Genomic DNA, 72,089 nt, shown 5'->3' on the forward strand with positions numbered 1-72,089 from the left:
GTATAATTTTAGTATATTTTAGTATAATTTTAGTATATTTTAGTATAATTTTATAACTTTCAGGGACAAGCAAACGTCCCAAAGCTAGTGAGGACGAGAGCTGGCTAGTTACTGGACCGGTGGATGGTGGCCCCGTTGATGGTTTCGTGATTCCTAGTTTTCTAGGACATGTTGCCTCACGGATGTTGGGAGGAGAGATTCAGTCGTTTCTGACATGCTACAACAGATCATCAGCATGCCAAGATTTGTGTTAGTGGTTTTCTGGTGCGTCACCCGAGGTAAGAATAATATAGTGTGTCAACATTTATTGTAATTTGTATTTTTAACTATAAACATAAAAAACATTCAGTAATTGTATAAATTGTATATGTGTCATTTTACAGCTGAGGGAGATGATCGAGAAGAATGGTTTGTCTCACCTTCCACATGCCATGTTTAAGAACCTCGACACTCCGCTGTTGACTGCGTTCGGGGAGCGGTGGCAGCCTGATACGAACTCCTTCCAGATGCCGTTCGGGGAGATGACTATCCAGCTGCATGATATGTGATAGATTCTTCGGATCCCGATCGACGGTCCGATGGTGTCCAAGTCTCCCTCTACTGACGGGCTTCATGCCATGTGCATGATGATGTTTGGGGTGAGTCAGGCTGAGCTTCTGTTGCTGGGCCGACATTTATGGGGTGGTGGAGGTGTATTTGTTCAGGCTGTACACGGGCTTGTCACCGAGGGTAGGGATGACGCTACTCGGGCCACAACGTGGATATGGCTTATGCTTGGATCCACTCTGTTTGTTGACAAGAGTGGAGATAGGATTAGGCCGACCCATCTTGCTGAGGTTTACGGCGGTGTCAGCGGGGCAGCTGGACTATCATGGGGGTCTGCTACACTTGTCATGTTGTACCGGCAGCTGGGGATAGCGAGCAGAGGAGACTGTTCAGGTATATGCGGATGTTTGACCCTACTACAGGCATGGATATACGAGTATTTTCCAGTGTTCCAGCCGCATAGAGGAGCTCACTTGATCCCAGCTGACCATGCCCGTGCACTGAGATGGGAGGTCGGGGTACCAGGCAAGACGACCACCCTGTTGGTCCCTTGTAAGGTTGCAAATATAGTTCCAAGGGGGGGGGGTTAGGAACTATTTGTCCTTTTTAAATGATTAGGGCAAATTTCTTTCTCTTAAGAAAAGATTATATGACAGCGGCGCTGATCAATCGACAAGACACTGGCGTAGTCAACTAGTGACTAGGTCAGTTTCGTTGCTTAGGTCAGGAAATAGCACTTAGAGTCTATTCCTGAACTAATTCGTTGGCAGCGCACAACTCAGCTTGATCTCTTTTACTTGGTCAATGTTAGTTTGTTTTAAGCAAGCAATATAAATAAGGAGTTAAGGTTTAGAAATACTTCACTCAGCAGATTTATCCAGGTTCGGCTTCTTCTAAGCCTACGTCCTGTCCCCGGAACACTTCCGAGATTTCAAATCCTCTACTGAGCTCTTTAAAGGTAGAGCCTCAAACCTTTTACAATATCAGCAATTGAGTATGACAAGAGTACCTTCCTCTATACTTCTACTCAATCCTAATCTCTCCGCTGAGTACTTAAAACCGAGTACTCAGCCTCTCCTTTCTATTCCTAGAAATGATTAAGATTTGTCCTAAAACAACAATTGCTAGAACACTTTAGATGATTGAGGATTAATCACTCTAGACTTTTACACAAATGAATAAGCTTGTAGTGTAAGAATTTGGTTTGCTTTTGATGGAGAACTTTTGTACACGTTTGGTCAGCGTAACGGCTTTTGCTCAAAGTTCTCTGTGGAATGTGGATTCTGAATGCTCTATTTATAGAGAGCTGTGAGAGCTTCTGGTTATTTCAAATTTTAAAATAACCGTTGGAGGGAAACGGCTACAGGTCGTTTTCACTCAGTCTGTCAGCAGTTCTCTTGGCCAATCAGATTCCAACATCTTCTGTTCTTCGGTCAGTGTGGCAGTATGTTCCTCCAAATCGGGTAATGTCAAACAGACAGCTTCCTGCGTCTTCTGTTCTTTACCAACAGAGGAAATACTTGGTCTGGAAGTTGCTTTGTGGTCAGCGGCTGTCTTGTACGTTTTGTCGAGACAGCTCAGCAGCTTCATACCGAAGTTGTCTACGTGGATCTTCTCGATCCTTCATTGGTGAGCTCCGTTTTAATACTCAACGGCAGCGTTTTGAAATACGCGGGCTGAGTGATCTTGGGCTTGTTTGACTTGGACTTTGACTTCCATATAGGGCTTGGGCCTTATGATCTTTATGTCTTATAACAATTATAAACTCAACATTGAACAAACACATTAGTAACAATAAATCAAAGCATTTAAACTTAGTGTGTTGTAGAATATTTAATTTCACTTAATTAATTTTGTCAAATCAAAATCCTGTGGAAAGGTGTTTCAACAAACTCCCCCATTTTGATGTTGGCAAAACTAATCAGCAAGGAACTCAGCGTTGAGCTCCCCCATGATAGTTGACCTTTTTGATTAAGTGAACTCCCCCGTCAGGGCTGAGCTACTAACTTAGTTTTATTCTAAACATTCTAAGGTTAAATTGAATAAGTCTAAGATCAGTTTTCAGGTATAGGTCAGCTTATGGGACATATTCTATTTTACTCAGTATTCAGTGGAAGTAATGACAGAGCGCTGAGTAATCTATTTGTTCAATGGTTTATTTTAGACAAGTTCAAACATTAATTTTTAAACGCAGCATGCATTCAGATAATACTTGGCATTTGAAGGATGAATAACGAAAGTTATGATAGAGAGATGCAAGTATTCCAAATCTAGAATAACAGAAGTTAGAATTGCTTTTAAAAAAAGATAAAGACAAGACATAAAAAAAACAGGAATTTTTTAAATTTAAAATTCTTCCCTAACTTCTAATTCTCTAATTTCTAACTTAGAGTTCCTCCTCCTGAGTTGCCACTTTTCTTTAAAATTCTTCCCTAACTTCTAATTCTCTAATTTCTAACTTAGAGTTCCTCCTCCTGAGTTGCCACTTTTCTCCCCCGTTTTGCCAGCATCAGCAGTAGGCAAATTGACGGTAGGGGCAGGAGACTTGGCTTGTTCTTGCAGCAGACGAATTTGACCCTCCAAAGAATTCATGTGATTGACCATAGTCAACATGAGTTCGGTCATTTTGGTCATTTGAGCTTGGGTTGGTTGCTGCGTCTGAACCGAAGAGAAGTGGTTGATCAAATCATGGATTTCACGTAGAATTTGGTGAGTTACAGATGGATGAGAGGACTGATCGTGAGTGGACTGGTATGGTTTGGTGGAGAATGAATTTGTTCTTGAAGCAGAGTGTTAACTGAGGCAATGACACGCCGTCCTAATTCAGTAGCACCTAGGTGTGCAAATTTGGTAGGAGTGGGCTCGCACTGAGTGCCTTGAGTAGCATCAGGACTATGGGGTGTGTTGACTTCAGGTGCTGAGTTGCTCTGGTATTGAGTTGGAGGTGGGATTTGAGCTTCTTTTGGACTAGCAGGGGTTTTGGCTTGTTTCTCACTTTGAGGAACAGAGGCTTGTTTTTGTGGAGAACCCTCTTGGGTAATGTGGGGCTCAAGAACAGTTTCCTCTTCTGTTCTCATTTTCTTCTGAGCTGACTCAGCTAGGTCCTGATCAGCTTTCTTCTTGTTTCTTTCCATTAGCCTTACCTTTCTTGGGACAGTACGAATATCCTTCGAGCAGGTTCCCTTTTTCTTCTTCTTCTCAGTTTGAGCAATCTCAGATGGCACAGTAGAAATATACTCAGTTTGAGGTTCATGTGTTGGTTCTGTACCCTCATCAGATTGAGCAGTTTCAACCATAACATTAGCTATAGCATCATCCAGATCTGTTAGATTTCCATTTCTCCAATGGGTTGCTCAGTCTCAGCCATAATATCCTTCTTCTCAGTGCTTCCATTTCCGTCATATCCTTTCAGGGGTTGACTATGTGATAGTCCATTCAGCAGACCTGCAGTGATAATACTTCCTGATGAACTTATTTCACCTACAGTCTCTATATTCTTGTCCTGTATTATCTTGGTGATAAGAGAACCCAAACGGAGCTTCCTTCCACTTCGTTGAAAAGCTCCGACCAAAAAGACAGGAAGATTGAATGGAGTGCTGGTCAGCATGTCCCAGATGAAGCATTGTTCAAAGTTGGAGGCGGATGAGGGTGAGATGAGTTTAGGAAAGATGAAGTTGGTCAGCATGAAGTGGACCATCTTCTGATTTTTGCCCATGCAGGTGCTGGGTACTTCTCCTTTGTAGTCTCTGGGTTTACAGAACCCCTTCATCTTTTCTGCGATGGCTTTTGGTATGGGCTCCTTTGTTGTCCTGAACTGGATCCCTGTATTTGGTATATCTAGCAGTGTTGCTAGATATTCAGGAGTTATCACTATCTTTTGACCTTTAACTGTGGTCTCTAAGTAGTCAGAGTCATCTGCATCAACGTGCAGGTTGGAGTAGAACTCTCTCACTATCGTGGGATAGGTTTGTCCGGAAAGAGAGAAAAGACCTTTCCATTTGTTCTTTTTGATCCATTCACTGAATGGTTTCTCAGAAGAGACGAAACCAGAGTGAAAGTATCGACTCCTTAGTACTTCTTGATTCTTGGCCCAAGAGTGTACCTTGATCATCCTTCTTACCATGCTAGTTGAAGGACCAGCCTGATCAGTGGATTTGAGGGTTGGAGAGAAGGTACTTTTGTTTAAGGATATTTTTTGAAGTTCTGAAGCTCTTAAGTGCTTAAGGAAAATTCTGAAGCTTTCTAAAGTTCAGTGCGCATGAAGAGAAGGTAGTGGGTTAATATCCACTATTTATAGATTTTTAACTTGGATTTCCATTTGAATTTTGGTCGGTTTTGCCCTTGGGTTGTCCAATCGACAGAAAATCTGACATTTATGACACTTTAAGACGTATTCGGCGCATGCGCAGTACAGGTGTCATTACGCGTGTGGTGGCATTGAATGCTAATGATTACTTTTACTCAGCGTTTGTTGTTATAAACGTTTCATATTCTGAGTAGTCAGTTTTGTTCAACGGATAGTTATAGAGGTTAGTTACTCGGCATGAGATAACTCACACAGTGTGCATTTATTTCTGGGCATGTGATTTTGACAGATACTCTTTAAAACACTCAGCATGTTAACATTCATTCAGCATGCATTATATCACATTTTTACTTAGGAATTTAAGACAGTGGATTAAACATACCAATGGCTTCTCTCAGTATGCTGAATTGCTCTCGTGCTAGGGGATTTGTAAAGATATCAGCGAGCTGCTCATCGGTTGGTACATAAGTCAGCTTGATTTCTTCCTTGAGTACATGATCTCTGATGAAGTGATGTCTTATGCTGACATGCTTCATCCTGCTGTGCTGGATTGGGTTCTTTGAGAGGTCAATTGCACTTTTGTTGTCGCATTTAACTTCAATTGTCTTTGTTTGAACACCATAATCTTCAAGCTGTTGCTTAATCCATAGGACTTGAGCAACACAGCTTCCAGCAGCAATGTACTCAGCTTCAGTTGTGGACAGGGCTACTGACGCCTGCTTCTTGCTGAACCAAGATACAAGACAGCTTCCTAGGAAATGGCATCCACCAGAGGTGCTTTTTCTTTCCAGCTTGTCTCGGCCATAGTCAGCGTCAGTGTATCCAATGAGTGTAAAGTCATGAGTATTTGGATACCACAAACCTGCATTAACTGAGCTTTGCAAATATCTAAGGATCCTTTTTACAGCTATGTAATGAGATTCCTTAGGGTTAGCCTGATATCTAGCACAATAACATACTGAGAACTGAATGTCCGGTCTACTTGCTGTTAAGTAAAGTAAAGAGCCAATCATACCTCGGTATAACTTGCTGTCTACTGACTTACCATTCTCATCAGCACAGAGGACAGTGTCAGTGCCCATAGGAGTGGATAATGGCTTACAATGTTCTAGTTCATATTTCTTCAATATCTCCTTGGCATATTTAGCTTGACTGATGAATATTCCATTCTTTCCTTGTTTAATTTGAAGTCCAAGGAAGAAGTTGAGTTCTCCCATCATTGACATTTCGAATTCAGTCTGCATTTGCTTGCTAAATTCCTTGCACATAGATTCATTAGTAGCACCAAATATGATGTCATCTACATATATTTGTGCCAGCAGGGTATCTTTACCCTTTCTCTTAATGAATAAGGTTGTATCAGCTTGACCCCTGACATAATTTCTAGTCAGTAAGAAGTTGGTCAGCCTCTCGTACCAAGCACGTGGTGCTTGCTTGAGGCCATACAGAGCCTTTTTGAGTTTGTAAACGTGGTTTGGGAACTTAGGATCCTCAAACCCTGGAGGCTGATTGACATAGACCTCCTCGTTTATTACTCCATTAAGAAATGCACTTTTAACATCCATTTGAAACAGTTTAAAATTCATATAAGATGCATATGCACATAAAACCCTAATTGCTTCTAGCCTTGCCACTGGGGCAAAGGTCTCAACATAGTCAATACCTTCTTGCTGACTGTAGCCCTGAGCTACAAGTCTTGCCTTGTTTCTGACTACGTTTCCTTGTTCATCCAGCTTGTTCCTGAAGACCCATCTTGTTCCAATGGTCTTTTGGCTTCTTGGATGTGGCACTAGCTCCCATACATTATTCCTCCTGAATTGGTCGAGTTCCTCTTGCATGGCATTCATCCAGAATTCGTCATGCTCAGCTTCGGTAAAGTTCTTCGGCTCCTGAACTGAGACGAAAGCTACATTGCCGAGATACTTCCTTAGTTGATTCCTTGTCATCAGCGTATTTCCAGCTGAGTCAAGAATTGCATTTTCTGAATGCCCTCTTGGGACTCTTATCTCATTGGGTAGATTCATGTCTTGTTCTACTCGTGTTTCAACATTCTCTGCAGAAGTAGATTGGTCAGTGAAAGTAATTTTAGGTTCACTCTTACTCTTGGTCAGCCGTTTTGTGAAGGACTCAGTAGCTGGTTCTTGATCAGTAGTTGCTGAGTTTGGTTCATCTTCTATCAGCGGCTGGTATCTTCCTGCAGGGTCAGTTTCATCGAATTGCACATGTATAGATTCTTCTAATACTTGGGTTCTCTTATTAAAAACTCTGTATGCTTTGCTGTTCGTTGAGTAGCCTAGAAAGATAGCCTCATCAGCTTTTGAATCAAATTTGGCTAAGCTATCTTTGGTATTTAAAATAAAACATCTACAGCCAAAGGCGCGAAAGTATCCAATGTTGGGCTTTCGTCCTTTCCAAAGTTCATAAGGGGTTTTCTTAAGTATAGGTCTGACTAGAGCCCTATTTAGAATATAGCATGCTATGTTAACAGCTTCTCCCCAAAAATACTTTGGAAGCCTATGCTCATCCAGCATTGTCCTGGCTATTTCAACCAAAGTTCTGTTCTTCCTTTCTACAACCCCATTTTGCTGAGGTGTTCTAGGAGCAGAAAAATTATGGTCAATGTCGCTGGCTTCACAGAATTCAACAAACTTTTGATTTTTGAATTCTCCACCGTTATCACTACGGATATGAGCTAATTTTAGGTCTTTTTCATTTTCAATTTTTCTAACCAAATTTGAAAATGTCTCAAAGGTCTCATCCTTGCTGGTCAGCAAGATAACCCACGTATACCGAGAGAAGTCATCTACAATGACCAAGGAAAATCTTCTTCCACCCAGACTCAGCGGCTGGACTGGACCAAAGAGATCCAAGTGTAGTAACTCTAACGGACGTTTAGTTGAGACAATGTTTTTACTATGAAAAGATTGTTTGGTTTGTTTTCCAGCTTGGCAAGCGTGGCATAGTTGGTCTTTTTGAAATTTAAGTTCAGGCAGTCCCTCAACCAATTGCTTTCTTGCTAATTTGGCCAGGAGGTCCATGCTTACATGACCAAGTCTCCTGTGCCATAGCCAGGAATTTTCTTCCTTTGTTACTAAGCACACAGTTTTTGAAAACTTTTTCTCTAAGTCTAGCATAAAGACATTATCTATCCGAGGGGCAGTTAAAATTAACTCATTAGTTTTACCCTCGTATATTTTACATCCAGTAGCATCAAATATAACTTTTCTCCCATTGTCACACAGCTGAGCTACGCTGAGTAAGTTATATTTAAGTCCGCTGACTAGGGAGACAGATTCAATAGTAGGGTTACCTCTGATGATTCCTGAGCCTACTATCTTACCCTTCTTGTTGTCTCCAAAACTTACACTCCCTCCTCGTTTACGTTCAAACGTGATGAACTGAGTTTCATCACCCGTCATATGCCTTGAGCATGCGCTGTCAATATACCACATCTTTGACTTCTCGGCACATCTCAGGCTTACCTGCATTGTAACTAGTTACTTTTAGGTACCCAATTCTTTTTGGGTCCTGACTTGTTAGGTGCAACAGGTATAGCATCATATTTTATTTTGTGGCGACATACATGGACAGTATGACCATTCTTTCCACAGAAGTCACAACTGACCTTCTGTTTAGGATTTTTTACTGACTTGTCAGCACCCCAGTGCTGAGCATGCCAGCACACTTTAGTAGTGTGTCCTAACTTCCCACAAAAGTCACATTGGACTCTTCGCTGGGGATTTCATCTCTGCTGAGTACCTTGGTACTGTGTACCTTGATACTGAGTTCTCAGCGGAAAATTGTTTTTGTTTGGAACCTTTAATTGGTTCTGAATGGTTGTGACATCCTTCTTCAGTTTCTTTGAAACTGACTGGACTTCAGAGACAGACTCATGAATGGTTTTCATATTTTCATGCAAAACTGAGTTGTCCTGAAGAAGATATCTGAGGTCACTCAGTTTGACCTCTTCTACTTCATCACAGCGCCGGCTGAGTGCTTTAATCTTCCTGTTACACTTTTTAACAAGTGTATAGAGATCACTCAGGGCGTTACCCATTTCATTTCTGAGTTGAGAGAGTGAGATTACCTCATTAGATTGGTCTTCATTATCTGACTCATCAGATTGGTCAGCATGCTCAGAAATGCATGGCTCAGCAAGTTCGTCAGCCATAAAGCATATCTTCGCTGACTCGGTGGCCTCAGTTTCTGTTGATGAAGATTCATCACTGTCACTCCAAGTAGCCACCATTGCCTTCTTCCCACTTTTCTTGTCTTTCCTCAGCGTGGGGCAGTTTGACTTAATATGGCCATCTTGATGGTACTCAAAGCATGTAATGGGCTTTGAGCTGTCCTTTCTGTATTTGCTGTTGCTTGAGTCAGCCTTATACTTATCAAACTTTTTGTAAGGCTTTTTAGAATATTTGTCGTTCTTCCTGAACAGCCTCTTCATCTTTCTTGTGAACATGGCCATCTCCTCATCATCAGTTGAACTCCCGTCAGTGGAGTCAGCCTTCATGACAAGTGACTTATGCTTATTGTCATCAGATTTTTCCTTCACCTCAAAGTTTTTCATGGATATCTCATGGGTCAGCAATGAACTGATGAGTTCGTCATATTTGTAGGTGGTTAAATCCTGAGCTTCCTCAACTGCTGTCTTCTTTGCTTGCCAGTCTTTTGGAAGACTCCTGAGTATCTTTTTGACTTGTTCTTCCTCAGTGAAGATTTTACCAAGTCTCTTGAGCTCATTAATGATGTTGGTGAACCTTGCGTTCATGTCTGAAATGCCCTCATCATTGTTCATCTCGAACAGCTCGTACAGTCTCATCTGCTGATTCACCTTGGATTCTTTTACTTTGTTTGTTCCCTCGTAGGTGACTTCCAGCTTCTTCCAGATCTCTTGTGCCGACTCACAACCTGAGATTTTGTTATATTCTGCAGCATCGAGCGCACAGTGAAGCATATTGATAGCCGAAGCATGGTTTTGAAGCTTCTTGAGATCATCCTCTGTCCATTCAACCTCAGCTTTAACAACTGACTGGCCAGCAACAACTTTCACAGGTACAAACGGGCCTTGGACTATAGATAGCCAGGCACTCATGTTTGTAGCTTGAATGAAGTTCTTCATCCTATTCTTCCAAAAGGTATAGTTTGACCCGAAGAATAGGGGAGGCCTAGTAATGGACAGCCCCTCAGGTAATATCTGAGTTGTCTGGTTTCCAGGGAGAAACCGAGTGCTGTTTTCACCCATGGTATGGATCAACTCAAGGTTGTTAGACCTTTAGTAATGAGCTTTTAAGCTCTGATACCACTTGTTGGTCCCTTGTAAGGTTGCAAATATAGTTCCAAGGGGGGGGGGGGGGGGGGGGTTAGGAACTATTTGTCCTTTTTAAATGATTAGGGCAAATTTCTTTCTCTTAAGAAAAGATTATATGACAGCGGCGCTGATCAATCGACAAGACACTGGCTTAGTCAACTTGTGACTAGGTCAGTTTCGTTGCTTAGGTCAGGAAATAGCACTTAGAGTCTATTCCTGAACTAATTCGTTGGCAGCGCACAACTCAGCTTGATCTCTTTTACTTGGTCAGTGTTAGTTTGTTTTAAGCAAGCAATATAAATAAGGAGTTAAGGTTTAGAAATACTTCACTCAGCAGATTTATCCAGGTTCGGCTTCTTCTAAGCATACGTCCTGTCCTCGGAACACTTCCGAGATTTCAAATCCTCTACTGAGCTCTTTAAAGGTAGAGCCTCAAACCTTTTACAATATCAGCAATTGAGTATGACAAGAGTACCTTCCTCTATACTTCTACTCAATCCTAATCTCTCCGCTGAGTACTTAAAACCGAGTACTCAGCCTCTCCTTTCTATTCTTAGAAATGATTAAGATTTGTCCTAAAACAACAATTGCTAGAACACTTTAGATGATTGAGGATCAATCACTCTAGACTTTTACACAAATGAATAAGCTTGTAGTGTAAGAATTTGCTTTGCTTTTGATGGAGAACTTTTGTACACGTTTGGTCAGCGTAACGGCTTTTGCTCAAAGTTCTCTGTGGAATGTGGATTCTGAATGCTCTATTTATAGAGAGCTGTGAGAGCTTCTGGTTATTTCGAATTTTGAAATAATCGTTGGAGGGAAACGGCTACAGGTCGTTTTCACTCAGTCTGTCAGCAGTTCTCTTGGCCAATCAGATTCCAGCATCTTCTGTTCTTCGGTCAGTGTGGCAGTATGTTCCTCCAAATCAGGTAATGTCAAACAGACAGCTTCCTGCGTCTTCTGTTCTTTACCAACAGAGGAAATACTTGGTCTGGAAGTTGCTTTGTGGTCAGCGGCTGTCTTGTACGTTTTGTCGAGACAGCTCAGCAGCTTCATACCGAAGTTGTCTACGTGGATCTTCTCGATCCTTCATTGGTGAGCTCCATTTCAATACTCAACGGCAGCGTTTTGAAATACGCGGGCTGAGTGATCTTGGGCTTGTTTGACTTGGACTTTGACTTCCATATAGGGTTTGGGCCTTATGATCTTTATGTCTTATAACAATTATAAACTCAACATTGAATAAACACATTAGTAACAATAAATCAAAGCATTTAAACGTAGTGTGTTGTAGAATATTTAATTTCACTTAATTAATTTTGTCAAATCAAAATCCTGTGGAAAGGTGTTTCAACACACCCGACTAGATACCATACGCGGGCAGCTGAACCGTATGACGACGGCAGAGGTATTTTATAAAATTGTAGAATTAATTTAAGTATTATTTATAGTATATTATTATTTTTTATTGAGTATTATTTTTTTCAGGTGACATAGTTGCCTTATGGTCCTGTCCCCGATGATGATCGGCTTCCAGTGTCCTACGCCGGTTGGATACGGTGTAGAGACATCGTCGAGCCGTATATGCCCGATCGAGCGCTGCGACAGGTCGGATATACTCAGCCTATCCCAGCTGAGCGTATTATACCTGATAAAGCAGTACGACCATGGAGATCTATAGCGTATAAGCTCACGCATTCCTTAGTCACAGTTGAGGATACCTGGCGGAGATTTCCATCGGCTCGGGGCATTGATCGGAGGAGATGCCGACCAGTTGGATACGATCCGACTGCCTGTGATCCTGCTTATATGGACTGGTATAGGCGATATTCGCATCCTCATCTCCTTCATGCACCACAGGCTGGACCGGTACAGCATGCTCGCGCCAACAGCGAATTTGTAAGTTTATTATTATTTAATATTATTATTTAGTATTAGTTTAATATTTATTTATTAATTTTTTTTTTGCAGTGGGTTAGCTGGTTGTGGCGTGTCACCTAACTATCTGACGAGGATGCTCCACGCATTAAGAGGGAGATGGATGAGTTTATGGATGCGTGGCGTCGGGCGAGCTGAATTTTTGTTGTAGAAATTCATACATTTTAACACTTTTGATATTATATTTACTCTTTTACGTTTATAAATGTTTATGTTTATTTTAATTTTTATGTTTTTAAATTTTATTTGTTAAAGGGTAATACGAGTTAAAATGCCATAATGTTTATTAATTAACTTATATTAGTTTTACTGATTTTAGGACTAAATTGTATGGTATTTTTAGGTTTTAAGTGCAATTCTGTAGTTACGGGTTTAACGGCCTATTTACGGGGTTAAAAAGCTATTTTTTTTGCCAATCCGACACGCGGACGTGTGGCTATCACGCCTCACCGCGTGGTCGGACGTGATAGACACACGCCTCACCGCGTGGTCGGACGTGACAACCAACTGCCCGACCTTGCGGTGAGGCATGGGCTATCACGCCCGACCACACGGTGAGGCGTGATATCTATACGCCCGACCACGCGGTGAGGCGTGATATCCACACGCTCGCGTGTCGGATTGGCAAAAAAAATAGAAATTCTCCTCCCTAAAACCCATGAAAGGGCATTTTCGTTCTTTCACGGGGCTAGGGGTGGGAATTTGGGGCTGAGTTGTAGATTCTATCCGAATCAGTAACTGTTTTCAGATTATTGCTATAATTTTATTCTAAAAGTTAATAATTGTATTTTATATGTATATTGAGGGAGGGGAGTGAGGGGGCACGCCACTAGAACTTTATTGATTTTATGTTGAAATTGCACGTAAAGAGAGAGTTGTTTAAGCAAATTGAGCAATGTCTATTTCAATATTCCAAAATTTAATCTTGCTAAACCATGTTTTTTTTTTTTTTTTGTTGGGTAGAGTAGAGATCCTTGTATTTTTTGGGTAGTTAATCAATTAGTACAACACCATACGGAGTAATTTAAAGCTAATTAAGACGTCATTCATGACCTAAATAAAGGTTGATTGATATTTGCTACACAACTAATTAATATCAGAAGACGTCGACAAAAGATGACAAAAGAAACTCGATATTAATTTAAAACGGAAATTGACTATATATAATGATTAACTAGTCAACACGTTTATTTTGTTTGGTGGTAACTATTGGCTATATCTACCACTCACTACCCATAGACGTGTCTTTCTACCTATTACTCCAATACACTTGGACTTATACTATAGGCTGGTCCACCCTAATTAATTATCACTGGTTTTTCCTTCTTGCTGGGATCTTAGGAGGTGCTTGGTTAAATAAATTTAAGGTGGGGAATGGGAATGAGAATTATTGGGTTTGGTCCAAATATAATTTGTGAAATAAAGCCCACCCATGTATCTGAGAGAAAAATATATAAAGGTTACAGAAAATACGATTGGAATGAACAGAAATCGAGCTGTGCCGTGGCGGTTGCCACTGCCTTGAAAGCGATTTCGGCAGACCGAGGTGCAATCTGTAATTCCGGTCGCTCCCCAAGGTTAACACAGAAGCCTTCGAACCTGTGCACTCAAGGTCGAAGATAATAGAACAGCAAAAGGTTATTTTAAGTGCCCAGAAAGTTTGATTAAAGAGGAATATCGAAAAAACTGTGTGTTCAAGAAACTGGAAACTCATGTATTTATAGCCTTCTGAAATAAGAACGTTGGAACGTTCACTTACACGTTAGAAGGTGGAGTAAGACCAGGAGAAAAATAAGGTTCCGTTTTTTACTGATTAAAACGTTGAAGAAAAATTCAAACAAGTTAAAACGGATAGAAATAAAAATAAAATTCGGGCCCAGTCCAGTCGGGCGTCGCGCGAACGAACGAGCGAGCGCGCGCGTGTGGTATATTTGCTAAAACCTTCTTAACACAATTTAAAGGCTTCTAAAGCCCAATTCTATATATACCCACTCAAAGGGTTGTTTGTTTCCCATGTGGGATTGTAAATGTGCTCTTGAGAGCAAAGAGGTTAATGACAAATATACCCACACTTTTAAAGCTATTTCTTATTCAACACTAAAGCCATTTTATCTAACAATCCCCCACAAATGGCTTTATAAAACATTTAAAATAGTACAAAGGAAATAATTTTCTAGGCAAATAAAACGAGTAGGACAAGGTTATGAAAACTTAAGTATCAATGTCTTTCGATTGAATTGATACGTAGTGAGATGAGGCAACAGAGTGACGTTTTGGAAGTGAATTGCTCTTGAACTTCTGAAACTTCATCTGAGACCCACACAACACGTAAATAACCTTAAAAAAACTTTTGCTGTTCCGCGATAAAACTTTACAACGCTTTTGAAGGCCATGCGTACACCTTGGATCTTATGAGTGCTCTAGAAAGACTGCCTAAGTCTTTCATAGAAGGCGGCCCACCTCCACACTCAAGTAGGTGATCTCCAAAATGAGATCATTAAGAGTTTCTCGTAACTCAACCTTCAAAACACATCCATCAAGTCCATGAACATGAACCACCACTTAATCGGGCTATGGATTACACAATCACTATTATTTGCCATAGGAATGGGAGAGATATAGTGCATATCGAGGACAATATGGCTTCGTTTGACCACGAATGGTGTCCACCATATTTCCTTTATTCAACAGGCTTTAGTCCCATTCCCCTCGACGACTCAAGTACAACTCTTCTAGGTAATCCTTTGGTAAAGGGATCTGCTAGATTCTTTTCCGACCTCACATAGTCTAGGGCAATTACCCCATTCTTCAAGAGTTGTTTCAAAATTCCATGTCTAATGCGAATAGGTCTTCTCCTTCCATTATAGACACTATTCTTTGCAGTACCGATAGCTGCCTGTGAATCATAATGCATTGAAATGGGTGCAGAAGAATTCCCCCACAATGGAACATCTGCTACTATGCCCTCAACCATTCTGCTTCTTGACTAGCTAGTTCAAGAGCTATAAATTCAGATTCCATGGTTGATCGAGCAATACAAGTTTGCTTGGATGATTTCCAAGACACTGCACCACCACCTAGAACAAAAACATAGCCACTGGTGGAACTCACCTTATCATTGTTAGATACCCAATTTGCATTAGTATATCCTTCTAAAACAGCAGGAAATTTAGTAAAGTGCAAACAATAATTCATGGTACCTCTTAAGTATTTCAATAAGCGATAAAGTGCACTCCAATGTTCATTATTTGGACAGTGAGTATATCTACTCAATCTACTAACAGCATAAGCTATGTCCGGTCTAGTATGATTCATTAGGAACATTACACTGCCTATGATCTTAGCATATTCCTCTTGGGAGACACTATTTCCTCCCTTATTGCTTGTTAAATTTACACTAGGATCATAAGGAGTTCTAGCTGGAACTACATCAAAACTGTTAAACTTTTTCAACAGTTTTTCAACATAATGTGATTGTCCTAATGAGTACCCATTTTCTGTCTTAGTAATTTTGATGCCAAGAATTACATCCGCTTCTCCCATGTCTTTCATGTCAAAGTGAGAAGAAAGAAAGGATTTTGTGTCATTAACCACATCTAAGCTTGTCCCTAAGATAAGCATATCATCTACATATAGGCATATAATCACATAGTTCGAATCACAAGATTTAGAATAGACACATGTATCCGATCCATTAACCACATACCCATTGGAAAGTAAAACACTGTTAAATTTTTCATACCATTGTTTGGGTGCTTGTTTCAACCCATAGAGTGATTTTTTCAATTTGCACACTTTGTCCTCGTGTCCATGTATGACGTGTCCTTCTGGTTGCTGTATATAGATCTCCTCTTCTAAATCCCTATTTAGAAATGCCGTCTTTACATCCGTTTGATGTATCACCAAGTTATGAATTGCTGCAATTGCAATAAGAACTCTAATAGTAGAGATTTTAGTAACAGGAGAATATGTGTCAAAATAGTCAATTCCTTTCTTTTGACTATAGCCCACTACAACTAATCTAGCCTTAAATTTTTCAATGGATCCATCAGGCCTCAATTTTCGTTTAAATATCCATTTACACCTTATAGGTCTAGAGCCTTTTGGCAGATCAACTAATTCCCATGTATGGTTGGCCATAATGGAATCTATTTCACTCTTAATAGCTTCTTTCCAAAAATCAGCATCTATAGAGGTAACAACTTCTTTATATGTTTTTGGGTCTTCTTCTATTAGATAGGCAGACATAATCTCATCAGTAATGTTATCTGGATTTTCTAATAGAAAGGCTGAAATGAAGTCTGGTCCAAAGCTATTTTCTATTCTTCTCCTTTTGCTTCTCCTAGGTTCAAAAGCAACATCATTTTCATTCTCATCCTGAGGTAGAGATGAAGCAGACACAATTGGAGTAGGAAAAGGTAATGGAGTAGAAGCACTAGTTGCCTCGCACTGTTTATCTTTCTTTAGGGGAAAGGTGTTTTCAAAAAACACTACATCTCTAGATTCACATATGCTATAGTCGTTCAGATTCATGAACCTATAAGCGGCACTATTTGAGGCATAACCAATGAAAACACAATCAAAGGTCTTGGGTCCTATGTTAGGCTTTCTAAAGGATGGAAATGCAACTTTAGCAAGACAACCCCAAACTCTTAAAAAATTCAAATTTGGTGCAAACCCCTTCCACAGTTCATAAGGAGTTTTATCTAATTTTTTATGAGGAACCCTATTCAGAATATAGCATGCAGATAGGACAGCTTCCCCCCACATGTTATCAGATAACCCAGAACTAATTAATATGGCATTCATCATTTCTTTAAGAGTTCTATTTTTCCTTTCAGCTATACCGTTTTGTTGAGGTGTATACGGTGCACTAGTCTCATGTACAATGCCATTATTTTCACAAAAGGACTTAAGGAAAAAAGTTCCATATTCTCCTCCCCTATCGGACCTAAGCCTTTTTATTTTCTTATCTAATTGATTTTCTACCTCTGATTTAAACTTAATGAACATATGCTCAACCTCATCTTTTGATTTCAATAAATACACTTTGGTATATCTAGAGAAGTCATCAACAAAAGTAATGTAATATCTTTTGCCACCTTTGCTAACAGAATTTTTAAAATCAGCTAAATCAGAGTGAATTAAACCAAGCAGTTCTGTGCTTCTATTCTCAACAGGTAAGAAAGGTTTCTTTGCAAATTTTGCTTCCACACATATAGAGCATTTGGAGTTAATTTCAGAATTAGTAACATTTATAACATGCATATTTCCCAATTTTTTAATGGAAGCAAAATTTACGTGTCCTAATCTACCATGCCACAAATCAATGGATTCACTCAAGTAAACGGAAGCAGATGTAGTTGCATTAATTCCAACAGAATTCACATGGACAGTGTTCAAAATAAAGAGGCCATCAGCTAGGTACCCTTTTCCCACAAAAGTCCCATTCCTAGTGAGAATAACCTTATCAGCCTCAAAGATAATTTTTAAACCAGCCTTATTTAGCAAGCTACCAGAAATAAGATTCCTACGAAGAGCAGGCACATACAACACATTATTTAAAGACAAGCTTTTTCCAGAAGTTAACTTAATTAAAACTGTTCCTTTACCGACAACACCAGTAGTAGTGGTGTTTCCCATGTAGACGCATTCCCCATCGGCAGCGTCCTCAAAGTGATTAAACAGGTCCTTGTTTGAGCATAAGTGCCTTGTAGCTCTAGTATCTAGAACCCAGTCCGTTTTGTTTTCCACCAGATTAGCTTCAACCACAACAGCAGCAATAATTTCTTCATTTTCTACTAGATTGGATTGTGGAGCAGCTCTGTTGTTTGGATTATGATTGGTGTTCTGTTGGTTCTTCCTTTGGTAGCACTGAAATGCCTTGTGGCCAGGTTTACCACACACAAAGCATTCCACTACTTTCTTCTTCTGAATTCTTCCATTCTTCTTGAAAGGCTTGTTTTGGTTTGAGCCTTTTTGGAATTTGGTTGAAGGTCCTTTGTTCCTGTCTTTTGGCACCACAGCAGATTCAACAATATTAGCATTAATTGAAACAGACTTAGAGGAAAGTTTCTTATCTTTCATTCGATTTGCTTCTTCAGTTCTCATGTGGCTGACAAGCTCCTAAAGACTGAAGTCCTTTTTCTTATGCTTCAGATGGTTTCTGAAATCACTCCAGGAGGGTGGAAATTTTTCCAGGAGGACATTTGCTTGCAGCAAATCAGACATTGTCATGCCTTCACCCAGAACTTCAGCAACAAGATTCTCATATTCATGAATCTGATCAATGATGGGTTTTTCATCAACCATTTGATAATTGAGCCATCTTCCAACCACATACTTACGTTTTCCAGCATCATCAGACCCGTATTTTTCTTTGAGGGTATCCCAGATTTCTTTGGCAGATTTCTTATTGACAAAAATATCGAACAGTGGGTTCGACATATGATTCAGCAGATGACCCCTAACAGTTTTGTTGTCTTTTTCGTATTTTGCAGAACGGGTGTCGTACTGCTGAACAATCAGAGACATGGCAGGAGCGTTTGGGTCAGTGGGTGGTTCCTGGACAACAACATAGTCCAGTTCGAGCTGTTCAAAGAAAATCAGAATTTTCTACGACCATCTCTTATAGTTAAGACCGTCCAGAGGTTCAAGTTTGGAAAGGTCAGGAAGGGATTTCGCAATTAAAGTAGACATGATTGCGAAATAGAAATTCGCTTTCAAATTGAGAGAAAAATATATAAGGGTTACAGAAAATACGATTGGAATGAACAGAAATCGAGCTGTGCCGTGGCGGTTGCCACTGCCTTGAAAGCGATTTCGGCAGACCGAGGTGCAATCTGTAATTCCGGTCGCTCCCCAAGGTTAACACAGAAGCCTTCGAACCTGTGCACTCAAGGTCGAAGATAATAGAACAGCAAAAGGTTATTTTAAGTGCCCAGAAAATTTGATTAAAGAGGAATATCGAAAAAACTGTGTGTTCAAGAAACTGGAAACTCATGTATTTATAGCCTTCTGAAATAAGAACGTTGGAACGTTCACTTACACGTTAGAAGGTGGAGTAAGACCAGGAGAAAAATAAGGTTCCGTTTTTGACTGATTAAAACGTTGAAGAAAAATTCAAACAAGTTAAAACGGATAGAAATAAAAATAAAATTCGGGCCCAGTCCAGTCGGTCGGGCGTCGCGCGAACGAACGAGCGAGCGCGCGCGTGTGGTATATTTGCTAAAGCCTTCTTAACACAATTTAAAGGCTTCTAAAGCCCAATTCTATATATACCCACTCAAAGGGTTGTTTGTTTTCCATGTGGGATTGTAAATGTGCTCTTGAGAGCAAAGAGGTTAATGACAAATATACCCACACTTTTAAAGCTATTTCTTATTCAACACTAAAGCCATTTTATCTAACAGTATCTTCTTATGTCTTTGAGTTTTTGAAATGGAAAAACATCGCACATTGCTTTTAAAGCACTTAGTGGAGATGTTTATAAAGAAGGTCCTCACATGCTTGGGGTGTGCCCCAAGGGGTACCCACTTTTGTGAAAGGGTGAGGACCTATCTTCATGGTTGACCACCACACGCGCGCGCGCGCCGTCCATCCGACCGGGTTGGGTTGGGTTGGTGTAGTGTAAAATGTATATTTTTTTTATTGTAAAAAAAATTAATTAATTAATATTTTTTTTAATTTCGGAAATTAATTTTTATTTAATTATTTTTTACTCTGATTCAGTCTTTGTGAACGTTGTTCACAACGTCCATTTTTTCTGAACGTGTCTTCAGTCTCCTCCACCTTCCAGATTTTTCTCCTTCTCTTTCTCCATGAAATCAGAGCTCAAACAACTCTTTTTTCTTGTATAAATAGGTGGTGTGAGACTGCCTTCAACACACATTTTTAATTTCATCCATTCGGTATTTTTTCGAAACTGAGCAAGTAAACAGAGAGTGTATACAGAACGATTTTCGTACGGTGCAATACAAAAATCGTATTAGAGGGCTGTTTTATCCTGGAGGCGACCGGAGTTCATACTGTTTGCTAAATTCCGGCAGTTCCGCGAACGTCTTAAAGAAAGCGACATTGTCCGCGACTCTGCCCATTTAATTTTGTTCGGTCTGTTCCTATTTTCTGAGTTCTAGGAACAACAATTTTAAGACGGTTCAATTACTGCTGATGGCTACCGAACAATCAAATGGGATTGCTGAGATTAACAAACCATTCCGGTTTGAAGGAGCTCATTTCCGAAGATGGAGACAGAAGATGCTGTTCTACCTCACAACAAAGAAGGTAGCTTCTGTTCTGACTTCGGAAAAACCAATTGTTCCTGAAGATGGTGACGAGGCAGATGTTCGTGCTGCTGAGAGATGGACAAAAAATGATTTTCTGTGCAAAAATTATATACTCAATGGACTGACTGACGATCTGTATGATTACTACACTGCTGAAGAAAAAACAGCAAAAGAAATTTGGGAAGCTCTGCAGAGGAAGTATGACACTGAGGAGGCCGGATCGAAAAAATACGCTGTAAGTCGCTACCTCAAATTCCAGATGACTGATAACAAGTCAGTGGAAATTCAATCTCATGAATTACAGAAGATAGCACATGAAATTATTTCAGAAGGTATGCCTTTAAACGATCAATTTCAAGTTGCTGTCATTATTGACAAATTGCCTCCTTCGTGGAAAGATTTTAAAAATATTTTAAGGCACAAAACAAAAGAATTTTCGATGGAAAGTTTGATTACTCGCCTCCGAATTGAGGAGGAAGCTCGAAAACAAGATTTAAAAGAAGAAGTGCTTATTGTTTCTAAAAGCATTAAAAGGTCCACTGCGGTTCTGAAACCCACTCAAAAGAATTTTAAGAATCAGAACCGCAAACCAATCCAAAACCGCAACACCCGAGTTAATTTGAATTGGAACCTTCAAAGGAACCAAAATAGGCCACATCAACAACCACCTAGAAATGATGCTGCTTTCCTATGCTTTAACTGTGGGAAACCAGGTCATATGGCACGTAAGTGCAGGAACAGGCCAAACACTACTCCTAGTGTTAACCTGACTGAAGAGCAACATAACTTTGTTGCTATGATTTCTGAGATCAACCTCATAGGTGGATCAGATGGGTGGTGGGTAGACACTGGTGCTTCTCGCCATGTTTGCTATGATAGAAGTATGTTCAAAACATACAGTGCTGTGACCGAAGATAAGAAAGTGTTATTGGCTGATTCCCATACCACTATTGTTGCTGGAATTGGTAGTGTGGAATTGAACTTCACATCTGGAAAAACCTTAACTTTGAAGGATGTGATGCATACTCCAGAAATGAGAAAAAATTTGGTTTCGGGCTATCTACTCAACAAGGCTGGTTTTACTCAGACTATAGGAGCAGATTTATTTACTTTAACTAAGAACAATGTATTTGTAGGAAAAGGTTATGCTACTGAAGGCATGTTTAAGTTGAATGTTGAGATTAATAAAGTGAATGCTTCTGTTTACTCCTTGTGTACTTTTAATGTTTGGCATGCTCGTTTTTGTCATGTTAATAAGCGTATCATTAAAAATATGAGTAACTTAGGATTAATTCCAAAATTGAATCTGAATGAATTTCTTAAATGTGATTATTGTAGTCAGGCAAAAATCACAAAAACACCTCATAAATCTGTTGTTAGGGATTCTGAACCTCTAGATTTAATTCATTCAGATATATGTGAATTAGATGGAAAGTTGACTAGAAATGACAAACGGTACTTTATAACCTTTATTGATGATTGTTCTGACTTTACTTTTGTTTATCTTATGAAAAATAAAAGTGAAGCGTTTGACATGTTTAAGTTGTTCATAGTTGAAATAGAAAATCAATACAATAGGAAAGTCAAGAGACTTCGTAGCGATAGAGGCACAGAATATGGTTCTAGCCTGTTTATTGATTTCTATAAAACACATGGCATTATACATGAAACCACAGCACCTTATTCACCAGAAATGAACGGAAAGGCTGAAAGGAAAAATAGGACACTTACCGAATCTATAGTAGCTATTATGCTTAGTTCAGGTGCTGCCTCACATTGGTGGGGAGAAATCCTTTTGACTGTTTGCTATGTGCTAAATAGGGTCCCTAAATCCAGAAGCAAAATCTCTCCTTATGAGATCTTGAAAAATAAAACACCTAATCTATCATATTTTAGAACTTGGGGTTGTTTGGCTTATGTTAGGATTCCTGACCCTAAGAGAGTCAAACTTGCTAGTAGGGTTTATGAATGTGTATTTATTGGATATGCTGTGAATAGCAAAGCATATAGGTTTTATGATTTGAATGCAAAAGTCATCTTGGAGTCAAATGATGCTGACTTTTATGAAGATAGGTTTCCTTTTAAATTAAGAAATAGTGGGGGTGCATCATCGAGTAGCATACCTGCTACTAGACCTATAGTACAAAAAGAGCTTGAGGAATCTGAACCTAGGAGAAGTAAGAGACCTAGAGTATCTAAAGACTTTGGTTCTGACTTTTACGCTTTCACAGTAGAAGAGGATCCACTTACTATACAAGAAGCCTTAACCTCATTAGATGCTGATTTATGGCAAGAAGCCATTAATGATGAAATGGACTCACTTGAGTCAAACCAAACTTGGCACTTAGTAGACTTACCACTAGGTTGTAAACCAATAGGTTGTAAATGGATCCTTAAGAAGAAACTGAAACCTGATGGTTCAGTAGATAAGTTTAAGGCTCGCCTTGTAGCTAAAGGCTTTAGACAAAGAGAAAATGTTGATTTCTTTGATACTTATTCACCTGTCACTAGGATTACGTCTATACGTGTCTTGATTGCTATTGCTTCTGTGCACAATCTTGTGGTGCACCAAATGGATGTTAAAACTGCGTTTTTGAATGGTGAACTAGAAGAAGAGGTTTATATGGATAAACCTGAGGGCTTTGTAGTCTTTGGTCAAGCCCATAAGGTATGTAAGTTAGACAAGTCTTTATATGGGCTAAAACAAGCACCTAAGCAATGGCATGCAAAGTTTGATAACTTGATTATTTCAAATGACTTTAAGGTGAATGAAAGTGATAAGTGTATCTACTATAAATATGAAAATGGTCTTTGCACTATTATTTGCTTATATGTTGATGACTTGCTTATTTTTGGATCTAATATTCATGTTGTGAATGATGTTAAGTCAATGTTCTGTGAAAACTTTAACATGAAAGATCTAGGAGAAGCGAACGTCATTCTTGGCATAAAGATAACCAGCAGAACACGCGGAGCGTGGATGCCGTCACTACAAGAAAAATGGACATTAATGACAAAAAGTTAATGAGAATAAAAAAAATTCTCATTAAAAACATAATTTTAATAACTTTAATGAGAATAAATTATATATTTTATTAATAATCACAAAACAATTTATTGATTAAATTTATTTTCATATTATTCTCATTAATACATATTTGTTATCAATTTATTAGATTTGATTTTTTTATTATCCTCACTGTTTTATTTAACTATTAGAGTAATAGTATATTATATTCTCACTGTTTTAGTATCCAAAATTTTGACTTACCGCCAATCAATCCCCCCAAATTTTTTACCCAAAATCTTAGCGCTCAAACAAAAACTCAAATTCCTAATTCTAAATTCATTCTAAAGACGAGCGAGATACCCAGGGCTTCTGCGACCTAACACCTCCACGGCTTCTACGACCTAACACCTCCACACCTCAATTCATATCTTGTGCGACCTCAATTCAGAACGACCTAAATCAGTAATCGTATCCTCGAACCTGAATCGCCGAGCAATTTTCTCTGACCGAGAAAGCCAGAATCTCCAGTTTTATCTGACCTAAATCAACAAGAAGTCTATGCGACTCAGCAACTAGTAAGCTTCTCTTCAACTTTCATCATTATCTTTTTCTTAATTTTGATATTATCTGATTCATATATTTTACTGCCCTGAATCACCATGTCAATATTGAAGTTTTGGTGGCTATACTTTTTCAACGCAATTTTCTTTGAGATTTTTCCTTGTAATGTTTTGTATTGCTACTGTGATTTCTAGAAAATGTTACTGATAGATGGTAGAATCGTTTGAAGAGTCCGTGTATGTTCTACTATGCTAGCGTTTAATAGTTTGCTTGTTCAGGCTTACTTAGTTGGAGACTAGTACCAATGTGGTACTTTTCTTCATTACTGTAACCACACAAGACCAAGGAGCTTCCAATTGTCTCATTTTGATTTGAAAGGATATACACAAACATGATTTTGGGGTTACATAAACTTGAAGGGAGTCTCCATTTCAAGATTTCCCCTCTTTTTTTAATCAATCTCCCCTTGCTTTTGATTTGGACTCTTTCGATGATTTTGTCTTCAAACACCAAAAATGTCCTGAGAAGGCCTCTGCGGTTTTGGGTGATGATAGTTGGAAATTAGAAGCTCTTTTTGAAATTCAAGGAACCTGTAATTAGAAACTCTCTTTGAAATATTTCACCTCTTCATGGATTTCTGTCAACTCTACTTTTCATGGTTTATCTCGTTCTATAGGTACGTTTATGATTTTCTATTAATTTTGAGAACTTAGGATTTGGTTTCTTTTATGTGGGTATGATTGATTTTCTTTGGGTTTTGATTGAGGATGGTGTGTGGTATTGTGAATGAACAAAGTAATGGGGTTCTATTTGGTTGCCACTATGAATTGATTTTTTGGGTATGGACTAGATCAAGTTAGATATCACAAAATGAGTGACAAATGTTCCCTATTTTTTCTTCATGTTTATCTAAGTGTTCATCATTATGAATCTAGAACTACTGGATTCTTTTGCAGTGTCTGTATCAACTCTATTTTCTTTTCTTGTTTTCTCTTACATATTTGTGAAAAATTTCCAACTTTTCTTTAAAACGGTACCAGATCATGTCAATTTCGCACTTAAGTGGAGTAAGATTGGATCAATGGTGAGATGAGGAAAATGAGGATATACGCTAGCTAGCGAGATTATGGATACGAAAACTTTGAAGCCTTCACTTTCGACTCCCTCTATCTGTGTAGTTAGTGTACACATAACAAACATGAATCTATACTTGCACCCATGTATGTAATTTCTTTTAGAATCTTTGATTTGATATCTTGATGTAGCTATTCCCGAAAATTGATGAATGAAAATAAGTTGTAACATTTCCAAGCCAAGTTTCTACTGTTATTATATTTTGTTCAAAGTGGAGTAGGACATTTATGCATTGAGAGTTTGGCAGTGTACTATGGGTTTTAAGCCTTGCAAGTTGTGGAATGTTGATGTGTCAAGTTCTGTAGAATTTCACATGTTAAACAGGATGAATAAGTAGTCGACTATTGTAGTATTAGTGTGGTTTTGTTAAATGAAAAAAAATGATAAAATAATATAAAGAAAATGATGATGAGATATGGAATTCGCAAACTGCATTGAAGAATTTAATAAGTGCTAGGTGCATGCTTCTCTTTTCATATTATATGTATACACTACTTTTCTAGTGTCATTTTAGTGTTCATATATTTATTAGCACTATGACAGTTTTTTCCTTCCATGTGTTGCTTTTCCTGTTTATAATTTTCATGTTTTAACATGCTTCTTAGCCATTAGTTGTTTGGTAATGATAAGTTAATTTCAATTGATGTTATTGACTTCAGGTTTCAAGAAATTGTCCCTCTAAATGGTGGCAATGTCTTGAGCACAGAACATAATGGCCCAGCCAAAAAATGGTTAGCTCTTATTAGGGGAACTCTAAATAGTCTTCTTGGTATATGTGGTGGTTTCCATACTCCTTCATCTGTATTCATTGCACCGAACAAGCTTTTGCTTCATCTGTATTCATTGCAACGAACCAGCTGTTGCTTTAACAATCTCTTCATACACCATTTTACCATCATAGCTCCATATTGCAAATAAATCATCGTTTTTCTTGTTTCCCTTAGTATGTCTGCCACTCTACCTTTTCATTGTAAAGTATAAAATACTGATGCAAGACATATGAGAAATAACAAGCTGGTTAAGGAGATTACAATGATTACAACTAGAAGTTTGATGTTACTCGTTTGATTCAAATCCAGCCTCTCAGAAGGCCTTGCTTTCAGGAATAGGGCCCTCTAGCTGGTTGTAGGAGATATCAACAGATGTTGACGGGATAAGACGAGAGTGCTGATTAGGTACCATTCTCGTGATTCTATCAATGCCAAGCTTTCTTACACAAATCAATTAGGTACCATTTTCAATTTCTTATTATTATTATAGTTATTTGTTTCATGAAAGTCAATTTAATTTGCTTACAAGAAAATTAACTTTACATATTAGTTATAAATCATCATGAATCATGATTTTTTTGGGTTTAATTAATGCCTTGTGATTATTCACAGCCAAGATAGTGGTTCAACTAGCAAAATGCGAGTTCATCCAAGCGGCTGTGCTGCTGCACCCTTCATTCGTTAGTGTAGTAGACGATATCAGTGGTAAGTTTTGTGCTAAGTACTTTAGGCTATTTTCTGATTCTTAGTTTAATGCATTCTCATTATTCCAGAAAATAATTTAAAATGCTTAAAGATTACTTGACATATTACTCTCAATTCCTTTTGGGGTATAAAAAATCTGGTAACATTGTTTAGATAGGTTTCTGGGCCTGAATATTGAAAACATTATTAAAAATTTCCACCTTCCTTGTGAAAGTTGGTTCTGCTCCTCAGCATAGGACTTCATGATGTCTATGGTTTACTTTTTCCATATGAGAATGTGGCTATACAAAAATGACTCTTTATAGATGTCATGTAAGACGTGGTTTCACAAATCTGGATTGATCACTGTGGTGGAAGGCATTTGTGGTTTTAATTGCATGCACAAACTTAGTTTCTGTGCATCTATTTATGCTAAAAATTTCTTTTGGTTGGACAGAACATTGGAACTTATAATGGCTTTTGTGCCATATGTTTGCATCGTTTTTTCCAGAGATCCCATAGTTAAATTGTTCAGAAGTACTTGGGATGATTTGCAGTGGAAATGGATTGAAATCTTTGTTGCTTTTATGTATGTAGATGCTCATGAAGTTTTACCAAATGCTCTATCATGTTAAAATAGGACCAATTCTGTTTATAGAACTGGACTAGTTCTATAACAAAACTGGACCAGTTCTGTAACAGGAACAGGGCCTATCCTGTTACGGACCTGGAGCAGTTCTGTAACAGAACATGCCCTGTTCTGTCCTGCTCTGTTACAGAACTGGTAATAAGTTCTAGATTGGTATACCAGTCCACAAATGTTAACGTGCTTCTACATCTGTCTCTTTTAAGATTTATCTGTCTTTTTTACTGTATCTCCCTGTCAAGTTTTTACAATTTTTAATGTCGTAACATCCTTCTTGGAGTCTGTCAGTCTATCTTTTTTACCGTTTTCCTCGATACACTGATGATGTTGTTTCCTGTAGTCATCACACACAGAAGGTCTCAAGCTAGTGATAGTATAAGATGAGAGCTTACCAAAGCAGTTACAGATGCAAAAATTCAATTGTGAAATAGCAACCCAATTTAGCATCTGCCAAGAAACCTGCAAGGAGGCCAAGGAGGTTGAGAGTACCCATGAAGTTGGTAATAGTAGTTGCAGCTTTTGAAGATGGAATATGCATTTCTCCTACTAAGTAAGTCACCAGATTTGTCAGATGCAGTTCCTCTGAAGAGGAAGTTTGTATGTCCTTAAAGAAGTTGTCTTGTCACAGTTGAGTTTTCTATGACAAATTGCACATATCACATACCATTGTGAGGAAATGAGGTTGATATAATGATATTTTTAGACTAGTAGAGTTGAGGTTGCTATGACAAATTGCGCATATCATTTCCAATTATGAGGAAATGAGGTTGATATGACAAATTGCACATATCACACACCATTGTGAAGTCTAGGTGGACCAACTTATTTTTGAGGAGTTGATGCGAGAAAGATTTCCTAAACTGGCTCTGTCTATGTTCAAAACTAATTATGCATGGGTGCATTTTCTGTTTTCTTTCTTATTCTCGTAGGAAAAGGTTATGTCAAAATTCAGCTATCTGGAATAATTAATAACCAGAATATTATTATATAATGTAAATATTTTTTTTATCATGATAAAATCTTTAATGAGGGGTTTTTGAATCATTATAAAAGATTTAATGAGAAGATTTTTAATTATTATATAAAAAATTAATGAGAATATTTCAAATTATTATAAACAATTTAATGAGAAGAGATTTTATTATTATAAAAAATTCTAATGAGGCGAATTAATCTCATTATATATGGTGATAATGAGAATGTATTTTATTCTCATAATTACTTTTAGTAAGGGACCCTTGTAATGAAGGGAGCCATGAGAGTAATAATTCTCATTAAAAACTCTTTCGTGAGAATATTTGGACTTCTAATGATAATTTTTCTTCTCATTAAAAGCCTCTTTTTTTGTAGTGCGGAAGAGAGTCCAGAAGGTCATCCACGCAGAGTGTATCCCCAAATACACGGAGCGTGGATCGAGCCTTCGAAACAAGTAAGATCCAGGAGGTCAATTACGCGGAGCGTGCCCCCAAGGACGCGGAGCGTGAAGTGAGCCAACGAGAAGCACCAAGTCTAGGAGCGCACTCACGCGGAGCGTGAGGAAGGATATGCGAAGCGTGTCTAGCCGAGGAATACTTCCTCCCAAAGTTCTTCCTGCAAGGAACAATATCTGCCACCTCCTAATTACTGTTTTACCACTACCCTTTTATTTACTGAATTGCCATTAATCCTTCCTACCCCTATTTTACCACTAGTGGTTAAAACTATCCATGAAACCCTAGCATGGTCTTTTAGTCTTTTGTTATTTAAATTGGGGAAGGTATAAAAGCTTCCTCTTTTGTAATGAGACACAAATTTGATATTATTTGAAATACAAGCCTCCATTGGAGCAAGGGGCTATTCCTTTGGGTTAATCCAACCTTCAAGTTATGCTTGAGAAGATTGTGTTCTTTGGCGGTTTAAGACTAAAACTGTCCTCATCGACTTAATCTACATCAGTTGGTATCAAAGCCGAGTCGTTTTTCTTCCCGGAGACTTCTTCTCGGAAATGGTTCAACCACGTATCTCAAACGAAGCAACCGGATCCCATGAACAATGATTTGAGTTGCTAGACGACACCGTGAAGCAGTTGACGGATTCTCTACGGGAGTTGGATGAGAAGCATCAATCGAGCACCTGGGAAATCCTCCTCGCCATTGAAGGGCTCAAACTTGAAGGCCGAAACACTCAAGGTCTCATAGCTGGAGAACCTCACCGGCGGTAAGAAGAGCCAAACCGTCTTCAGCCCGACCGACAACCCACACCACCACCTAGACGGAACTATGCACCACAACCAGTTGACCCTCAGGTTCATGAGGTAAGACGCCCTAACACCGTTATCATTAGAAATTCTGATAGTGACAGTGACGACAATTTGTTCGATGATTTTGAGATGCCTAGGATTGCTAGGAATATGTGGATTCGAATTGATGATAATGCTTTGAATGATAGACCTATGCATGATATGAATGTGAATGATGTTGTTGGTCCCATGCATGTGCGTGTTGGGAATTTGGATATTTTGCATAATGATGATGTAGGTGGTCACGGAAGGGGTAATTTTGGTTTGAACAATCTGTATGGGGGTCGAGGTAATGAAAGAGGCGGGTTTAGAGATGAGCCGAATGGCGAATGGGGTATGGAGGAAATTTTGAGAGGGATGGGGCTTTCAAATTGAAAGTCGACTTACCTTCGTTTGGAGGAGAGTTTGACATAGAAGGGTTTCTTGATTGGTTGCTTGAGGTGGAGAGGTTCTTTGATTATACGGGTATACCGGAAGATCGGAAGGTTCGATTAATGGCCTATCGGTCGAAAGGGGGAGCCTCGGTTTGGTGGGATAACGTGAAGGAGGGGAGAAGAGGAGGAGGAAGGGAGCCGATTAGATCTTGGCTTAGGATGAAGTTGATGTTGAGGGAGCAGTTTCTACCACCCGACTACGAGCAATACATCTATAGCTCCTATCGGAATTGCTCTCAAGGGTCGAGGAGTGTGCATGAGTACACCTCGGAGTTCTTACGGCTTTTGACAAGGGCTAACTTGTCTGAAACCGAAAGCCAAAAGAATTCAATGTATCTTGAGGGGCTAAGATACAACATTCAAGATCGAATTGGAATGCAAATGGTGATTCAGGTCCCAATTGAGTTTGAGGGGACGTGATGGGTATAGGAGAACCGAAGTTGAGAATTTGTATGGGGGAAGAGGAGCTTCCAAGGGAATTGACAAGGGCAAGGGAGTCGATAACTCGAGTGACCTCAAGGCTCCTAGTGCGGGTAAGGCACCTAGTGGGGATGTAAGGCCTTTCAAGGAGGCATAACCTCCTAGGGGCAACAACCCTTATGCGAGACCGGCTCCATTTAAGTGTTTTCGATGCAACGAACCGGGTCATTGCTCCAACGAATGCCCTAAGAGAAGGAGTGCTAACATGGTAGAGCGGTATGATGATGAAGAAGACTATGAGGATGATGGGGATGTATGTTATGACCCGATCGATGATGAGGAGGATGGAGACTATGATAGGGGCTGAGCCGTACATGTAGTGAGGAGACTTTTGGTCTCAAGTAAAGTAAAGGCAGATCAAGGCACTGACTATTTCGGACCCGATGAAGAGAACATCATTAGTGACACTGTGGCCAAGAGGTTTGGGTTGATTATTGAGGCATACCCTAGTCCATATAGTGTGTGGTGGATCAAGAGTGTGGGAGAGATGAAAGTCACCCAAAGGTGTCGGGTACCTCTTGAGATTGGAGAGTACTGATATAAGATTTATTGTGACATTGTGGAGATGGATGCTTGCCACCTACTATTGGGGCGCTCTTGGCAATTTGATAGGGATGCGACTCATGCCGGAAGGAGGAACACCTATTAGTTTTTGAAGGATGGGGTTTGATATGTACTCACCCCTATTGTGGGGGAAACTAAGGCCAAGGGAAAATCTACCATGATCGTTTGCCCAACTCACAAGGCGTTCATCAACGAGTGTGAGGAAAGTCAAATGGCCTATGTAGTGATGGTGAAATCTAGTATGCCATCGGATGGGGTAGGAAGTGAAGAAGGAGAGGTTCCGGAGGATGTGGGGATATTGCTTAATGAATTTCGAAATGTGTTTCCAGAAGAGCTACCATATGGGTTACCACCTCTAAGGGACATTCAACACCATATTGACCTTGTGTCGGGAGCTAGTTTGCCTAGTCTCCCTCATTATCGAATGAGTCCCAAGGAGAGTGAGATTATGAAGGAGAAGGTGGAGGAGTTAATCAAGAGGGGTTATGTGAGAGAGAGTATGAGCCCTTGTGCGGTTCCGACCTTATTGACACCTAAGAAAGATGGGTCGTGGAGGATGTGTCTGGATAGCCGAGCCATCAACATGATCACCATACGGTACAAGTTCCTAATTCCCCGACTTGATGATGCTTGACCAATTGAGTGGGTCCAAGGTCTTTTCGAAGATTGATTTGAGGAGTGGATACCACCAAATCCGAATTAAGGCAGGAGATGAGTGGAAGGCGATGTGTAAGACGCGTGAGGGGTTGTATGAGTGGTTAGTAATACCGTTTGGGATGACCAATGCACCGAGCACTTTTATGAGATTGATGAACTAAGTCCTTCGACCAGTGATTGGGAAGTTCGTAGTGGTCTACTTTGATGACATCCTCATCCATAGTAAGACGTTGGAGGAGCATGTGGGGCATTTGAGAGCCGTATTGGTATTACTCCGAAAGAATCAACTCTTTGCTAACACGAAGAAGTGCGATTTTGTGATGGAGAGCTTAGTGTTCATTGGGTATGTGGTGAGCGGGAACGGAATCCGGGTTGATGAAAAAAAGGCTAGACCTATTCGGGAGTGGTCGACTCCGAAGACTGTTGGGGACATTAGAAGCTTCCATGGGTTAGCCACCTTTTATAGGTGATTCATCCAGAATTTCAGCGCCATTGTCGCTCCTATGACCGAGTGCTTGAAGAAGGGGAGAGGTTTCAAGTGGGAAGATGAGCAAGAGAGCAGTTTTGCATTGATTAAGGAAAAGTTAAGTACGGCTCCGGTCTTAGCATTTCCAGATTTTGACAAGCTCTTCGAGGTTGAATGTGATGCAAGTGGAGTATGAGTTGGGGGAGTATTGATGCAAGAGAGACAACCCATTGCATACTTCAGTGAGAAGTTGTGTGAGTCACGATAAAAGTGGGCCACCTATGACAAAGAGTTTTATGTGGTAGTGCGGGCTCTCAAGACGTGGGAGCATTATCTCATTGAAAAGGAGTTCATGTTGTACACCGACCACTAAGCCCTCAAATACTTAGGAAGTCAAAAGCAAATCCGGAGCTCTATGCATGCTAGACGGTCCGCCTTAGTGGACAAGTTCCCTTATAAGCTTCTCCACAAAGCGGGTCAACAAAATAAGGTGGCAGATGCCTTGAGTCGAAGAGTAGCACTCCTCAAAACAGTAGCCTTGGAGTTAGTGGATTTTGAGCATATCAAAGGGGAGTACTATGATGATCCAGACTTTGGAAATGAGTGGGAGAAGTGTAGAAATGGCACCAAGGGAGGCGAGTATCAGTTGGTTGATGGGTTCCTCATGAGGGATAGCCAATTGTGTCTTCCGGGTACGTCCATACGGGAGAGAGTGATCCGGGAGCTACATGGAGGAGTTTTGGGAGGCCATTTTGGTAGAGACAAGACGTTTGAAGCGGTTAGCTCCCGTTATTATTGGCCCAAATTGAGGAGGGACATGGCTTATATTGTAGAGAGATGTGAGAATCGTCAAACTTCCAAGGGACACGCTACTAATGTCGGGTTACGTATGCACCTCGCGATTTCGGAAACCATTTGGGAAGACCTTTCGATGGACTTCGTGTTGGGACTACCAATGACCCAATGTGGTATGGATCCCATATTTGTGGTGGTGGACAGATTTTCTAAAATGGCCCATTTCATCCCGTGTCGCAGGACCAATGACGCCACCGCTATTGCTAAGCTTTTCTTTCGTGAAGTAGTGAGACTACATGGGGTACCGAAGAGCATAGTGTTGGATAGAGATACGAAGTTTGTTAGCCATTTTTGGCGAACTCTTTGGGCTATCCTTGGTACCCCTTTGAAGTTTAGCACCATGACTCACCCACAGACGGATGGGCAAACTGAAGCGGTTAACCGGACTTTGGGGAATCTATTGAGGAGCAAGTGCCGGGACAAACCGAAGATGTGGGATTATGTGATTGCGCAAGCCGAGTTTGCTTACAATTCCGCAGTGAGTTCTACTACCGGGAAGGCCCCTTTCGAAGTCGTGTACACCAAGACACCTAACCATTCACTTGATTTGGGAGAGATTCCAAAGGGGGAGAAGAGGAGTGTAGCAGCCCAAAATTTGGCAAATGATTATCATCGGATGCATCAAGAAGTTCGGCATAGCATCGAGGAGAAAAATAACAAGATCAAGGCCAAGGTTGATGAGCACCAGAGAGATGTTCAGTTTGAGGTTGGGGATGAGGTGATGGTATATTTGGGGAAGGAACGACTTGTGCATACACCGAGTAGCAAGTTGAGACCGAGGAAGTATGGCCCCTATAGAGTGGCCAAGAAAATTAATGCCCAATGCTTATCAAATAACCCTTCCTAATTGGCTTGGGACAATGTCACCTTCTTTTAATGTGCAGGATTTGAGATTGGGGAAGCCGGAGAGAACGTTGCCAACCAAGGCACCCGAGGTGGAGTCCAACTCTTTCAAAAATGATGAGGGCATCCATCCTGTAACAGCGGCCCCGAAACAAAAGGACGTAGAGTGTAGTGCCAAAGCTAGTGAGGACCATGGAGAACCACCCAAGGAGGAAGAAAGCAACTAGCAGAACACGCGGAGCATGGATGCCGTCACGCGTGGCGTGAAGAGCCTCAAACCGGGAAGAGAGTCTAAGAGGTCATCCACGCAGAGCATATCCCCAAATACGCAGAGCGTGGATCGGGCCTTCGAAACAAGTAAGATCCAGGAGGCCAGTTATGCGGAGCGTGCCCCCAAGGACGCGGAGCGTGAAGTGAGCCAACGAGAAGTACCAAGTCCAGGAGCGCACTCACGCGGAGCGTGAGGAAGGATACGGGGAGCGTGCCTGGCCGAGGAATACTTTCTCCCCAAGTTCTTCCTGCAAGGAACAATATCTGCCACCTCCTAATTACTATTTTGCCACTACCCTTTTATTTACTGAATTACCATTAATTCTCCCTACCCCTATTTTACCCCTAGTGGTTAAAACTATCCATGAAACCCTAGCATGGTCTTTTATTATTTAAATTGGGGAAGGTATAAAAGCTTCCTCTTTTGTAATGAGACACAACTTTGATATTATTTGAAATACAAGCCTTCATTGGAGCAAGGAGCTATTCCTTTGGGTTAATCGAACCTTCAAGCTACGCTTGAGAAAATTATGTTCTTTGGCGGTTTAAGACTAAAACCATCCTCATCGACTTAATCTACATCATCTTCAAATTCTCTGGAAATTGTTCCTAGTAAAATTTTGATTGAGCTACAACAGTAAATGCCTCTGATATTCCCATTAGTGTCAGCTGAGGCACTAGCCAAAATGCGGATACTGTTGAAATTGCTCGTCCTTTTCGAATAAGTTCCTATTGGATTTTTGCAAGAACCGTGGTGTTAACGAGCCGAGACCGAACCCTGCCAGGCTCGGCTCGGCTCGATTAAATTTTTACTCGAGATCGGCTCGGCTCGAAACTCGACGAGCCTTGAAATTTCAGGCTCGGCTCGAGCTCGAGTCAGATTCGGCTCGAGCTCGAAAACTCGCGAGCCTGAAATTTTTAGGCTCAAATCGAGCTTCACACATGCCCGGCTCGAAAAAAGCTCGCGAGCTCGATTCATCTGTATTCAAAAGTGTTTTTTTCACATTTTCTGAATTAATTTTAACGTGTAATAGTTTAAAACTAAATTTGAACTTTATAAAACAAATCATACACTACATTCAATTACAATATTCGAGCCGGCTCGCGAGCTTTCGAGCCGAACCTCTCTAAGCTTGGTATTGGCTCGTTAATGTCTCGAGCCGGTCGCGAGCTCGAGTCGAGCTTTGACCGAACTTTGATCGAGCCGAGCTCAAATAGTTCGCGAGCCACCCTAGCTCATTAACACCCCTACCTACACCCATCCTTTTCAGGACTGTGATTCCACCCTTTTTCTGATTCAATTCGAGCGAGGGAACTAGGATTCGATCATATATAGGAATCGAGAGGGTGAGTCCAAACATGTAAAATACGACGTAAGATGCTGCTGGAACTTGGAAATATGTAGGGATTGAAGAGCACGGAAATATGTAGCCCCATCCCTCCATCTTTATCTACATGGCACGGATTGCACCCAAACAAATGAAGAGTTATACATTTTTTTTACCCCAGCCTGGGCCGAAATACTATCTTGATAGTTAAAGGTTGATTTTGTCACTATCTAAACAAAACTATGTTGTTAGAACAAATTTAAACCTTATCCATATTGTAAAAATGTTTTGGGGTTTAAGCATGTAAAACCCCAACCCATAAATTTCATCCATGTGTCTAAATTGAAAACTTGAAAGTGATAGATAAAGATGGAGACGAAATTGAAAACCTTAGCCTCTTGGTTTAAAACTCTAGTAGGCTATCAAAAATCATTTAATCCATGTGTCTAAATTGAAAACTTGAAAGTGACAGATAGTTATTAGATAGGATAGGAGACGAAAATCTAGAGTTGATAAAGACAGTTACCTAAATTGATGAGTATAAGGAAGCCTGGAATTGATAGAATGACGTGGGAAATAGTTGAAAAGGGATAGCCATGGATGTTCAGGTAAATTGAGTTTTCTGTTGTTAATAGCAGCAACAATGACCTTAAATGCACTCCTAAAACGACTAGGACCAGCTGGTTGGACTTTGACATAAAAGTTAGAACCCATGAAAAATAAAACACTAGATAACAAGGGAAAGGTAAGCAACCATATTTCCCTCTGCCATCTCCTCTTTCACTGCTTGCACTTGTTCCTTCTTTCTCACACAAGGTCAGGCTTTTTTTTTTGAAAGCTCTGCTACCAATTCATTGTTCTAAAGTAGTTTCTGGAAATACTTTGATGATTTTATTAAGCAAACTAGGCCTTTAAGTAGCCATACAGTCTAAATACAATCTAAAAGAAACATAATTGAAATAGTCTACTGAAGTTGGTTCATTAATATATCTTGCCAGTATTTTTATAATAGGGATTAACAACCAACAATTTACATAAATTCATTTTGACTATTTTGGTTTTTCAGCATTTGGATGCAGATTGATGTTCTACCAAATTGTAATGAGAAATTCTGTTGGGCTTTTGGAGACTAATATATATATATAGGCCCAACTGAAGCGATAGACCCAACTGCAGCGATCCAACTTCACCTCTTTCTCTGTAATCCCTATCTCTTTCATTATAGTAAATATCCTGGTTTGGTAGTACTTCAGACGTAGTCATTCATATTGAGTGGCGAACTAGGTAAACAATTCTTATGTGTTTGCTTATTTTTCGTTTATCGTAATTTCAATTATTCTTAACAAATTCACCTCACATCACTGAAGCTTTTTTGTTCCTATATGCTTTTGGAGATGTTAAGTACATGATATGTTCCCAGTGTAATTAGATGAACATGATCCAAAACTTGAACAACTCCAAAACGTGATTAATCATTTGAATCAGAAATTTAGTCTTGCAGCATTAGAAAAGGAACAGCAACTAGAATCACTTGAAAAGTTCTTCAGAAAAACTATCTACTTAATCAATTCTACATATATATACCACACAAAAGTTAAAACTTCTATGATATCTCCTATTCAACTTGTGTCCTTGTGTTACGCATTTCCATCCCTCTTTCCTCATCATCTGTTTCATCTTCAATCAAATTCTTGGCAGTTGAGCTGTGTATTTGGTTCTTCGCAAATCGGCTCGCAACAAAAGTAAAATACAAGAGGTTTAGGACAGCCAGTCCTGCTACAATAATGTACCAGTAGTCTAATCTATTCCTGTTAAGATCCCGCCCGCCTAACCACGGCACTCCCCCCTTTCTTTTTGTGACCACATGTATGATATTGATCAATAAAGAACTTATATAACTCGCAACCGACAAGCTTATGAAAAATACTGCTCCTGCAATAGTCCTCATGTTCTCTGGCATTTGTGTTGTGTAGAATTCCATTACAGCTATTGCAGCAAAAGCTTCAACTAATCCTGACAGGACGAACTGTGGCAACAGCCATGCTACTGATTTTGGTGAGACAAACGTTCCGTGTTTCAGGGCTGCTCCGCGGCGTTCCTTCTCAACAATTGCAGCAACTATCATGCACAGAATTGACATGAATATCCCAATTCCAATCCTTTGATGGAACGACAACCTTGAAGGCTTTCTTGTCGACCTTTTCGCCAGATGTATGCTACTTATCTCGTAAATGAGGATCCATGTCGAAAGCGCGATCATTGATGTAAGTCCCATCCATGCTGGAGGAACTTCAAAGTGTGATCCAATTTGTCTGTTCATCTGAATTGCTTGGAGAATCCCAAATGCACTCTGCTGATCCATAACTATGAAACAGGAGATTCCTGAGACCCAAACAGGAGCTATTGCTACTAAACATTTTAGTTCCTCTACTTGCTGTAAACTACATAATCTCCATGTGTTCTTAGCCTTGCCTTGAGCATCCACTTCGTCAGGATCAGCAATCATAGCCGCCTTATTGATGAATTTAAACCTGTCAGTCGGATCAAGTTTCAGGTGCAAGTTTGCTTTATCCATAGGAGGATCATATAACGGAGGATCATAATTCGGTAGAATAGTTAGGCGGCGCTTTTTCCAGGAAGCAACGATCACCTTGATCATGTCAATAAATATGCTACCCTGAGGCTTTTTTCGGATATAAGTATGGCGGCCGATAAGGAAAATGGAAATGGAGATGACAAGGAAAAGTGTAGGGATAACAAAGCCAAGAATCCAGCTGACATTAGTCTGAACCCAGACAACTACAGTAAGAGCTATCAATAGAGCAATTGTGAAGGCGAAATACCACCAATTGAAAAACTTCTCAAGAGTTGCTCTTATTTTTGGTGTTCTGGTGTCAAATTGATCAGCACCAAAGGCAATATTGCATGGTCTAATCCCACCTGCTCCAATGGATAAAAATCCGAGACTTACAAAGAGGAAAGCCAGCTGCCATTTATGTGGCTGTGGACAATTAGAGGCTAAATCCTTGCATTTTGGTGGTGTTAAGGAAGGCATAGATACAGTGAGGGTCATCCCCAACATTCCCTGTAAAAAATACATTCAAAGTTGTAACAAAGTTGAATCAATTAGATAAAAAAAAAGAAGGGGTTACATTAGATTAGATTAGATCTTACCAAAAGGGAAGAGATGCTCCCAAAGAGAAGTGTACGGTATTTACCCAAAAAAGTATCAGCAATGAAAGCACCAAATAGAGATGTGATGTTGGAGGATCCACTCCATATAGTGGTGACATTGACAGTAAAAACACCTCCAAGGTTGTAATGAGTTCGAAGATAAACAATCATGTTGGCTATCAAACTCATGGATGCTACCTTCTCAAATGTCTCATTCACTTCATAAACATATATAACAATTAGCATCAATTAAAAGCATAATTAGGGATTAATTATAACTAGAAAAAGGTATATATATAATATGTACCAAGAATGTATGCTATAGCTCTCCATCCACCAAGTTTGGTTTTAGGGGGAGGAGGAGGAGTCTCCTGCTCAGATGAAGTGTCCTGATCCATTCTATGTGGGAGTGGAGTAAATGAGGGCAGTGTTAAAGTTTAAACTCAATCCAGTTGTGTTTGTGTATATCATTGACTTAATCAATACACAAAACAGATTAATTAGTAATTAGCAAGCATAAACAACATGGTATCACAAGGCAACTTCAAAGAGAAGACACGTAAGTGGTGGGCTTAGTAAAAGTAGAGCCTATTTCCATGCATGGAAACAGTAAAAGATAAATTCATAATGACACATGAAAATCATTCTTTACCGATTTGTAGGATCTAAAAACAAAAAAAAAAAAACTACCACAGTTAATAATTAATCCATGCTTATCCGGCATTAATTGAGCTTAATAACCATTCTTAATTAATCCAAGCCTACTAAAGAACAACATTTCAATCCAGGGAAATGCCATAGTCATCTATGCATATGTCTGGTTTACTTTTTTCCTTTTACAGTTTATTTCAACTTCAATTGTAAGTTGGCGTGGAGCTAACTACTTTTTACAACAACCAATTGTTGGTTGGCGCAGTGGTAGCATGAGGTTGCGCTTGGTAGGGCGGTCTCAGGATCGATCCCCCATAACGGCGATTGAGAGGGGTTTAAATACCGTAAGTTTTGGACCCGCCCCGAATCCGGATTAGTCGGCCAATGTGGTTCGGAGTACCGGATGGTTTAACCCAAAAAACTACTTTTTATAACACAGTTAAACAGTAAATAGAAAAATGGCTTCCCTTCTTTATATATATACTTTTTTCTAATAAACAATACTAAATGATCATTTGATATCTAAAATTTTGTCCACTGATTAAAATACTTATGTATAACTTTTTTGGTAGACACTTTGTTATAAGTAACTATAGCTTGTTTCATTTATCACACACAAAAAAAAAAAAAAAAAAAAAAACTATAGCTTGTTTCATTTTGTTTGATATGGTATATGGCTTATGAACTTTTTTTTTTTTGAAACATGGCTTATGAACTTTAATGCTACATTTTGTGATATATCATATTATATCATGGCTTCTAAATTTCATTTTGTGATAAAAATTTTTAAATTTTATATTATATTATTATTAAATTACAAATTAAATAAAATCTAACAAAAGGGAGAAGGTGTAAAAATACCCTTAAAATTAGAAATGACACAATTAAGATCCAACATTAACAATTTAGTCAAATTTTAACCTTTTTAACATATCATATTTACTCAGTTTAAATTTTCCTTCTCTTTGCCATCAGCTCATAAAAATTGCATTCGTCTAAAATTAATAAATTTCATTATTGTTTACCAAAAAAATAAATAAAATAAATTTCATTATATCTCATCTTCTTCATCTATGTGGAAAACTAAAAACCTTCAAATCTAAATATGTCCAAAACCATCTTTCAATCTCTTAATCCAAAAACCTAAGAAAAAAAATGTAAGAAAGGAATCGAAGTAAAATAATAATAATAATAATAATCACAATAGACAAATTGAATTGAAATGGTAGATTTTGGTATTCTTAGTTTTTGGAAAGTGCATGCCAAGAAGTTGATCTAGAAAATGTCTAGTAAAAACCCTTTCTCTTAATTTTTTTTTTATGAAAAGAATAGCTTTATTAATAATTACGTTAACAAATGTTGGTTTTTGAGACACAGTTCTAAGATATCAACATGGACATTTTCAGATAAAATAATAGGAAAAGGGGTTGATCCGGCTTTCTGTGCTAGAGAATGAGAAACAACGTTACTGTCCTGTTTCACGTGGGAGACCCGAGCTTCCAGGAATCCGCTGATCAACTGCCTTGCATCCTCCAAAATCATCGTGTCAGCTCCAGTAATCGTTCCGCCTCCTTCTAACGTTGCTGCAATACTAGCATTATCAGTCTCGATTATGATCCGTTGCCAGCCTCCTTCGCGAGCAAACTCCAGCCCCTTCATTACCGCCTGCAATTCCGCCATTTCGACATTTAGGGAGATACCGATCGGGACAGTAGCAGCTGCAAGCACGTCTCCTACTGCGCCTCTGATAATTACCTCAATTCCTCCATTTACTTCATTTAACCATGTGGTGTCCACATTTACCTTTACAAAGGGATGTTGAGGAGCCGTCCATTTGCCGTTTCTATCCAATTCCCGTATCAGCTGTTGCGGGTTCAATCTGATTTTTGCCTCTCGCCAATCACAACGGAATCTGTCCGCACGGGTCAGCATCTCTTCCGCTGTAATTTCCGCAAGCTTGTGAACCAATTGGTTTCGTCGAAACCAGATGAGCCACATTATCCCCCCTATCTTTTCCATTTCCTCTATCTTCATAAAAGTCCTTACCCACTTCAACCAGCCCCCCAAGTCTTGATGCTGTATTTTCCATCTATTATCAAACCCAAAGAATTCCTTCCAGAACCGTTTAACTTCAACACATTTAACCAGGGCATGATAAGGTGTCTCTTCAGCAGCATGGCATCTCGGACAGCAGTCAGATGCCGCGACTCCTCTTCCTCGAAGCTGCTGGTAGGTTGGCAGGATATTTCTCATGGCACGCCATAGGAAATGCTTCGTTTTCAATGGTAGCTCCAATTTCCATACCCAATCCCACTCCGTGTTGTGTGAGATTGATCCCGTGGCTCGACCTTCCTCAGCACGACGCATCGATTCCGCCAGAAAGTAGGCAGATTTAACAGTAAAAGCTCCAGATTTTGCTGCTGGCCAATAAATTCCGTCTTGGGGAAGTCTGTGGTTTAGCGGCAATTTCTGGATTGCAAGAGCTTCGTCGAGGCTGAAGACGGAGCGAAGCATACCATAATTCCATTGTCTTGTATTTGGATCAATTAAGTTATCAACTGTTTCAAACTGCACAGCGTCAAGCTTAGTCAATGGTCTCCTTGCATTTAGGTGAGGAATCCAATTTGCTTTCTAGATATCCACACTCCTCCCATTTCCAATTTTCCAGCACAATCCTCTACTGACTAACTCGCGTGCTTTCATAAGCCCTTTCCACACATAGCTATCACTATATCCAGGACCTACTTTAAGGAAATCAATATGGGAAAAATATTTCCCTTTAAACAGTCTAGAACATAGAGTACCTGGGTTCTGAATCAGCTTCCATGCCTGTTTGGCCACCATGGGCAAGTTGAAAGATTCGAACCATTTAAACCCCAGGTCTCCTTCCTTCTTCATCTTACATAATGCATCCCATGCAAGCCAGTGAATTGCCTTCTTCTCATTTCTTCCTTCCCACCAGAATCTCCCTATCAAGCTTTGAACTTCTCGGCAGAAAGAGTGGGGGACTATAAAGCATGAAAGCATATATTGGGAGATTGATTGTGCGACTGCCTTGATGAGGATTTCTTTTCCACCTTGAGATAATAGTCTGTCTCCCCAGCCCTGTATTTTCTTCCTAAGTCGTTCTAGTAAAAATTGGAAGACATCCTTTTTTGATCTTCCGATAACCGTCGGCATTTTTAGAGGGTTGTGTTTTGTCAATATGTAAGAATAATTTTTTTAAATAAAAATGTCTCTGGTTAACTTTGTAATTATAATATTTTATTTTATAAAAAAATATATCACAAATCTCTATTTGCCAACTTTTAAACCACAAATCTCAGTTTGCAAATTGCATAAACCATATGCATTTTTTTAGTACCTTTTCTATATTTTATTATATTATTAATTCTTTTATTATTTAGGTCACCATTTATGGTCAAATACTTATCTCACATTTTATTTTCCTCAATTTTGTTAAAGCAGGTGGAGCATTTAACTTAATAAAACTTATTTTATGAAATTGAAACATGGACTCGATTTGTTTTATATACTCATCACATGTAACAAAATGATGACCTACAACTTCGGCGAAATTTGCATCTTATTTACTGCTAACACACTTATTGCTCTCTTTGTTTCCTTCTTTCTTTCTTCTCTTTCATTTTCTTTATTTGCACTTAGAGTCTGTTTGGTTTAACTATTGCTATTGCTGTTACTGTTCGCTGTTTGCGGTTGTAGTAAACTATTAACTATTTGTAATTAGTTGTTTAATAATTAGTGTTTGATAAAATTATATTGAACTGTTCCTGTTAGTATTTAAAATGTCTAATATGGGCATGTTTTAAAATAATCAACAAATAAATTATAAAATAAAAAAAAGAGAAAAATACAAAAATAAACCTTATGGTTACACCGGTTTTCGATCGACACTCATGTGGTTTAAAAGTTTATAAAATGATACCTTGAGGTTCATTCCGTTAGCAAACACATACCAAATTGACTAATGATGTTAAAAGTCAAAAGGAAAAGAGTTAATTTGGTTCTTACATTTATTTATTTTATAAATTAACACCTCTATTATCTAATTATCACAAACAACCCCCAAAATTAAAAATAAAATACAATTACACAATCTCTCTCCTCTCTTATCTCTTTTATTTATTATTATTTTTTTCTCTCTTCTCTCTTCTCTTTGTTAATTTCTCTCTAAAATCAATTGAATTAGCAAAACAAACCCTTTCAAATTGTACATTTTATTCAAAAAAAAAAAAAAATTGGTGGTATTTTTATTATTCAGTTTCAGCTCTATTTTTATCAACAGCAGGCTTTGGTTCAACAACAGTGGCAATCGCCCTATTTTTATCAGTTTCAGCTCTTGGCTTTATGTGCTAAACACAACCGCCGCTCTCCGCACAAGTCCGATGCTGGAAGGAGCTGCAACACCACCAGACCGCCATTAGCATCGCCGAGGAGGGGGGAAATAGCAAGAAGCCCATTCATAATGAAGCGTACAAGGAAATTGATGATGGATTTGTAAGTAGTGAAATAGAAATGGAGAGATCAGGAGAATTCAGAGAAGATGGTTTGTGGCAAAAATCAATAATGATGGGTGATAAGTGTCGTCCGCCGGAGTTTTCAGGTGTTATATATTATGATAGCCATGGTAATCAACTTCCTGCAATGCCAAGATCTCCAAGGGCTAGTCCCGTGCAATCTTTTTCGTTTCCAGTTCTTAAATGATTGGAGTATCTTTTAGTGTATAGTGTTTTTTACAGAAATAATTTTGATTTTAATGTTGTCAATATTAACTCTGAAATTAAAATTAAAATGGATGCTCATATATAGAGAAGAAGGTTTTGAAAATATTTTTGATTGTGTAATATTTCCAAATTTTTTTTGAATAAAATGTAGAATTTGAAAGAGTTTGTTTTGCTGATTCAATTGATTTTAGGGAGAAATTAACAAAGATGAGAGAGAAAAGAGAAAAAGAAGAAAAAAAAAAGAGAAGAGAGGAGAGAGATGGTGTAATTGTATTTTATTTTTATTTTTGAGGTTTGTTTGTCATAAGAGGTGTTAATTTATCAAATAAATAAATATAAGGACCAAATTAAATCTTTTTTCTTTGACTTTTAACACAGTTAATCAATTTGGTATGTGTTTGCTAACAGAATGAACCTCAAGATACCATTTTGTAAACTTTTAAACCACACGGGTGCTGATCGAAAACAGATATAACCACAAGGTTTATTTTTGTACTTTTCCCTAAAAAAATGTATTATACAAGTTAATAAAAATAATTTAAATAAAAAATAAAAAAAATTATAACACAACAAAATCTTATTCTTTCAGTAATTATGTTCTAGAAATAGAAATAATGATAAAAAAAACCTATTTCGTGAAAATAAGAAGGATAATTTTGTCAATATCAAATAACTACAAACAGTTGTTCATTAAAAAAGCTCCAAAAAGGAGCTTTTCGTGAAAAACATGCTGCAATTTCTAGAAAAAATGATAAACGTTGCGGTTATATAAACCTAACCAAACGCGATATTTTCTGTAGCTCAGAGCGAAACGTTAAACGATCATTCGAAAAGGTGAAACAAACACCCCTTAATTTGCTCACTCTCTCATAGTTTTTGTAGACATGTAAAGTTTCATAACTTTCCATTTATTCTTGAACATGTCGGTGGCACAAAAAATGGTAGCATATATTGACAATACTGACAAATGAATTGTCTTGTAAACTCTAGAAAAAGTTTTTAGTCCACATAAACACCTCTAGTTTTCTTATCATTTCAACTTACATTTGAAAGTCTTTGAATTTTACACATTTAAACCCTTTAATAAATATGTTAACAATTTGGTCTTCATTTTTCATATGTTGCATTTTTATATCTCCAAGTAAGACCTTATATCATATGAATGATAATGTACCTCAGACTAATAGACCGATTGATGAAGATCCTTCATAAATTTAATTATTCAGATATATTCTTGAGCTGTTATTATTCTTGCTCTATACTACGATACTCAATAAGGAATCTGTATTTTGTCTTTTGATGCATTGCGATATAAGTACTGATCGAAGGCTAAATACATAACCTATATTGGAACACCTTGTGTCGTGATGTCCAACACCACAATATCCACACGTACTTCACTTTTTCCTCCTTTCTTGTACAAGACACCATAATCAATCATACTTCAGAAATATCACATAATTCTTCGAATTGCTTGTAGATGATGCTTCTTCATATTCTGTATAAATCGAGTCATGATATTTAGTATATATGATATATATAGCCTCGTTGGAGTGTGATAGATTAGACTACCAACAAGTTGCCCGTACATTGTAGCATCATCCAATCCAAGTTCTTTCCTTTAGCGGAGCATAAATTTGTATGTAGCTATATTGGAGTTGTAATAGTGTTGCAGTCTAGGATCCCAAACTTCTCCAATAGATCCTAAGTATACTTATGCTGACACAAGAAAATTCCATCCTTCGTAAGTTCAACTTCAAGACCAAAGAAATGGTTTAACTCTCCCAATGACTTCATTTGAGCATATTGATAAGTTGGTATCACATGTGATGATAAGATCATTTATATAAACTAATAATATAGTTAACTTCCCACCTTACACTTTCACGAACAAGCAAAAGTCAGCCAGTGCCATCATGTAACCGCTTTGAATCAAGAACTGTGCTATATTTCTGTATTATACTCTTTCTGCTTGCTTTAATCCATAAAGTTCCTTCTTCAGCCTGCACACTTATCTAGGTTGAGCTTGCTCGAACCCTTAAGTTTTCTCAATATATAATTCTTGATCCACTTCGCCATGTAAGAAGTCATTCTTCACATATATCTATCACAACTTTAAGTTTTTACTAGCTATAAGTGCTAGTAGAACATACATTGAGGTGATTTTAGCAATTGGACTAAATTTCTCATCATAGTCAAGACCATATTATTATGAGAATCCTTGAGCCACCAATCGAGCTTTATATCTTTCAACTTATCCATCAAAATGTTACTTTACTTTATAAACTAATTTAGAAAAAATTGGTTACACGTCTTTGGATTTGAAGTCCCACATCTCATTTTTCTTTAAGGCATATATTTCTTCTTCCATGGTCTTTCTCCACTCTTTACCTAAGTGTGTTCATTGATATGTCGTAGGCTCCTTTATTGCACCTTAGACGATCACTATCACTTTAACATACTTAGGATTTGTTTTTTTTCTTGTTGACCTACGTACTTGTGATTGATGTTTTTCTGTTGTTTGACCATCATCATTAATCTCCTCGAGCTAACTTGGTCATTCTTCGTCAGGCGTGTTTGATGATTTACTCATGTGTGCCATTTACATTGAGTATTTTCAAGTGATTTATGTTGGTCCCGTGTAATTAGTTCCAGGGGGGTTAGGAACTAATGTAACTTTTTCGTTTAATTAGGCTGACTTAATCTAATTATTTAAAATATTTTACTCAGCTTTGGTCAGCACAGCCGAGTGAGATGTAAGACAGTTTTAGTCAGAGGCTGACTAGAACCGTTTTACTTATGAGTTGGGAATTAACACTTAGGTCAGCTTCCAACTCAGCACTCTGATTACTCAGTGTCAGCTTATACAATTTATATCCTGAGTAATTTAAGCAGGCAACACATACATATATATATATTGAGAGAAGGAGTTAGAAATTACTCAGTAGACTTATCCTGGTTCGGCCTCACCGCCTACATCCAGTCCCCAGAATCCTTTCGGGCTTTTTCAATCCAATACTGAGCTCTTTAAAGGTAGAGCACAAACCGTTTACAAAGCACTTGAGTATGCAAGAGTACCGTCCTCTATTCGTCAACTCAACCTCACTAAGCGCTATAATCGAACACTTAGATTTTCTCTACCGCTGAGTACTAAAACCGAGTACTCAGCACCACTCTATCAACTTTTACAATTGATACAAATCTGTTCTTTCTAGATGAAGAACACTTTAGATGAATACAAATTTAATCTAGACTTTTACACAGAAATAAGATTTTGGTGTAAGATTGCTTTTTCTTGTTTGTATGTGCTTGTATGTATGCTTTTCTCTTTTGTATTTCGACAAAGGATCCAAGAGATGAACTTGTCCTTTTATAGTGAATTCTGAGCCTTCAATCATTTGAATTCGGATGTATCCGTTGAATTCAAACGGTCTTCTTACGTCATTCACTGGTCAGCATATAGTTTTGCAGGTCAATCCTGTCGTCTGAATTTAGCAGGCGTCAGGCTTGTCTTCTTCCGCCAGGTTCATCTTCTAGCGCCAGTTTCGTCTTTTAGCCAGACGCCAGTTGATCCATACGTCTCGAAACTGTCTCCTTGGGTAATTCCAAAGCTTCTGTATTGGCGCAGACTTATGTCGGATCTTGTCTTTTAGTAAACGGATCATTCGCGCTGTCCTGACGAACACTCAGCTTGAACTTATAGACGTTGCTTTTGATCTTTGTTTCTGACGAGACTGAGTCACATTCTACTCAGCTTCTTCGGTCAGCTTCGTCTTCAAGCGTTTGTTCTGAAGAAGACTTTTCTTCTATTATGCTGAGTCACATTCTACTCAGCTTTTGTGCCTCATGCTGACTTCGTCCTGTCTTACTTTTTATTTCTTTTCTCATTTATGATTATACTCAACATTGAACAAACACATTAGTACAATTAAATCAAAGCACTTAAATTTAATTGTCTTAATCATGGATTAACTTAAATAATTTTGTCAAATCAAAATCATGTGGAAAGGTGTTTCAACAAACTCCCCCATTTTGATGTTGGCAAAAGTATTTAATTATGGAACTCAGCATCGACGTTCCCCATGATTGATTTATCTTTTATTCTTCTGAAGTTACTCCCCTGTAAGGGTTGCATCTATTGACTCAATTTGACTCTAAACCTTCTAAGATTTAATCGAGTGAAATTAAGACATGCCTTTACTAACTTAGTTCAATTCTAGACCTTCCAAGATCTAATTCAGATGAGCCTAGGCCAGCTTTCAGAAGATGGTCAATATTTGGAACATATAGTTGTTACTCAGTGTTGCACATAGGTATCAGCGTTATCATATAGGTATTAGAGATATGTGTGCTGAGTAAATTTTTACTTGTATTTTTCTTATGTTCACAATTTTTAATTTTTTTGTTCAATGGATAGCTAAGTATGACAGATCAACATATAATCATAACAGGTAAGCATCACATATAAATAAGTTAGTTTGAATAAAAAAGGATGCTTATATAGATAGTCAACAACAAAATAGGACATGCCACACATGAAGTTACAAGTCTAAGACTATTTTTAATCTATCTCTTTATGTTGACTTGAACTTGGTGAGATTTGCCTTTGCCCTTGGCGGGTCTTTGTTGCTGACTTGGATTTCTTGGGTCAGCAGAAGATGGACCAGGCTTCTGCCGAGTTTCGGCGGCAGGCTGAGTGATCTCCCCCTGTTTCTGCTGAGTTCCAGCAGCTTGCCTTTCTTTCTCCCCCGTTTTGCCAGCATCAGGATTGGGAAGAGGAGGAAAGAAGATTCCCTGTTGAGCAGCACGAGACAGTTTGGATGAGTACATTTGAAGTTGACTCGTACTTTCTCGAAGACCATCGAAGACTGCCATGCCATCGGCCATAGTGGAAGCGGGGATCTTAATGTTGGCACTGAGCATACTTAAGAGATACTTTTGAGATTTCCCAATCCAAGTGATAGATTCTGTCATTCTAGCATATGATTGATGAAACATCCTGAGCAGGGCAGTGTCATATTGTTGACATTGAACATTGGTATGCCGAACCTGCTTAAGGGTAGATTGAGTACACTGCAGAATCTCGTTTGTCTTCACTAGGTCAGTGTCCATTTCCTGTTTATTCAGATTGAGTAGGCGAATGGCTTCACCAATCTGTTCGACGGAACACTGGGAGGAGGAGGAGATAAGCTCACGAGCTCCGGTCAGCTAGGAAAAATGTTGAGTAACCTCAACAGAGGTTGCATATGTTGGGTTCACAGCTGATAAGGCATTGAGTTGACCTTGGATGGCGTTCATATGATTCACCATCATCAGCTGGAGTTCAGCCAACTTTATTATTGACTCTTGCTTGGGTTGTTGAGATTGAAAGGATGTCATGACACTCATCAAGTCGTTGAGACCTTTGATTTCAGTGAGAAGTTAAGTGACGGAGGAGATTTGGGTTGGCTCAATATGAACAGACCCAGCATCATCAGCCTGAGTTTGATGAATGTCCTGAAGTAGAGCTTGAGCTGAGTCGATATTCTTTCTTCCAGAATCAGAAGCATGCAGGTAAGCATAGGATTCATCAATGTATTGCTCAAAGGCCGGAGTCTTGTCAGCACCAGATGGAGGAGGAGTTTGATGCTGAGAGGTAGAGGTGCCAGCTTGGTCAGTAGCTGCACTTTTGTCCAGGTCAGCAGCAGGAGCTGTCAGGTTTTCATTCTGCTTTGTTGGAGTGGGAAGAGGTGGATCAGTAGAGATGTTGGCCTGCTCAGAGCCAGTCTGAAGCTGAGTATTTACAGAAGGTGGAGGCAATTCAGAGCTGACATGAGCAGGATTTTCCTTTGCTAACTCTTTGTCTTGAGCAACAGGAACTTCGAGCACTTGCTCAGTGGGAAGTTGAGCAGAAGTGTCGGCAGAGATTGGACCCTTAGGAACAGTGGGATCGGCTTGTTCCTCAGCTTGAGAAATAGAGGCTTGATTTTCCTTGAATTTCTTCGGAGAGGGCTCAGTGACAGTCGAGAAGAATTAGAACTGAAGCTTGGTAAGGTCAGTGATGGGATCTCTGAGTGGGGAGTCATCCATCAGATCAATGAGATTTGGATTTTGAGCCTTGTGTTTAAAACGCTTATCTGAACCTTCCTTAGACGATTTAGTTGGTGGAGAGGGATCAGCATGAATAGACTCAAGGGATCCAGAAGAGAGGTTGAGGTCAGTGTCAAGGCCTAACACCACCTTGTCCATCACTGGTGACTTCGCACGATGCTCAGCTTGGTCAGTATCAACTTGTTCATTTTGCTCAGCATCACCCAACTTATCAGCTTGAGGCTGTCCCTCAGTATTTCCCAGTTCTTCCTTCTGGTCAGTAGGGGTCTTCTCAAGGTCAATTTCTTGACTCCGCACAAAGTGTGATTCCGGTGTGACCACGAAGTCAAGAGGATTAGCTTCAATTGGCGTCAACCCAAATGTTTTCTTCCTCTTCAAGGGCATTTCAGGCGTTTCCTCACTTTCTTCTTCAGGCTCAACTTGCCTTTTCTTAGATTCCCCTTGAGCTTGCTCAGCGGCCTTCTTGGCACTAGAAACAATCCGAATCTTTTTCGGCGCTGTGTTAATATCTCTGGCGGATTGGTCAGCTTTCCGTTTCTTATCTTGCCTTGTTCGGTCAGCTGGCTCTTTCTCAACCATTACCTTCTTCCCTTTCTTAGTTGGCACATCTTGTGCTTCTTCAACCATATTATCCCCTTCTTCATTTTCTTCTGCCCCTTTTTCTTTCTTGGCCTTAATGGGTTGATTATATGCTAAGTCGAATAGCAGTGCCACTGTGATTTCTGTGCCCCAAATCTCAATTTCTTCGACCATGTTCACCTGATAGTCTTGAAGAATTTTTGTGATGAGGGATCCCATCCTGAGTTTCCCAGGACTCCGTTGGAATGCACCGATAAGAAAGACGGGCATGTTGAGCGGTTGGTAGGTCAGCATGTGCCAGATGAAGCACTGCTCGAAGTTTGAGGCCGATGAGGAGGAGTTGACCTTGGGAAATATGAAGTTGGTTAGGATGTATGAGCCATTTTCTGAGGCTGACCTATGCAAGTGCTGGCTATTTCCCCTTTGTGATTCTTTGGTTTGCAGAACTCAACAGGATAGTCAACTTTCGAGTAATCATTTGTGGTTCTGAGTTCTGAACCTTTGGTCTTTAGTTTTAGCAGAGTTCCGAGGTAGGACAGAGTAATTATGATGTCCTTGCCCTTAACTTTGGTGATTAAGTGGTCAGCGTTGTCCTCGTCAACTTTGAGATTTTCATAAAATTCTCTTACCAGCTGTGGGTAAGTGATACCGGGGAGAGAGAATAGCTCGGTCCAGCCATTCTTGGATATCTATTTGCAAAAGGGTTTTTCAGCCGTTACAAAACTTGGGGAGAACCAACGGCAATGGAGTACCTCACAGTTCTTCACGCTGTTGTATACCTGAATGAATGTCTTCTCCTTCGGTTGCTTGTTCTTCTTCTCCTTTTTCTTTCTCGAGGGTGTTGCTTGGTCAGCATTAAGGTTTTTGCTCGGAGTGTTGACCTTAGATTGGTCATGCTGACCATCCCCTTGAGACTCAGTTGAAGTCTCTTCATAGTCCTGCTGAGCAGGGGAAGGAGGATTTTCATCGGAGCGATTGTCATCGTAATCGGCACCGGAGATGTTTTGAGAATCTTCAGACATGATTCTTTTGAGAGATTTTGAGAGGATTTAGGATTTAAGAGAGAGAGAGAGATTGAATGCCAAAGATTTCAGATATAAAGAGGGATCGGTGGGAATTCGTCCACTATTTATAGAGGTGCCGAGTTGATCTGATAGGTCGGAATGGCGGTTTGACATCGAGATGATCAATCAACAGTTATCACTGGAATTTATGACACATTCGGCGCATGTGTTTTCTAATTATTGCGCTTACGTCATCCTAGGTGGCTATTTAATGCGCGTGCTAGCATTTATTGTGCAGCTGGTTTTACTCAGTGTCTAGAATACTAAGCGTTTTTTGACTTTCTGAGTGCACAGTTTTACGTAGAAGGAATATTCGTATGCTTAGTAACTCAGCTTATGATAATCACTCAATATGTATGTCTACTCAGCATAAGGTGATTTTATATAATTCATATTAGCTCAGCATGCAATAGTTACTAATTTAGCACAAATCACTCAGCATGGTAATCACTCAACATTCAATTTAAACATAGAATTTTATTGAAGAGGATTAGACATACCGATAGCTGCCCTTAGTATGTTAAATTTCTCACGAGCCAGAGGCTTCGTAAAGATATCCGCAAGCTGTTCATCGGTTGGTATGTAGGTCAGCTTGATCTCACCTTTGAGTACATGGTCTCTATTGAAGTGATGCCGAATGCTGACGTGCTTCATCCTGCTGTGTTGGATTTGATTTTTGGATAAGTCAATGTTACTCTTGTTGTCGTATTTGACTTCGATTGTTTTAGTTTGAACTCCATAATCCTCCAGTTGTTGCTTAATCCATAGGACCTGGGCCACACAGCTTCCAGCAGCAATGTACTCAGCTTCAGTTGTTGACAAGGCTACTGACGATTGCTTCTTGCTGAACCAAGATACTAGACAGCTTCCAAGGAATTGACATCCTCTTGAAGTACTCTTACGCTCTAGCTTATCTCGTCCATAGTCAGCATCAGTGTATCCAATGAGTGTGAAGTCATTTGTATTTGGATACCATAAACCTGCATTAACTGAACTCTGCAAATATCTAAAAATTCTTTTTATAGCTATAAGATGAGATTCCCTGGGGTCAGCTTGATATCTTGCACAATAACATACTGAGTACTGAATGTCAGGCCTACTAGCAGTTAGATAAAGTAGAGAGCCAATCATACCTCGATATAACTTGCTGTCTACTGACTTACCTTTCTCGTCAGCACAAAGGACAGTGTCAGTACCCATTGGGGTACATATGGGCTTACATTCTTCCATATCGAATTTCTTTAACATTTCTTTGGCATACTTAGACTGACTAATGAATATGTCGTTCTTCCCTTGCTTAATTTGTAGTCCAAGGAAGAAGTTGAGTTCGCTCATCATTGACATCTCGAACTCAGTTTGCATTTGTTTACTAAATTCTTTGCACATAGATTCATTAGTAGCACCAAAGATAATATCATCTACATAAATTTGTGCTAGCAGGGAATCTTTACCCTTTTTCTTAATGAATAAGGTTGTGTCAGCTTTGCCTCTGATGTTGGGGTTTAGTGTCCTATAGACAATTGTTCTAGGATACAAACTTAATGTAAATGAAGTGTTCTTTATATCATTTGTTTTAATGAGATATATGTTTTATAACTATATGAAGGCAATCCCTTTTAAGCACTAAATAAAGTCTAATAAAAGGAAATCCGTAAGTTTGTTTTAAAGTGATTATAAAGTGTTTATACAAGCATGAAGTGAGACAAAACTTTAGAATAAACTAATAAAATTAAAACCACCCCAAGTCAAGTAATATGTTTAGGATTGACATATCACTACTGAGACTTGCATGTAACAATGTCTTCTGTCCGACAGAAAGCTGATCTCACAAGCTTTATATATATAGATATCTGGACAGTTACATGGATCCGATGAAAAGTAGTTCATTAGGATTGGGGACCCGACTTGAGATAACAGGATGGGTAGATTCATCCTTGTCACCTGTTCATCTCATTGGTATTAATAGGTATAAATAATCCTTAGACTCAAAGGAATGTTAATTGGTATTCTGGATTACGGAATGTGACGCTTTGATCCTGTTGTAACACGATCCTTAACAGAGATGACTCTAGGATGTGAACATCAGAGGTTGGGTATCATAGGAAGTGATTGCGGGATCGTTATATATTGGATTGAGCATTTATCACTCCCGATAAATGGGAGATATGTCCATGGATCGCTTGTGGAAGTCTTGACTCTAAATCCTTGCAAGGTGATAGCTTAAGATTGAAATACAGATTTCTCTTAACCTATCTAATTGGAGTTGACTCGGCCAAGAACAAGTAAAACGAACGTCTCACTATATGTGACTTGACATTACCCATAGTCATAAGATTCAGTTCAAGGACGTAGTTGATAAAGGATCGAATTATACCGTAACTAATACTGAAAGGTCAACGACAGAATCAACCTGTCTTCTTATAGCTCTAGGGGAATGATTATGGACTTGCTAATCACATACCCTGTACATCATTCCGTTATGCAAAGATTAAAATATAATTATTTGAAAATTAATTTTAATAAGTTGCATACGGCTAGAAGCAATAAGAACCTAATGGATCACACATAAGACTTGGAACCCAAAAGAGAGACAGATGTTAATTAATTGATGGAAGCCCAACTGAGCCCAATAAGGCCCAGTAATAGAGGGGGGGCGATTTATGTATGTAAATACATAAATAATTAGTTTGATTTTATTAATCCTAATTAGATTAAGATTATGAATTAAATTAATTAAAGGATAAATAAGTTAGGAGTTTTAATTAGATTATATTACTCCTATTATTATCCAATAAGGTTATTGATTATTATCTTTTATATTTAGATATATTAATAGATAATATTTAAGAATTCTATTCCGAATTGAATTCTTATTCAAGAAACCTAATTCTATCTAACTAGGGTTTAGATACAAGAGATTATAAATACCCCCCTACTAGGGATTTTTGAAATCCACTATTGAATTCCAAGAGAGAGAATTCGACCCCCCCTTAGCCGAGGACGAGATTTCACCGCTTCCTTCCGTTCAATTGATTTTCATCTTTCTCTCTTTATCCTTGATCCTGTGTTGATTAATTAGAGGTAATCTATTTTGGTTGCTATTCAACGGTTGATTCTAACTTGATCTTATATTTATTTTGTTCTGTACTCGGGAACTCGAAGTAAGAGTTGTGGGCACTTCGTTTGCAACGGTAGATAGAACTTCAGAAAGGTATTTCTTTTATCCCTCTTTATATGAAATAACGATTAACGGATCTTGTGGTTTATGGAAATAGGTTAAAATTTTTATATTTCCGCTGCTATACGTTAGCCTATTTTCCCAACATTGGTATCAGAGCCATCATTAAATCCGTTATTTCATATATGAAAATTTAGAAGTTTTTCAATCAGATTGAATAAATATTTATAGTTAGGTTAATTAACAAAACTGTTTTGATTAATTAGTTCTAAAAGATAAATCAATTTTAATTAATTGTTAATTAAAATAAATTGTACACATGTTCCTAATAATTTTGGTTGATAATCATTGTAACAAAATCTATTAGTTTTATGGTTAGATGAATAAAATTAGTTTTATTTATTCTAAAAGATAAAACGGAAAATCTATGATAGTTTTTTCTATTTTCTGAAAATCGTTTTAAAACCGTTTTAAAACTTATATATATATATATGTATATATATATATATATATATATATATATTTTATAAATATAAAAAAAATAAACAGCAGTTCGGGTCGTGCCTGTTAGACGAGGTGCCGCGGCCTAATCTCCCGGGCGGACCGGGGGGTGGACAACCTCATGGCGACGTAAGCGGTGATTGGCGCCGAAAGCAACCAATTGTGGAATCAAGCTGCTCGGCAGGACCGGAGCTCGGAGATATGGAAGAGTCGCCACCCACGAATGGGAAAATGAACACCGATCCCTTGCGGGAGACCGGTGTGGGTTCGGGAAACTTAGGTACGAGACGAGAAGGCTAGCTCCTTTCCGGAAAAAGGCTACTAGGCACCCCGACATCGCCCGGTTATGAACCACCGGCCTCCTACTCAGCATGTTAGGCGATAACGGACTAATCGTATACTTCTTTAAGTTTAAAATTCATTTGAAACCCTTTTCTTTCTCTTTTTAGAAACCGTTTTGAGCATATATTATTGAAAGGCCACATCAGTAAAGAATCACCCATTTATGTTTATACATACACAGAGAGGGGGAAGAAAGAAGTGGTTTATTTACACCCGTATTAAATGTGATGTTGTGTGTTCATTCTACATTAACTTATTTTCCCCAAAACGAGTTCATTTACATGGTTCGCACCTTAATCGCCGTTGGAACGATTTAGGTGCGTTTTAAAACCCCGTTTGATGAAATTTACCCGAATCGCCGTTGGAACGACTCGAGTATTTGAAAACGTTTGAGATAAAAACCTTTTAATGAGAAAACATGGTTTAAACATACAAGTCAATTTTATTTTGTACAAATTCTTTGAGAAAATGATTCAAAACTCTATTATTCACAAAGAAAACGATTTTAATTACAATGATCATTTAATCCGCCTTTGGAACGGATTAAGGTTTTAAAACGTGGTGTTTTGAGAAACGATTTGAAATATTAACAAGAATGACTCTATTTATTTACATTAGAAATCTAAAAACTCATTAGTTTAAATAATTCAATTGAAAACTCTCTTTTTGTGATTTATTTTCCCCACTTATTTAATGGACTCTTTACTAATTATAATTACCATAATAAACCCATTTAAACCACCATCCATACTCAAACAAAGTCCACTTGAAACATGGACCCATGATTAAGCCCAAAAGAATAAAGAAAGCAATTCTAACATATATATATATATATATTTAAATCAAAAATAGAATATGAAAATAAAAGTTAATACAAAAGGAACTATATGTATATAAAAATAATAGGTACAATATATCTATACTTTGAAAATGTGAAAATAGTAAGTAAATCCTATAACTAAGAAAATAACATTTACCCAAAAATAATTTCATTCAATAATCAAGATAACCCAAATATCCCAAAACTATATATATATATACATAACTAACATAGTTTTAAATATAAAAAATGACACATAATAATATTTATCCATTATTTCTCAAAATATCAAGTAACTAATATTCAAAACATAGCCTAAATCAATAAAAAGGAAATACATATATATATACTTATACTCATATTGTAAAATAGAATAAAAATGATATACAAATATTCTAAAATAAATATATATGCTAAAGTTCAAAACATATATTACGTAATTATACATAAATATACTAAGGGTCAAAAGCTTAAAAGTAAAGAAAAAGGGACTGAAATGGTATTTTTTACATTTTGGTAGATTTACCGACGGAAAATCCGTTGGTAAACAGCATTTAGTGACAGAATTGGTAAATTACAACAGCACTCCTAAATGTTTCCAGATTTATTCAACAGCTTTAAATTAAATCTAATTCAATCGTTTTGGATTTCCGAACTACCAAAAATGGATCATAGTCAAAAACGGAAGTTCCTAAAACGACGTTTTTATTTTAAAACATTATTTGGAAATTTCTTTTAAATTAAAATGTTATAATTACAACGTTTTTGATACCCGAACTACCTTTTTTATCGGATCACGGTTCGTATTGGGATATCAAAACGAGGTTTTTTTATTTTAAAACAAAACCGAATTTTATTCAACACGAAACGAAAATTAAAGAAATACGCTAATTAAATAAAATGTGACAAAATAAATAAATGACTAAATGAATAAAAACTATAGTATATAAAAAAAATAAATAGGAGAAGAGAATAAATTAAATAAAATAAAGAGTCTAGTCCTCGGATAATACCTTGAATTCGGTATCTGACAGTCGAAGCCGATTGATTCCACGAACCGCGAGCTTCCGTTTTTTTATGAAAAATTTAGTAAAAATTGAACTTAGGGAATTTGGAGATTTTCAATTTTTAGGAAAAAAAATGTTTTCTCCTAAAAAAATCAACTTCTTCTCTCTAGAAAAAATATTCTAGTGTGAGAAGCTCTCCCTTCCTCCCCCTTCTTTTTCTTTTTTTTTTTGCATGGGGATCCGTGCCTTTTATAGGCAAACGAGTCCCCGGACCAATGGGCGACGCCCAAAAGAAATTGGGCGTCGCCCATTGGGGTTGGGCGGCCGCCCAACCTAGTGTTGGGCTACCGCCCAACCTTGTTGGACGGCCGCCCAACATTTGTTGGGCGATCGCCCAACAATCGTTGGGCGATCGCCCAACGGCGTTGGGCGAGCGCCCAACGCTAGGTTGGGCGCCCGCGCCCAACCTCCGTCAGGCGTTCGCCCGACGCGGTTGGGCGCCCGCCCGACGACCCTCGGGGCGTGCCTCGAGCCATCGGGCGTGCGCACCCCGCGCCCGCCGAGCGCGCGTCCCGCGCCGCCGGACGCTCACACGTCGCGGCCGCCGAACGCGCGCTTCGCGCTACCGGGCACGTGCGCTCAGCGACCCACGAGAGCGCGCCCCGTGCCACCGGACCCGAGCATTGCTCGGACGTCGAGAGCGTGCCACTTGCGGTGCGTCCGACGGACGCCGAGCGCACGTCCCGCGTCGCCGAGAGGGTGTTCGACCATTGTCGTCCGCGTGCTGGATGCCGCTAAGCACCCGCGCCGTGCCGCTAATTTTCCTTCGCTTATTATTCTTTATATATTTTTCAAAACTTCCGGAATCAATCGCTTCAACCGTCTTGTTTTCAGGTTTTCGTCACAGGTCCTCCGACTCGGTGTCTACAGTTGCCCCTACTTTTCTATTTTGACAGTGATGTGTGTGTTTCGAAAACGTTTTTTTTGCTAACGCAACACATGTAATGTAAAACATATAAAAGTAAAAGACACGTAAAGAGTAGGAGGGAGCATACCTGACCTTTGCGCTGCGCGCTCCGGCGTTGTTCTCTGATTTCTTCAGACTCTGCTTTGGGTTGCACCGTGCTGCCTCTGAATCGGCTGCTGGCGAATGTCCCCCTTTTCGACTCCGGCCTACGTTGGCTGACTGCGATGAGAACGGCTCTAAAGCGATTTGGTCTACGGCGGTGGGGATGATGGCTCAATAGCTACCCTAGTCTACAATCTTCGGTAAAAACGGCTCAAAAGCTACCCTAGTCTGCGACTGCGAGGATGATGGCTCAATAGCTACCTTAGTCTACAATCTTTGGTAAAAACGGTTCGAAAGCTACCCTAGTCTGCGACTGCGAGGATGATGGCTCAATAGCTACCTTAGTCTACAATCTTCGGTAAAAACGGCTCAAAAGCTACCCTAATCTGCGACTGCGAGGATGATGGCTCAATAGCTACCCTAGTCTACGATCTTAGATAAATATGGCTCAAAAGCAACTCCGGTCTGCGACCATGAGTCAGATGGCTAAAAAGCAACTCTGGTCTGCGACCGCGAGTCAGATGGCTCAAAAGCAACTCCGGTCTGCGACCGCGAGTCAGATGGCTCAAAAGCAACTCCGGTCTGCAACCGCGAGTCAGATGGTTCAAAAGCAACTCCGGTCTGCGACCGCGAGTCATATGGCTCAAAAGCAACTCCGGTCTGCGACCGCGAGTCAGATGGCTCAAAAGCAACTCCGGTCTGCGACCGCGAGTCAGATGGCTCAAAAGCAACTCCGGTCTGCGACCGTGAGTCAGATGGCTCAAAAGCAGGGATTGTTTCTGGATTTTCTTACAACACTGTTGTCTGTATTTTCTCACTGGAGCTTTCATCTCGGAGGTTCAATGGGAACGTGTTTTAGTCTGAAATGATATAGACTAATGATTGTTCTTCTGTTGACTGTCGTCTGTATTTTGACTGGTGTCGCTGTTCTGTAAAAAATGACTGTGGTCTGGAGTTCATATCTTGACAATGTTGGTCGATGTCTGGGAGAAATGCAGGCTAAAACGGACTGCAAATCGGAGGTCTGTGCACCTAGTAATTAATTATTTACTTTTTTACTATTTACGGGAATGCCATTCCCTTTTCCTATATAAGATGGTGGGGTTTCATTTCAACCCCACACATTCTCTCTCCTCTTTCTCTCACTAGACTTCAATTTGGATTATTCTCGGGATGGATTTAGATGAATGGGATGGCACTAGAGGCATGGACGAGGTTTACGTAAACCTGGATAGAGTGGATACCTTTCACGACCCTACGACGCATTTGAGCAGGACACGCTGCAACGAGGTAAGTAATTTCTCACTTTTATTCGATTCGAACTCTAGGCTTTAGCATTCCTATACGAACATGATTTGCATGCTAACCCTTAGACTGCCTTAGAGGACTTTAGCTAGAAAACGTGAATTCCTTTATTTACAAGTAACACCTGTTTATTTTTGTAAGAATGCGCGCTATATGCATGTGAATAGTGACACTACGAATTTATGCATGCTAACAGTAAAAACGACGTGAATAGTGAAGACGTGAATAGTGCACGTGAATAGTGCAAATGAATAGCAAAAACGTGAATAGTAAAGACTTAGCTAATGCACGTGAATAGTAAAAAAGCGTGAATAGTGCACGTGAATAGTAAAAACGTGAATAGTGCACGTGAATAGTAAAAACTTAGCTAATGCACGGGAATAGTGAAAACGTGAATAGTGCACGTGAATAGTACGTGAATAGTGCACGTGAATAGTGAAAAACGTGAATAGTAAAAACTTAACTAATGCACGTGAATAGTAAAGCCTAATCTATGCTCCTCGTCACCGCAGACGAGGGTGGATTAAAGAATTGACTAAACCTTACGTGAATGACCCTACAGGAGAGATTTTTACAGAAAATTGGTCCTAACTGACCGGATGTCTCTATGTTAGAAAATGAAAGAATACCTAGTCTTAACGCGTTCTTATCAATTGCATGCTTTAGGAGCTGTATTTAAATTTTCTTATCTTGTTCCTTTTTAGTTCATTGAGATTTCGGGGATCACCGCCGAGGTTCACTCGTGGTATGATAGACTAGGCGCCGCGGCGAGAGCCCGCGTGCGTGAGTTGGGCTTCGAGCCCTTTATTGCAGCGCTGCCCCGTACCAACGGGGTATGCGATCCTTTTGGCCTACGGGCCTTGTGTGAGCGGTGGGTTGATTCGACCCACACCTTCCACCTTTCCTTTGGGGAGATGACTATCTCGCCTCGAGATTTTTCGCTATTGATCGGATTGCGAGGGAGCAACACTCCCGTCCCTTTCCATTTTGGTATGATGCGACCGCGGGTCGACCCTGCTAGGCTTGCTGCCTTGATTGGACCGGGAGTTCGTCTATGCGCCAAGTCTACTCCGGCGAAGTTTGTTTCCACCGCGAGCCTCTTGAGTAGACGAGATTTTTGCGAGACTGACGATACCGACTTGGCGGTTCGTAGCTTCTTGGTATATGCTCTGAGTGAGACGATTTTCCGCACGAAGGGCGGGAAGGTACATGCGGGCCTCATTCAGGCGCTCAGCGATTTGGATGCAGCGGCTTCCTACGATTGGGCGGGGGCAGGCTTAGCCTTTCTTTACAAGTTTTTGGATCTGACTTGCCGGAAGCGCAAGGACTTCGGTGGTTATACCTTTGCTCTGCTGGTACGTGACGCCTTCTTGACTTATCCGTCTTATCTTCTTCGCATTTTTCACACTCCTAGTCCTCGTTTTTACCGCAGGTGTGGGCGTATGAGAGACGCATCCTTCCCAGTCGGTCTCGATCTCGACCGAGAGTACTGAGGCCGCCTTTCATGACTCAGTGGAGGGATTTTGACTTGAGCGCCGAGAGGAGTCGGATAGTGTCGCGGCTCCTGGATCGGATCGACTCGCTGACCCTCACACAGGTAGATTTTGCCTAATCATGCTTGGTTTTTTGTTTGAGTCTTTCTGACTTTCTCTTTGTGCATTTTTTTAGATTAAGTTCCGATGGGACGACCTTGACTTCGGCCCTGGTTATACATATGTATCGATGATCCAGGAGCAGCAGTGTGTGCTCACCGACCCCTGCGTGCGGGCGTGGTATTTAGGGGATCGAGGCATCACCGGAGTTAGGGACGCTCACTGGACGCCGGGCGAGATCCCCGTCTCTATGTTCGCGGTGCGGACCCTGCCACTATCGGTCATTCGTTGGGACCTGACCCGTCGGTATGTTGGTAGAGCGGTGTGGATTCACGCCGGGGGCCGTGAGCCTTACTTGTCTACTTTGCTGAGCGCGAGGGATGCCCCGACGGCAGCGATGGAGGTGAATCCGGTGGCAGATGTATTTTCGAGGGAGGCTATCACGGCAGTCTTCGGTCAGGAGGAGGTCCCGGTAAGTGGTTCCACCCCCTTCTTATTTTACCTTTCATTCATGAGATGTTTAGGGGTTTTTATTGTGTGTTTTTTTGCAGGAGGGGTCCTGGAGGAGTGCCCATTTATCTGATTTCTTCGACGGCACTCGGGCTCAGACGCCAGTGTGCGAGCAGCCCTACTATGTTGGCGAGTCCTCCAGCGCTGCCCGACCGGAGAGGTCTTCCCTAGGCGTGCCTATACCAGACTATGGGAGAGATTATGCTACGATCTGCTATGACGAGTCCGGGGCACCTTAAGCGGGATTTGAGGCGGCCCTTCCTATCTTCTCCTCGAGGGTCCCGTTTGATCCCTCAGACGCTTCTCTGACCACGAGAGAGACTTGTACGGATTACGTGGGGCTGTCTGGTTATCTCCGAGACCGCCTCAGCTTGCGCTGCACCGATCACCTGGTACGTATCATTACTGTACTTTAGTGTAGTGAAATGTATGCATGTATGTATGATTTATGTTTTTGCCTATGCTGCCTTTTATCTGTTCTTTTTTCTTTTTCTGTAGAGTGATCTGCATGCCCACGAGCGGAGACAGAGCGAGCTAGTGCGGGAAGCTGATGCCCGAGTTGGTCATGTGTATCAAGAGAGGAACGACCATTGGTCGGGGATGATGCGACGGGAGACTGAGGGTCGCCTTACCATCGAGGAGAGGGCGCGTGATGATTCGATCAGGCACCTTGCTGCAGAGGAGAGAGCACGAGCTACTTATGAGAGAGCACGCGCCTCTGATGAGAGAGCGCGAGTTTCTGATGAGAGAGAGCGTGCTGCCGAAGAGGCACTATCTGCGGAGCGGGCATCACACCTGAGAGATTTTGAGGACTATTGGGACTTCCCTCCGTATTAGGCTCGTTACGTATTGCTTTGTAGCTTTCTTTATTGCTTTGTAGCTTTTATTAGAATTTCCCCGATGTATAGTTGATGTATAGGGAGTGGGGTGGATAGTAGGTAGGCTTTTTGTGAAAAGTAGGATAGTAAATGTATAACTCGTGATTCATATTACCATGCATTCAGTAGATTATGATGATTCCAATCATTCTCGTCAAATATATTCATGCCTTTATTTATTTACAAACAACAGAAATACTTAGTCTCTTATACATTGTTTTTACAATTGCTCAAGTCATAACTATTGTTACCAGGATCCGCCTTTCGGTTTTCGGATCCCGGCGATTTTTCTCCTCTCCTTTTACTATCCCGGAATTTTTAAATGAGTGCCCTTTCGGGTTTTCACCCATTGGGATTTCCCTTATTGTTGCATAGGTCGCCCTTTGCGGGTTTTCAACCTATCGGGATTTTTTTTTTTTTTTTTACGAAAAGTATTTCTTAAGCCTATCCAGGTTGGTAGGTTCGGAGAATTCCATGCCGTCCATTGTGGTTAACTTCACCGCTCCTTTGCTTAGTATCTTCTTTACGACGAATGGTCCTTCCCAGTTAGGCCTGAACTTCCCCCTCGGGTCGGTGTGCGTCACACGGATCTGTTTCAGCACCAAATGTCCTTCTTTGATAGGGCTGGTCTTGACTTTTTTATTGAAAGCCCGAGCCATCCTTCTTTGATATAACTATACATGGTAAAGGGCTTCCATCCTTTTCTCATCAACTAAAGCCAACTGCTCATATCGCCTCTTCACCCATTCCGTTTCGGGAATTTCTGCTTCCACTGCGATTCTCAACGATCGCTTTTCGATCTCAATCGGCAGGACTGCTTCTGTTCCATATACCAAGGAGAATGGCGTTGCCCCAGTCGAGGTTCTGATTGTCGTGCGATAAGCCCACAACGCGAGTGGGAGGTGCTCATGCCAGTTTCGATGTGATTCCACCGTCTTTACGAGAATCCTTTTAAGGTTCTTATTAGCTGCTTCTACTGCCCCATTAGCTTGTGGACGGTACGGAGAAGATCTGTGATGTTCAATGCCATATTCTCGGAACAGATTCTTTACTTCCCCCTGAAACTGGACCCCATTATCCGTAATCATGTGATGAGGCACTCCAAACCTGGTGATCAAGTGTTTTTCAATGAACTTTCTCATCTGCTTGGATCCCAGTTTGCTAAACGACTCTGCTTCTACCCATTTGGTGAAATAATCGATGGCGACAGCAATAAACTTATGTCCATTTGAAGCGTTAGGCCTTACTTCGCCGATGATGTCAATGCCCCAAGCAGCGAATGGCCAAATAGGTGCTAGCACATGTAGTTCCATGGCCGGAAGATGACTGCAATCGCCGTGGATTTGACAATCATGGCATTTCTTTGCATACTCGTTACAATCTCTTTCCATGGTGAGCCAATAGAAGCCTTGCCTAATAATTTTCTTAGCTAGTACTGCTCCCCCCATATGGGCTCCACAAATTCCTGAATGTACTGATTCCATTGCCTCGCGGGCTTCTCCCGCATCCAAGCATCTTAGTTGTAACCCATCAATGTGCCTTTTGTAAAGTAAGTCGTCGTGGATGACGAACTGACGAGCTAATCTTCTAATCACAGCTTGATCCCTCGGTTCTAACTCTGCCGGATATGTTCCATGCTTCATGAAGTTCACGATATCGAAATACCACGGTTTTTTATCTGCCCCTAACAGCATTACGTCCTCGTAGCATGGTTTGTGAGATCTCCTTAATACCAACGGTTTCGAGGCAAGGTTCCGGGGGTTGTCCCAAACTGACACCAAAGTGGCCAAAGCGTCCGCCGCCTGGTTCTGCGCTCGAGGAATGTGATAGAAACGACACTCCTTGAATCTTTGTGCCAACCCTTCTAGCTGGTCGAGGTACGGACGTAGTCTTTCTTCCCTCACTTCCCAGTTTCCTTGTGCCTGTTCGATGATCAACTTGGAGTCACCCTAAATTTCGACATATGATGCTCCCAGTGCCGCTAATGACTCTAAACCATAAATGCACGCTTCATATTCGGCCATATTATTAGTGAGAGGGAAGGATAACTTCTTGGCCATCGGGATCCTTTCTCCTTCCGGTGAGGTAAGTAGTACTCCTACTCTGGCTCCATTCGAATTAACTGCTCCGTCGAAGAACATTTTCCACGGTATAACTTCGATTGCGTTCAAGTGCTCATCGGGGAAATCATAACTTATCTCTTCTTCCTCTGCATTCAGGGGTTGGTTGGCCAGAAATTCTGCCACGGCCCTCCCTTTGATAACCTTCTTCGTCACATATTCAATGTCAAACTCGGACAAAAGTAACAACCATCTGGCTAACTTCCCCGTCAAGGATGGAGTTCGGTATAGACACTTCACGGGGTCCATCCGAGAAATAATGATCACTTTATACGATTGGAAATAGTGTCGCAGTTTCTTTGTCAACCATACTACTGCCACACATGTCTTTTCGATCATGTTGTACTTGAGCTCGTACTCCAGGAACTTCTTACTCAAATAGTACACCGCATGCTCCACACCGGTGTCTCCCTCTTGAGCCAACATTGCCCCCAATAGATCGCTCCTCAATCGCTACATAGAGGAGAAGCGGCTTTCCTAGTTTAGGCGGTCTCAGCACTGGCGGATTAGACAAATAGCTCCGGACGCTCTCCAAAGCTTGCTGACACTTATCATCCAAACAGCGGGTTGGTCTTTCCTTAGCAACTTAAAGATTGTCTCGCAGATTGCGGTGAGTCTTGCTATGAACCGACTGATATACTGAACCTGCCCCAGAAACCCTCTCACTTCCTTCTCATTTCTCGGCGCCGGCATCTCCTGTATAGCCTTCACTTTATCAAGATCCACCTTGATTCCCTTATTTCCGATTATATAGCCTAAGATTTTCCCCGACGAAACGCCGAAAAAGCACTTCTTCGGGTTTAACCTTAGCTTGAATTCTGCAATTCGGGCCAAAAACTTCTCGAGCGCGGAAAAATGCCCTTCTCTTGTCTCTGATTTGACCATCATATCATCCACGTAGACTTCTACCTCCTTGTGTATCATATCATGGAACAGTGCTGTGGCCATTCTCTGGTAAGTTGCCTCGGCGTTTTTCAAACCAAACGGCATTACCCTGTAACAGTATGTCCCCCACTCAGTTGTGAATGAGGTTTTCTCTTTGTGCTTTTCGGCCATCTGAACTTGCATGTAGCCCATGAAACCGTCCACATTCGTGTGTAATATACTTGACGCTGCGCTGTCGATCAATACGTCGATATGAGGTAATGCGAACTCATCCTTGGAGCATGCCTTGTTAAGATCTCTGTAATCAACGCACATTCTCACTTTGCCGTCCTTCTTTGCGATGGGCACCACATTTGCGACCCAAGGGGGATAGTCGATTACTTCGATGAATCCTGCTTCTAACTGTTTCTTCACCTCCTCTCTGATCTTATCTGCCCATTCTGGTCTCATACGTCGGAGCTTCTGCTTTACGGGCTTCGCTTCGGGGTAAGTTGGAATGCGGTGGGTTACGATTGATTGATCAATTCCAGGCATGTCTTCGTATGTCCAAGCGAATACAATTTCGTATTTTTTAATTATTCTCTCAAATTCTTTTCTCTCTTCAATAGTTAATGCTTGAGCAATTTGTATAAGTTTAGGATTTTCATCCGTACCAAGATTGAAAGTTGACATTTCTATTGTATTGATTTCAAATGCAGGCATGTTATATGAATGAGAATGCATGGAATGATCATAATCGACATCAAGCAAGTAAGCAAAATCAGAATTCATTTCATTGATAGCATGGGTGATTACATCATCTGACTCAAACAAAGCAGTAATACAATTTTCATCATTAGGGCCTTCGGACTTCTCGTGAATTTTGGAGGTACTAGGCTCATCTCCCGCTCCCGCAGTCACTTCGATGGTGATGACCTGCTCCTCGGCATTTAAATCCAGCATCATGATCTCCTCGACAAAGCAGCTTGCCTTTCCTTTGCCCCAGTCGGCAACATCATTGAAGATTTCGAACCCTGGCAGAATCTTCCCTTCCGTGCTAGTCCATGCCTCGGGGGTTCCTGAATATGCCTTCCCATGCCCCTCGCTCACAAAATACTTCCTCAAGCCTACTTTTCCTTCAGCACTCGCATTGGACGGACTCCCCTGCTCATATCCCAAACCTCTCCGGGTTTTCTGACTCTTAAAATCCGGAAATTCTGGCAACCCCTGATGGTGTGCTCCTAAACCCATTCCTGGGATGAAACCTCCCTTCATCATCTTCACCACATCGGTGGTCATGCTGGACTCATAAATCCCGGAGACTTGGAATCCGGAGAAAAGTTGAGGCTCAATTCCCAATGCTGCCACCGAGCTCAATTTCTCAGCTCTGATTGTTACTATCTCCTCCCCGAAGGGGAACTTGATCATCTGATGGAGCGTGGAGGGCACACCTCCCAACTTGTGGAACCAAGGGCGTCCCAACAGTACGGCAAAGGTTACCGGTATATCCAGCACGGTGAACTTAGTTTCTTCTTCATGTGGCCCTACTTTCAACTTGGCCTTGAAGACTCCCTCAATGTGCCTACGGCTGTCATCATATGCTCTAATCACTGTTTCAGAGGCCGTCAAGTCTCCTCTTTCCACTCCCAACTTCGACAAGAGTTTCAACGGACAAACATTAATGGCCGATCCATCATCGACCATCACACAGCTAGTCTTCTTCCCGTTAATTTCCGCTCGGATATACAATGGCTTATTATGAGCCTTCCCCTCTTCTGGGAGATCCTCGTCGGTAAATGTGATCTCAGTCTTCTTTCGAGCCATAATTGCCCCTACTAGCGCTGCCGGCTCAGTATCGGTGGAAATAACCAAATTCTGCAACTCCTTCATCAGGTTCTCACGATGGTACTTAGAATGGCATAAAACTTCCCAGACCGTAGACTTAGCTTGCGTCTTCTTCAACTGTTCAAGAACTTGGTCATTGGGCTTAGGAGCCGACCCTTCTCCAATCTTAGTCTCTACCATTGGTGCCTTTCCCTCGGCCACACGACCTGATCTCGTCATTACCGCAATTTCCGGCTCATCATCCGATTCGTCCCAAATGTTAATAGGAACCCTTCGATTGGCATCTTCCTCGTCCGAAGAACTCTCCCAAATGTCCACAACCATTAAATCCATGACGTGAGGAACACTCGGATTCAGGAAAAAGGGATCCGCCGATCCGTACAAAGCCCAACCTATTAACTTATCATAGTCACGGAGGGACACCCGGCTCATCCTCCTTGCGGCCCACGGAATAGCACCTCGTTGTATGCACATAAGCTGCACCTTATCGCTCATTGTCTCATTACACTGCTCATAACGGTGCCTCCACCTTCTAGCATAATCCACAAAATGTTTCTCGGGGAATTGCCTAATCCTGTCCAGATCATCCAGGGATCCCGTCCATGGAATGTACATTTCATATCTCGCCACAAAGGCACTTCGGAGCGGTATCCAATGACCCATCTCCTCCTCTGATAGACCCTGATGCCACAATAAGGCTTCACCCATCAAGGTTTCCGGAAAATGTTCATGCAACTCACACTGCGGAAATCCGGCGTCATACATATGATTGCGAAATATCCTCGCATGCTCCACAGGATCCTGGTATCCACCATACCTAGGCATTGCTAACACCGCATCAGGTGTTTGGTAAGACGGGGAGTCAGGGGTTTGCTCTGCCAGCATCCATACTGTATACTCCTTGATAAATCTTTTCGTCATTGCTGCCCAATCGGTCTTAACATACATCGGCAGCGACATGTACCACATTAACGGTTCACCCATCAACGAATTACAAAACAAGCTAGTGATCTCTTCTTCTTTAAAACCCAAGGGTGCCATAGCCGACAAGTAAAAATGAAGGTGTTCCATAGGATCCTTATTGCCATTATACTTGCTAACCCTCGGTAGCGGACGCTTGATAGGTCCAATCTGCATTGCGAAGCGCTCTGCGGCCCTGTCCTCGGCTCTTTGGTACTTTTTTAAGAATAAATCTGATAATTGATCCTAATCATGCTTGCAAGAGTCGGGTAATGAGTGGAACCATTCCAAAGGCTCGCCTACCAGCGAATGATGAAACCACTGAGCAATCTCATCTACTCCGAAGGATTCAATAAACATGTTGTGCATATATTCACGCAAGTGCACCTCGGGATCTCTTCCTCCACTAAACAAACTCAAATCTGGCACAATAGTCCGAGACGACCCTTTTTCGGTCTCTTCAGCACTATCCTCATCATACGGTGCTCCACCATCTGACCCTTCTTCCATCGGTTCATCCTCTCGTTCCTCACCCAAGAAGGACACATACAGACCTTTTCCCACATTGCTTTTTTCGACGGAGTCCAACAACTCCTCTACATCTTCCTCAAAGGATTCCATCACTACAATTTCTGCCAAACTATCTCCGATCACGCTCACCCTATGATTAGGCAATGGATTGCGCCTAACGGAAGGGTTTGCTGACGAAGGATCAGCTATCTTCTTCTCCTCAATCCAATCTTGGATTTCGTGTTTCAGCCTCTCGCAATTCTCAATCGTATGTCCATAACTGCTGTGGAACTCACAGTACCCTCTAGCCTGAATCTGCGGAGTAGGTTGAGCTTTGTTATACGGGGTAAGGGCTTTCAACAATCCCTTTTTCTGCAGAAGCTCGAAAACTTTACCATAGGTCTGATCGAACTTGGCGAACCGCCTCTTTTCAATAGCATTAAGATCAACCACTTTCACTGCTGTGGATTCCGTACTCGCGCTAGGCCCTCCGACACTATATCCAGACTTCGTCCACTTGGTATAAGCTTTCTTCGGCTCCCCATCACCTTCGACAGTCAAGGCACAACTATACATCTGATTGAAATCCGTAAACGACATATACCGCAACTCATTCTTGATATACGGCAACGTGTTGCCAACCACCATTCGGATCTGATCCTGCTCGAGCGGCTTTTGTTTCATCACTGCGGCCTTAGCCCTCCATCTTTTCACAAAATCGGAAAAGGATTCCCCAGCCTGCTGCTTAGTGCTCTCTAATTCTTTCAAAGTGACCTCCAACATGGTGTTAAAGCTATACTGAGCGATGAACGACTTTGCTAATTCTTTCCAATCCCTATTTGTTACCATCGGCAATGCATGAAACCATGTGAGGGCAGCCCCCTCTAGATAGGTGTTAAACAGCCCCAGGACTTGATCCTCAGTCAGGATCGTGTGCTTCATCACAGCAACATACTGATTCATGTGAGCGGTGGGATCTCCAGTTCCATCGAACTTTTTCATATCGGGGAGCCGAAATTTCAAAGGCAAAGCTGTTGCCGATAAACAATTCTTCAAGTTATAAAAGTCCTGACTCCCGGAACTTCCTCCGCGCAAGTCCTGCACTTCCTGTGTGATGTGTTGCTTCCACTCCTCTTCCTTAGCTTTCTCTTTCTCTAACTGTTTTCGGATATAATCCTGATAATCCTCCTCATTCCCAAAGCGAGGGCCATCGTTCACCTCATTCTCAGCACGCTTACTACCACTCTTGTTGTCCTTCAGTGCTAACTCAGCTAGCTGGGCCAAGATCGCGGCCAGCTGATCATTGATATTGTTCACAGAATTCTCCAATTCAGCCACTTTCTCGTCGGTCGCAGACATACTGATGGAAGACTGAGTATACCCAGACGAAGATGATTCAAAAGCCACAACTACTGATTCCGAACTGTCTACTCGTAGCTGATCAAACTGTCTGACAAGCCGATTACTCTCGCGAAACCACAACCGCTTAATGATGACGTCTGCGCGAACGGTATCCATTAGTATGTATGCATGATTTTTATATGCATGATTCGTGGTGTGTGCGTTTATTTATTTATGATTATAAGATAAGAAGAACAAACGTTAGTCTTATTTACACGTATCACAACATCTCTCTTCCACCCTTATTCCTCCACACACTCGTTGGTCCAGGTCTCTTTTCTAGGATTTTGGTTTTTGGCTCACATTGCGGTCCAGGGGACGCGTGATGCCGTCGATCATTGCGGGAAATTAAATCATTCATCAGACAACACAGTTCGTTTTGACGTATCCACGTTTGGTGACTAAGAAATTGACCAAGTTGGATTGTCCTTTCAGAATAACTCGTCTTTTGTCCTTTTGCGAGACGCATTAATTTGGGTTTTGACTCCCTTTGAGCGCATCTCAGTTTTTAGACGTGGTTCGAGTTATTCTTCTAGTTCAATCGTTCGTTATTGTCGATGACTCGTTCCCTTTTGTTCGCGTGGGTTTGTGTCTCGATTTTGGATTACAACGCGATCTTTTGGATCTATCGAGAGACGTAACCACATGTTTATTTAGTGATGGAATCACTTTTGGATTTTATTTTAGGGAACGGACTCATCGCATAACGTGTTTGTTCTTAGCGTCGAGGATCCGTTTGCTCATTTTGGCTACGTGAAAAGACGGCGAGTCTTATTTTGAGCGTACGGTAATCTTTCGGCTAGCAACAATTCGTTGTTCCTCCCAATCCACGGGGTATATCATCTTAGTGTGGTTATAGAAAATCAACGTTTCGTTGAATCGCATGCTTATTCGAAGTGAGGATATCACCGTTCTCTTTCCTTTAGGCACGAGTTGGGCTAGCACGCACATCGGGCCATATTTCTTGTAGTTTTGGTAACGGTCGAATTGATCGAGTCCTTAGTCAAACCTACAGTCTCGTCCATATGGCGCAATTATACGGTTTAGCTTAGTTCGGCTTCGTGATTTTAAACGGGGTATACACTCGTTCGAGGCACGTATTCAACGACATTGGTTTATTTTCTTTAACTACTCTCAGGATTGACATATATCGTAGATTCGGAATGATTTTGGTCGTTTAGTTCATTTTGCTTTTATTTTTCTTAGTCACTTCTGCGGACACGTCCATTTCTCTTAAGAACGACACAAGGCATAACGTAAAAGCTCGTCTTTTATTCGGAAGGGACGGGCTACGTGTGCGAAACTTTTCACGTTACAACAGGGTCGTTCGAAACAGAAATGTTCTTCGTTTTCGTTTCGTTATGATCTCGTTTTATCCCAATTTATTTAAAGAATGTGAATAACGGCTACTGTTAATATAGTATTTTGAATCGAAGTATAACTATCCTTAACACCAAACCGATTCGTACTAATATGTGCTTACGTCATAACGCATTTCCTGAACATGTGCCTTCT

General features: G+C 40.3%; 1 protein-coding gene and 1 long non-coding RNA gene across 3 annotated transcripts; one reads left to right on the forward strand and one right to left on the reverse strand.

The window, feature by feature from the left end:
* The first annotated feature begins 23,739 nt into the window (after positions 1 to 23,739).
* LOC136231807 (uncharacterized) lies at positions 23,740 to 29,159 on the forward strand. 2 transcript variants are annotated; one of them, XR_010690118.1, is made up of 5 exons: positions 23,740 to 23,974; positions 25,754 to 26,322; positions 26,477 to 26,569; positions 27,535 to 27,744; positions 28,545 to 29,159. It is a non-coding gene; the product is annotated as an uncharacterized lncRNA (long non-coding RNA). The 2 variants fall into 2 exon arrangements; XR_010690117.1 differs by lacking the exon at positions 28,545 to 29,159 and having other exon boundaries at positions 27,535 to 28,164.
* A 7,825-nt stretch (positions 29,160 to 36,984) lies between these two features.
* LOC136218055 (protein NRT1/ PTR FAMILY 2.8) lies at positions 36,985 to 38,941 on the reverse strand. The gene is made up of 3 exons (XM_066004792.1): positions 38,851 to 38,941; positions 38,544 to 38,761; positions 36,985 to 38,454 (listed from the first exon to the last, which is right to left on the reverse strand). The coding sequence occupies exons 1-3, from the start codon at positions 38,939 to 38,941 to the stop codon at positions 36,985 to 36,987; spliced, it is 1,779 nt and encodes a 592-aa protein (XP_065860864.1).
* Between the last annotated feature and the right edge of the window lie 33,148 nt (positions 38,942 to 72,089).

This window comes from Euphorbia lathyris, chromosome 1 (assembly GCF_963576675.1).
Source record: "Euphorbia lathyris chromosome 1, ddEupLath1.1, whole genome shotgun sequence".
NCBI classification, from domain to species: Eukaryota; Viridiplantae; Streptophyta; class Magnoliopsida; order Malpighiales; family Euphorbiaceae; genus Euphorbia; species Euphorbia lathyris.

What these genes read in the sequence shown, in the direction of transcription:
- LOC136218055 (XM_066004792.1), bottom strand. Translation starts at nt 38,941, where the DNA reads ATGGATCAGGACACTTCATCTGAGCAGGAGACTCCTCCTCCTCCCCCT. An exon ending in AGCTATAGCATACATTCTTG is followed by an intron (nt 38,762 to 38,850) that starts GTACATATTATA and finishes ATGTTTATGAAG; the next exon opens with TGAATGAGACATTTGAGAAG. An exon ending in GGAGCATCTCTTCCCTTTTG is followed by an intron (nt 38,455 to 38,543) that starts GTAAGATCTAAT and finishes TATTTTTTACAG; the next exon opens with GGAATGTTGGGGATGACCCT.